General features: G+C 47.3%; 1 protein-coding gene across 1 annotated transcript; it reads left to right on the top strand.

The window, feature by feature from the left end:
* The first annotated feature begins 25,600 nt into the window (after positions 1-25,600).
* Positions 25,601-55,909, top strand: LMNA (lamin A/C). Its single transcript, XM_066608778.1, has 12 exons — positions 25,601-26,032; positions 48,099-48,255; positions 48,361-48,486; positions 48,581-48,751; positions 50,945-51,070; positions 51,150-51,370; positions 51,446-51,659; positions 52,465-52,572; positions 52,705-52,824; positions 52,910-53,011; positions 53,092-53,343; positions 54,323-55,909. The coding sequence occupies exons 1-12, from the start codon at positions 25,686-25,688 to the stop codon at positions 54,350-54,352; spliced, it is 1,974 nt and encodes a 657-aa protein (XP_066464875.1). The 5' UTR covers positions 25,601-25,685; the 3' UTR covers positions 54,353-55,909.
* The last annotated feature ends 16,180 nt before the right edge of the window (positions 55,910-72,089 follow it).

The following is a 72,089-nucleotide window of genomic DNA, read 5'->3' on the forward strand; positions in this document are numbered from 1 at the left end:
GAGAGACACTAACTTCTGCATGGGATACTGCAGAGAACATTGAGAGTGAAGCTACAATAACAACAGATCAGCAGCAGGTGGCATCATCATGCCAGGAAGTGGTGAGCTCCACACTGACAGACAGCAGAGGGCAGCACTGACCCCTGTAATGAGCAATTCTCTCTATGCTGCATGTATACAGTGCGATGTTCAGCACTGGCCCCAGGAGCGCACAATCTAGTTCTTAAAAAATGTTCAGCAAGTGGAAGACTTTGCCAACAAAGGTCATACAGTGTTATTTCTATACAGACGCAAAGAGCTGATCCAAAGAGCTTACACTTCATATCCATGTCACATAAATATTAATAATGGCCATGTGCCTTTTTTATGGGTGCTGGTTCTGAGCCTCTATATGGCTGCACCCAAATGTGTGAGCACACCCCAACATTTTTACCCGCTGCCCCACTCTTCATGAAGGTGCCAACAGCTGAGACCTTACTTGCTTTTCCAGCAGTTATTAGCAGAGGGCAACCACTGCCTGCTTACTATAGAATGATTTCCCCTCTGTGCTGTGGGGATGACTGTGGGAATTTAGACACTAGGCGGGCACCATAATCCACTATTCATCTATGCAATGTGGGTGCAGCATAGCATTGTGAGGACACTGGCACTATGTAGACAATATACAGGACTAGGCGGGCAAGGTATGGCACTCTTTGAGGGGCAACTGTTGCATGTAATGTGTCAATTTTTTTAAATGTTTAGCCATGCCCCTTTTACTTTTTGCCACGCTCATTGTGTCCGCTCACAATAATGGTGCCTTTTTGTGATCCCCTCACAGTAATAGTGCCCCTCAGTGCGCCCTCAGTAATTGTGCCCATCAGTGACCCGCACACAGTAATAATAATAACCCGCAGTCCTAAGCTCACGCTCACTACCTGAAGGTTGCAGGTTCAATCCCCGCTTGGTTGAGGTAGCTGGCTCAAGGTTGATTCAGCCTTCCATCCTTCCCAGGTTGGTAAAATGAGTACCCAGTTTGCTGTGGGGGTAAAAGATGACTGCCGAAGGCAATGGAAACCCCTCCTCCAAAAACAGTCTGCCAAGAAAACATCACAATGTGACATCACCCTAGGAGTCCGTCATGACTCAGTGCTTGCACCAGGGGACTTTACTTTACAAGTAATAGTACCCCTCAGTGACCCCTTCACAGTAATAGTGTCTCTCAATTGCACCCTCACAGTAATAGTATCCCTCAGTGACCCTCTAACAGAAATAGTAACCCTCAGCGACCGCTTCACAGTAATAGTTCCCCTCAATGAGTCCCTCACAGTAATAGTAACCTTCAGTGACGGTCTCACAGTAATAATTCCCCTCAGTATCCCTCTCACGGTAATAGTGTCCCTCAGTAATCACACCAAACACTAATAGTAACCCTCAGTGACTCTCTCACATTGATATTGATTCTCAGTGACCTCACAATATAGTGACCACTTCATGGTAATAGTTTCCCTCAGTATTCCTTTCATTGAGGGGCACAGTAACGGTGTCCCTCAGTGTTTACCCCATAGTAATAGTACCCCTCAGTGCCCCCTAATAGTACCCCTTCTGTGAGTGCCCACTCACAGAAATAGTGTTTCTCAGTGACCACCCACAGTAACAGTTTCCTTTAATGTCACTTTCACAGTAATATTACCCCTAAGGCCGCCTGCAGACGGCCGGGTCGGATCCTGCTGCGAGAATTCTCGCAGTGGGACCTGACCCGAGCGCCTGCAGAGAGCAGCGCGTACTCACCTGCTCCCGCGGCCCTGGCTGTTTGATGTGCCGGCGCATGCGCAGACTGGAGCCGGTGGCCGGGGAGTGAGATTTCTGTGCGGGGCTCTGCGAGAAATAAAGCTTGCCACGATTTGTTTGCCGCGCGAGATTTCGCGCAGACAAATCGCGGCCGTCTGCCTAGGATTGCGTTTGTTAACACAATCCTATGGCAGCTTCCACAGGTGGAAATTCCACGGAATTTCCGCCTGTCTGCAGGTGGCCTAAGTGTCCCCCCACTGTAATAGTGCCCCACAATGAACTCTCACAGTAATTGTAACCCTCAGTGTCCTCCTCACAGTAATATTGTCCTCAGTGTTTCCCTCACAGTAATAGTGCCCCCAAGTATCCTCCTCACTGTAATATCTCCCCTCAGCACTCCCCACACAATAATCGTGCCCCACAGTGAACCCTCCCAATAATAGTAACCCTCAGTGACCCACTCAAAGTAATAGTGCCCCTTAGTGACACCCCAACAGTAGTAGTGCCTGTCAGTGACCCAATGACAGTAATAGTGCTCCTCTTTGACGTCTCACAGTAATAGTGTCCTTCAGTGGTCTTCCTGCAGTAATAATTATCCTGAATGGTCCTCACAGTAATAGTGCCCCTCAATGACCACCTCATAGTAATTGTGTCCCTCCGCGACCCCCTCATAACGTAAGAGTACCCTTTTTTTTACCCCCTTACAGTAATAGTGCCCTTCAGTGTCCCTCCCACAGTTATGGGGCTCTTCAATGATCCTCACATTAATTATACCCCTCAGTGACCCCCTCACAGTAATATTGCCCCTTAATGACCTCCTCACAGTAATCGTGTCCCAAAAAATTTGAATAAAAGTGATCAAAAAGATCAGAAAGCAATTTTTGTTTAAGAAAGAATATATTTACTTTTTAAAAATTGAAAAACATTTTTAAAAACGATACAAATTTGGTATCACAATAATCACACTGACCCACAGAACAAAGTGCATATGGGATTTTTACTGCATTGAATTCTGCAAAAACTACCCCCCCCCCCCAAAAAAAAAATGTTGCAATTGCATTTTTTTCAATTTCTCCCCACTTAAAAATTGTTAAAAGTTTCTCAGTATATTATATAGTACATTAAATGGTACCATTAAAAAACACAATTCGTCCCGCAAAAAACAAGACATCCTACAGCTATGTCAATGGAAAATTTTTAAAGTTATGGCTCTTGGAAGGTGGGGGCGAAAAAAATGAAAAATCTCTGGTCCTGAAGGGGTTAACTGCAAACTCCTGCGCTGTAATGTGTTATATTGTAACTGTAGTAGTTCTTAAAGAGACATGTTAAAAGGTTTTGCCCTGCAGCACATTTGGTCTGGAGCCGTTCTCTTCTCATAGCGCAGAGGAACGCTCGACGCGCACGCTGAAACAGTGACTTCTGAATCTCCGCTCTAGGTGTGTTGGCGGGGCAAGCTGTGGTAGAGGGCAGCTGTTTAGCGGCACGGTAGGACAGGCTACTTTCGCGCAGCCCAATTTCGTGTTACGTCCTGCAGAGGTTGAGATCCCGGACCGCTCTGTTTGGTCGTCCCGTTCCCAAGAAATCAATCTGTTTAAGTGCAGCGTATGTCGCCTCTCTTGCAGGACTATCGGATGATGCTGACTTTACAGTTGGCGCAGTGCGTGCATGCGTCTACGTCTTTTCTCTATGTGATATCCCTAAATTACACATCCGCCCTAAGTTGTATTTCAGGTTATTCTTAGAGAACCTGCCCATGATGGGGTTTATTTTTACTTATAAAGATGGTGGCTGCTGCCAGGGGGCACGGCAGCGGTGCTGTACGGCTGCCTGCGCCATCTGCTGAGTGTGGATGACTCATAGGCACAAACATCCCTATAAATCCCCCTCCGCCGCAGAAGCTGTGCGCTCGCCTTGAGGACAGCCGTGTACAGGGAAAGTCTGACTGTACTTGCCGGCACGCCCCGCCGCGCTCTCTGTTCTCAGGTCTAGCCAGTATTTTGGGTTGCCATGCAACGCTCTATAAAGACAACATACAGCGATGATTCACGGGCAGGATCTGCGCCATCGGATTGCTGCGTCCGGATAAAAAATTTAATGATTAAACCGGGTAGAAGAAGAAGCCTAAATATCACACAGTGCAAACAATGAGGAAATCGCTTGTATAGTAACTCCCTGATGTTACGGTCAGATCACATTGTTTTCTGATCACACAGCGCTGGCGAAAACATAATCCATACGGCTTCTCTGGGCGCTGTTATGGCGGTCTGTCTCTCCTGCCATGTCCTTTAATTACTTTGTATGCAATTCTATATTGGGCTACACCGCCAATCAGAGAAGCGCCAGTTGTCACATGATCCTGGAAACTGCGCAAATTACAATTCCTGCAAGTCAGGTTGGATTCTGTCGGTGGATCTAGACTTTCATGACTGCAATACGCCTTTTTACTGACTTCATTAACAGACTTTAAACCGGAACATCCATCTTTTTAAGGTGGTGGACTGGCAAATACCGACAGCCCGACTCCTGCTCTAACGGCTAGGAATGGAGAAACCTCAGATTTCGGCGGTTTAACCCCTTACATGCCACAGCCACTAGCAACTGCAGCATCTAAGCAAATGACAGGGCGAAGGAGCTACTTCTGTCACCCATTGGCACCCCACAGTGTGATTGCAAGGTACAAATGGATTCCAATGGCAGCCAGAAGCCTGACAAAAGACCTCCATGTCTTCCATGTAACTGAGCCAACTAGACACCGCCTTCAGCAGAGTCTGATAGGCTGCTGTCATAGGCTTAGTAGAATGCACTACGTAAGTATTGCAGTGTACCATCCTAGGGAGCGAACAATCACATCTTTAAGTTTCCTTCAGGGACTAAAATAAAGTGACAAAAAAAGTTCTACAAAGTTTAATTGAAAGAAAAAAAAAATCCAGTTAGAAAAATACAGATTTTCCACAAAATAACCCAATGTAAATCCATAAAATACCAAAATATTAAAAAAGCAGCACATAATAGATATTACCGCGTTCATAACCACCAGACAACGAAAATATTTTGTTAATAATGTCAAATAGTTCATAGACTCATAGACTGGTAGAGTTGGAAGGAACCTCCAGGGTCATCAGGTCCAACCCCCTGCTCAGCGCAGGACTTACTAAATCATCCCAGGCAGATATTTCTCCAGCCTTTGGCTGGACACATGGGCACATGGGCGGAAATTCTGAGGCGGGATTTCCCGCAGAATTTCCGCCCGTGGAAGCTGCCATAGGATTACGATAGAAAACGCAATCCTAGGCAGACGGATGTGATGTGTCCGCGTGAAATCACGCGCGGCAAACAAATCGCGACATGCTCTATTCCTGTGTGGGGCTTGCAGAGCCCTGCACAGAAATGTCACTCCCCGGCCGCTGGCTCCGCTCTGCGCATGTGCCGGCTGGCCGGCACATCAAAGAGCCGGAGCCGCGGGAGAGGTTAGTGCCGCGCTGGTCCATGTAGGGGCTTGGGTCTGGTCCCGCTGTGAGAATTCTCACACTTTATTTCCAATTGGGGCTCAGTCCTCACTCATGCTAGATCAGGCAATCCAGGGAACCTCTCCTCCTCTTCCATTCTTTACTACATGAGGGTTAAAGGTACCCTCATGCAGCCGGCACTCTTTATAAGGAACCTAGAAGACATGGAACTCCTTTCCCGCTCTCAAGCACTCACATTTATAGCCTCACTCATACTACGTGACAGGACATAGATTGATACATTTTCAGATAGTCTCCAGGCTTTGCAAACACTTAAAGGGGTTGTCCCGCGCCGAAACGTTTTTTTTTTTTTTTTCAATAGCCCCCCCGTTCGGCGCGAGACAAACCCGATGCAGGGGTTTAAAAAAAAACAAACGGATAGTACTTACCCGAATCCCCACGCTCCGGTGACTTCTTACTTACCTTGCGAAGATGGCCGCCGGGATCTTCACCCTCGGTGGACCGCAGGTCTTCTGTGCGGTCCATTGCCGATTCCAGCCTCCTGATTGGCTGGAATCGGCACACGTGACGGGGCGGAGCTACGAGGAGCAGCTCTCTGGCATGAGCGGCCCCATTCAGAAGGGAGAAGACCAGACTGCGCAAGCGCGTCTAATCGGGCGATTAGACGCTGAAAATTAGACGGCACCATGGAGACGGGGACGCTAGCAACGGAACAGGTAAGTGAATAACTTCTGTATGGCTCATATTTAATGCACAATGTACATTACAAAGTGCATTAATATGGCCATACAGAAGTGTATACCCCAACTTTGTTTCGCGGGACAACCCCTTTAACCCATCACACACTGCAGCTGTGCAATACACATAACGGAATGACTAGACAGATTTGCACAGCGCACCAACATAAGATATGATGTGTATGACATTATGGAGGGGGGCAGGAAAGCATGTACTGGGCCACTGCAATTAAGTCTCCTCTCAACCTTCTTTTTTGCAAGCTAAACATTCCCAGATCCTTTAACTGTTCCTCATAGGACATGATTTGCAGACCGCTCACTATCTTGGTAACTCTTCTCTGAACTTGCTCCAGTTTGTCTATGTTTTTTTTTTTTTAAACTGGGGTGCCAGAACTGGACACAGTATTCCAGATGAGGTCTGACTAAGGAAGAGTAGAGGGGGATAATTACCTTACGTGATCTTAATACATCCCAGAATTGTGTTTGCCTTTTTGGATGCTGCATCATATTGCTAACTCATGTTCAGTATATGATCTATTAGTATACCCAAGTCTTTTTCACATGTGCTGCTTAGCCCGATTCCTCCCATTCTGTATGTGTTTTAGTCACTGCCCACTGTTCAAGATTTTCTGGATCTTTTTGAATACTCCCTTTCTTCCCTAATGTTTGCTAATAGAGATGAGCGAACGTACTCGGATAAGCACTACTCGTCCGAGTAATGTGCTTTATCCGAGTATCTCTCCGCTCGTCCTGAAAGATTCGGGGCGCTCCGCTGCTGACAGGTGAATCGCAGCGGGGAGCGGGGCAGAGCGGGCGGGAGAGAAGGAGAGAAAGATCTCCCCTCCGTTCCTCCCCGCTTTCCCCTGCAGCTCCCTGCTCCGCAGCACGTCCCGAATCTTTCAGGATGAGCAGAGAGGTACTCGGATAAAGCACATTACTCGGACGAGTAGTGCTTATCCGAGTATGTTCGCTCATCTCTATTTGCTAACCCTCCTAGCTTTGTATCATCAGCAAATTTGATCAGTTTCCCACCAATTCCCTCCTCGAGATCATTTATAAAAATGTTGAACAACGCTGGGCCTAGGACAGAGCCTTGTGGTATCCCACTTGATACATTCTTCCACTTGGATGTGCAGCCATTTATGACCACTCTTTGAGTACGATCACTCAGCCAGTTGTAAATTCACCGTAAGATCAATTGAGTACGATCACTCAAACAGTTGCCTTGTCAATCCCATATTTGGTCATTTTTTCAATAAGTATGGTATAAGATACATTGTCAAATGGTTTACTAAAATCAAGTTATACTATATCCACCGCATTTCCCTGATCAACCCAGTCGGTGATGCTGTCATAGAAGGAAATTAGATTCATCTGGCATGACTTGATTGTTACAAACCCATGCTCGCTCTGGTTAATTACTCCATTTCTATGCAAGTACTTCCATACATGCTGTTTAATAATTTGTTCAAAGATCTTTCCCGGTATAGAAGTCAGGCTCACAGGCCTGTAGTTTCCTGGATCCACCTTTTCCATTTTTTGAAGAAAGGGACAACATTTGCCCTTTTCCAAACTTCTGGGATTTCTCCTGTTCTCCAGGAATTTTCAAAGATTATGGCGAGTGGTTCAGCAATTACCTCTGCTGCTTCATAAAATATTCTAGGATGTAATTCATCTGGACCTTGTTCTAAAAACTCACGTCACAATTACTATTTTTCTTTTGTTTGCCTCACAATAAACTTAATACAAAACAAATCCAAAGGTTATACGTACCTCAGAATGGTACCAGAAAAACTACAAGTCATCCCGTATAATAGAAGCCCCACGGAGCTGTGTCCATGGAAGGATAACAATGTTCTGGCGCTTAGACTGACGATGCCGGCTGTGGTTTCTCTTTGAAAATGTGTTTTTATTGTGCAAAAGTAGTAAAAACATAAAACATCTCCATAAACTTGTCACAGTAATCGAGGCGATCAGATAAGAACGTTATCAGGTTATTATTACCGAATTGGTAACGCCGTGGAAGCAAAACCAAAAAAACTGTGGCGGAATTTCTGGACGTTTTCTCCATCTCCCCCAAAACATGTAATAAGGGTTCTCCAGCACACTATATGTCCCCCAAAGTGCGGCCAGTAAAACATACAACACATTATATGTCCCCCGGAGTGCGGCCAGTAATATATACAACGTCCTCCGACTGCCAGCGAGTGATGGCTCCTGTAATGCCTAAATTAAATTCGCTTGGTCTTTGAGGCACAAAACAGGTTGGCCACTAAGGGGTTAAAAGCCTTAGAAGAAAATGCAGCAGCAATTAAGATGCCACTAACTAATTGCTGGTGAGTATGATATGGGGGTCCTTCTCTCAGCTTTCATACCTCATTATGCAACGGTCACCAGACAGCTGTGCCGTTCAGGACCCCAGGAAAGCATTCTGGGAAAGTACGTGCTGGTGATCATGCGGTCTGAGGCGGGGCGCTCGCTGTGTACTGAGGGAACCCCACTCACGGGGGAAGCCTGACTGCAACCGCAGGCCAAAAATATCCACAAGCTTCTATGCTGCACCGTAACTAAGGAAATGGCAGAAAATAAACACAGCAGCAGACGCCGCGGACAACTCCGTACTATGGGTGGTCTCTAATGCAAATAGTCACTGCTCCCCCAATATGAGCTCCAACTTACACTGAAGAGTAATAGTGGGGGGACAGGATAATGACACGCTGATACTTGGGGGACAGAATAATGACACACTGATACTTGGGGAACAGGATAATAACACGCTGATACTTGGTGGACAGGATAATGACAGGCTGATACTTGGTGGACAGGATAATGACACGCTGATACTTGGGGGACAGAATAATGACATGCTGACACTTGGGGGACAGGATAATGACACGCTGATACTTGGGGGACAAGATAATGACATGCTGATACTTGGGGGACAGGATAATAAGACGCTGATACTTGGGGGACAGGATAATGACGCGCTGATACTTGGGGGACAGGATAATGACAGGCTGATACTTGGGGGACAGGATAATGACACACTGATACTTGGGGGACAGGATAATGACACGCTGATACTTGGAGGGGCAGGATAATAACACGCTGATACTTGGGGGACACGATAATGACACGCTGATACTTGGGGGACAGAATAATGACATGCTGACACTTGGGGGACAGGATAATGACACACTGATACTTGGGGGACAAGATAATGACATGCTGATACTTGGGGGACAGGATAATAAGACGCTGATACTTGGGGGACAGGATAATGACGCGCTGATACTAGACAAGATAATAACACGCTGATACTTGGGAGACAAGATAATGACATGCTGATACTTGGGGGACAGGATAATGACACACTGATACTTGGGGGACAGGATAATGACACGCTGACACTTGGGGGACAGGATAATGACGCGCTGATACTAGACAAGATAATAACACGCTGATACTTGGGAGACAAGATAATGACATGCTGATACTTGGGGGACAGGATAATGACACACTGATACTTGGGGACAGGATAATGACACGCTGATACTTGGGGGACAGGATAATGACACGCTGATACTTGGGGGACGGGATAATGACACACTGATACTTGGGGGACAGGATAATGACACGCTGATACTTGGAGGGGCAGGATAATAACACGCTGATACTTGGGGGACAGGATAATGACACGCTGATACTTGGGAGACAGGATAATGACATGCTGATACTTGGGAGACAGGATAATGACACGCTGATACTTGGGGGACAGGATAATGACATGCTGATACTTGGGAGACAGGATAATGACACGCTGATACTTGGGGGACAGGATAATGACATGCTGATACTTGGGAGACAGGATAATGACACGCTGATACTTGGGGGACAGGATAATGACATGCTGATACTTGGGAGACAGGATAATAACACACTGATACTTGGGGTACAGGATAATGACACTCTGATACTTGGGGGACAGGATAATGACACGCTGATACTTGGGGTACAGGATAATGACACGCTGATACTTGGGGGACAGGATAATGACACTCTAATACTTGGGGGAAAAGGATAATGACACGCTGATACTTGGGGGACAGGATAAGACGCTGATAGTTGGGGGACAGGATAATGCCAGGCTGACACTTGGGGGACAGGATAATAACACGCTGCTACTTGGGGGACAGGATAATGATACACTGATACTTGGGGGACGGGATAATAACACGCTGGTACTTGGGGGACAGGATAATAAGACGCTGACACTTGGGGGACAGGATAATGATACACTGATACTTGGGGGACGGGATAATAACACGCTGGTACTTGGGGGACAGGATAATAAGACGCTGACACTTGGGGGACAGGATAATAACACGCTGGTACTTGGGGGACAGGATAATAAGACGCTGATACTTGGGGGACAGGATAATGACACGCTGATACTTGGGGGACAAGATAGTGACACGCTGATACTCGGGGGACAGGATAATGACACGCTGATACTGGGGGGACAGGATATTGGCACGCTGATACTTGGGGGACAGGATAATGACACGCTGATACTTGGGGGACAGGATAATGACACGCTGATACTTGGGGGACAGGATAATGACATGATGATACTTGGGGGACAGGATAATGGCACGCTGATACTTGGGGGACAGGATAATGACACGCTGATACTTGGGGGGACTGGATAATAACACGCTGATACTTAGGGGACAGGATAATGACACGCTGATACTTGGGGGACAGGATAATGACACACTAACACTTGGGGGACAGGATAATGACACATTGATACTTGGGGGACAGGATAATGACACGCTGATACTTGGGGGACAGGATAATGACACGCTGATACTTGGTGGACGGGATAATGACATGCTGAGACTTAGCGGACAGGATAATGACACGCTGATACTTGGGGGACAGGATAATGACACCCTGACACTTGGGGGACAGGATAATGACACTCTGATACTTGGGGGACAGGATAATGACACGCTGATACTTGGGGTACAGGATAATGACACGCTGATACTTGGGGGACAGGACAATAAGACGCTGATACTTGGGGGACAGGATAATAACACACTGATACTTGGGGGACAGGATAATGACACGCTGACACTTGGCGGACAGGATAATGACAAGCTGATACTTGGGGGACAGGATAATGACACGCTGATACTTGGGGGGACAGGATAATGACACGCTGACACTTGGGGGACAGGATAATGACAAGCTGATACTTGGGGGACAGGATAATGACACGCTGATACTTGGGGGACGGGATAATGACACACTGATACTTGGGGGACAGGATAATGACACGCTGATACTTGGGGGACAGGATAATGACACGCTGATACTTGGGGGACGGGATAATGACACACTGATACTTGGGGGACAGGATAATGACACGCTGATACTTGGGGGACAGGATAATGACACGCTGATACTTGGGGGACGGGATAATGACACGCTGACACTTGGGGGACAGGATAATGACACACTGATACTTGGGGGACGGGATAATGACACGCTGATACTTGGGGGACGGGATAATGACACGCTGATACTTGGGGGGACCGGACGAGAGCACACTTGGGATACAAGGTAGTGAGTGAGCTGTAAGGAGCACATATGGCAGTCCTTGGGGTCTCCTTCCTGGCAGAGGCCGAGGGAGGGTTTACACTTTGGATGCAGTTTGGCGACTTGGCGCTCAGTGTGGAAAATGAGGCGGTTGGAATTGTTTGTAGCGCTGGATATGAATCTCCCCTGTTGTTTGTAGTAATACAATGTGCAGTCCTATGTAAACCCACGGATAGCAGCGAACTCACAATGAGCAGTGCTAAATGACAAACTCAGCACTAAACATGAAAGCGTGCTCCGCTCTGTTACATCTCATTAGTTGTAATGCCAGCACACCAGCTCGGGGTTCGTGCGCTGTGTTCTCCTGCGCTGCGCCCCATCTCGGAGCCAGGGGGAGGGGGGGGGGGGCTGTGGTTCGTGGTTTATATTTGGCCGCCTGCGTGACTCATCTTGTAGTGATCACAACCGGGTACAGTTAACCCTTTCATAGACACAGCTGTAGACATGTGACCGCCAATGATATGTGCGCTAAAGTTATATTACACTGTCTGCACCCAATGGCCCCACAATGCAAATATAGGAAAAGCAGAAGATAAGCAAGAGATGCAAAATTCAAGTTGACAGGAGACAGTGAACAGTGATACTGGCCTGGTGTATCTAAGTCTGTCATGTGTGATACAGTCCTGGTGTATCTAAGCCCGTCATGTGTGATACAGTCCTGGTGTATCTAAGCCCGTCATGTGTGATACTGTCCTGGTGTATTTGAGCCCATCATGTGTGATACTGTCCTGGTGTATCTGAGCCCATCATGTGTGATACAGTCCTGGTGAATCTAAGCCTGTCATGTGTGATACAGTCCTCGTGTATCTAAGCCTGTCATGTGTGATACAGTCCTTGTGTATCTAAGCCCGTCCAGTGTGATACTGTCCTGGTGTATTTGAGCCCATCATGTGTGATACTGTCCTGGTGTATCTGAGCCCATCATGTGTGATACTGTCTTGGTGTATCTAAGCCCCTCATGTGTGATACTGTCCTGGTGTATCTAAGCTCCTTATGTGTGATACAGCCCTGGCGTATCTAATCCCATCATGTTATACTGTCCTGGTGTATGTAAGCTCATCATGTGTGAAACTGTCCTGTTTTATGTGAGCCCATCATGTGTGATACTGTCCTGGTGTATCTAAGCCCATCCTGCGTGTTACTGTCCTGGTGTATCTAAGCCCATCATGTGTGAAACTGTCCTGGTGTACCTAAGGCCATCATGTGGGATACTGTCCTAGTGTATCTAAGCTTGTCATGTGGGATACTGTCCTGGTGTATCTAAGCTTGTCATGTGTGATGCCAGTTCAGTCCCAGTTCCAGCAGCAGTTGTAGACTCCTCTGTAAGACATTCCAGTGGTCTGTCCTCTTCCAGAGGTGTCCCCGGCTCCCGCGGGTGGGGTGCTGGGCAGCGCAGGGTGCGGTCTTGGCACACATATTAGTTTCCAGCAGAAGTCATTGACAAAAAGCTGCCTGTACAAATCCTCCCGTACAAAGGAAAACCATGTGCCAAATACTGAGTGTCTAATCCTATCCTGCGTGGTACTGTCTGCTGTATCTAATCCTATCCTGTTTGAAACGGTCTACTGTATCTAATCCTACCCTGTGTGGTACTGTCTGCTGAGCCATGTATCTAATCCTATCCTGTGTGATACTGTCTGCTGAGCCATATATCTAATCCTATCCTGTGTGATACTGTCTGCTGTATCTAATCCTATCCTGTTTGAAACAGTCTACTGTATCTAATCCTACCCTGTGTGGTACTGTCTGCTGACCCATGTATCTGATCCTATCCTGTGTGATACAGTCTACTGAGCTGTGTATCTAATCCTATCCTGTGTGATACTGTCTGCTGAGCTGTGTATCTAATCCTATCCTGTGTGATACTGTCTGCTGTATCTAATCCTATCCTGTGTAATACTGTCTACTGTATCAAATCCTACCCTGTGTGGTACTGTCTGCTGAGCCGTGTATCTAATCCTATCCTGTGTGATACTGTCTGCTGAGCTGTGTATCTAATCCTCTCCTGTGTGATACCGTCTGCTGAGCCGTGTATCTAATCCTATCCTGTGTGATACTGTCTGCTGAGCTGTGTATCTAATCCTATCCTGTGTGATACTGTCTGCTGAGCCGTGTATCTAATTCTATCCTGTATGATACCGTCTGCTGAGCTGTGTATCTAATCCTATCCTGTGTGATACTGTCTGCTGTATCTAATTCTATCCTGTGTGATACTGTCTGCTGTATCTAATCCTATCCTGTGTGATACTGTCTGCTGAGCCATGTATCTAATCCTATCCTGTGTGATACTGTCTGCTGAGCCATGTATCTAATCCTATCCTGTGTAATACTGTCTACTGTATCAAATCCTATCCTGTGTGATACTGTCTGCTGAGCCGTGTATCTAATCCTATCCTGTGTGATACTGTCTGCTGAGCCGTGTATCTAATCCTATCCTGTGTGATACTGTCTGCTGAGCTGTGTATCTAATCCTATCCTGTGTGATACTGTCTGCTGAGCTGTGTATCTAATCCTATCCTGTGTGATACTGTCTGCTGAGCCGTGTATCTAATTCTATCCTGTATGATACCGTCTGCTGAGCTGTGTATCTAATCCTATCCTGTGTGATACTGTCTGCTGTATCTAATTCTATCCTGTGTGATACTGTCTGCTGTATCTAATCCTATCCTGTGTGATACTGTCTGCTGAGCCATGTATCTAATCCTATCCTGTGTGATACTGTCTGCTGAGCCATGTATCTAATCCTATCCTGTGTAATACTGTCTACTGTATCAAATCCTACCCTGTGTGGTACTGTCTGCTGAGCTGTGTATCTAATCCTATCCTGTGTGATACTGTCTGCTGAGCTGTGTATCTAATCCTATCCTGTGTGATACTGTCTGCTGAGCCGTGTATCTAATTCTATCCTGTATGATACCGTCTGCTGAGCTGTGTATCTAATCCTATCCTGTGTGATACTGTCTGCTGTATCTAATTCTATCCTGTGTGATACTGTCTGCTGTATCTAATCCTATCCTGTGTGATACTGTCTGCTGAGCCATGTATCTAATCCTATCCTGTGTGATACTGTCTGCTGAGCCGTGTATCTAATCCTATCCTGTGTGATACTGTCTGCCACATCTTAATCCTTTCATGTGTAGTGCTGTCTGCAGCTGAGCTGTGTATCTAAGCACATACTGTTAGAACCAGTACTAGTCAGGCACGTATTATCAGACGTGTAGCTAGGTTTTCCTTTCCTTCATCAGTATGCTGCCTCCCAAGCGGTAGCTGGCAAATTTTAGCCTGGGGGGCTGGCCTACAGCTCTGTCCATAGGCAGTGACCTATCCTTAGGCCCCCTGCCCACGGGTGTTGCGGTATCCCGCGGCGGAGGTCCGCTGCCCGGGAGCAGGAGTCGGCACACGGTTCTCCGCAGGTCAGGCTATTTGATAGATAGGCTGACCCCGGAGAATCGGGGCAATTCGCAGCATGCTGCGACTTGCCAGCCGCGAGCGGAGAATCGCAATGATTCTTTGCTCGTGCACAGGGGGCCGGCGCTTTCCATAGTAACGCTATGAAAAGCTACAGCCTGCGTGATTCGCTGGCGATTTACCGCCGGCGAATTCACGGTCATGGACAGGGGGCCTTAATCTGTCTATCTCTGCCTGCGATAACATAAAAACAGCACCAGAACAAAGCTCATAATATAAATAAAACACCAGAACCAAGCTCATAATACAAATACAGAACCAAACTAATAGCATAAATACAACACCAGAGCCGAGCTTAGTATATAAATACAACCCAAGAACAAAACTCTTAACATACATGCAGCACTAGAATAAATACAGAACCAGAACCAAACTCATAACATAAATAGAGACCTAGAACCAAGTTTATAATATAAATACAGCTACAGAACCAAGCTTATAACATAAAGCAAAGCACCAGCAACAAGCTTAGTCCATAAATACAGCTGCAGAGCCAAGCATATAACAAAAAATACATCACCAGAGCCAAGCTTACTACTTAAATACAGCTCTAGAACCGAGCTCATAACATATATACTGCACCAGAAACAACTCATAATATAAATACAGCACCAAAACCAAGCATATAATATAGAAACAACACCAGAACCACACTCATAACATAGATACAGACCTAGAACCAAGCTTATGATATAAATAAAGCACCAGAACCAAACTCATGGCATAAATACAGCACCAGAACAGCTCATAACAAGAATACAACACCAGAACTAAACTCATTATGTAACTTCAGCTGCAGAACTCATAATACAAATACGGCTACAAAACCAAGCTCATAACATAAAGCAAATCACCAGAAGCAAGCTCAGTACATAAATACAGCTGCAGAGCCAAGCATATAACAAACAATACAGCATCAGAGCCAAGCTCAGTACTTAAATACAGCTCTAGAATCAAGCTCATACCATATATACGACACCAGAACCAAATTCATAACAAATACAGCCCCATAGTAAAACTCCTAATATAAATACATCAGAACCAAATTCATAAATTGAGTAGCAGAACCAAGTCCATAGTTTTAACACAGCACCACGGTCAGTGCATAAACACAGCATCATAAACAAGTTCATAACAAATACAGCTCCAGAACCAAGCTCATCTATATATATGTAAATGTGAAAGCCCTCACTGATTCACTCACTCACTGACTGACTCGCCGCTAATTCTCTAACTTTCCGGTGTCGTACAGATGTGAAATTTGGCACGACTATTCTTTAGGTCCTACATAGGAAAAGCAAAGGAGTCGCAACTTGATTATTCAATTCTAAGCGCAAAAAAAACGTGATACATTAGAGTTCTTTTCTCAGAAACCATAAAGCCTAGGGAAATAATTTTTGCACATACACACTACCTTCAGGACAAGGAGGTGTACTAAGCAGGCCTTTTTGAAAAATTCATTGTCCAACCATGATAATTCGTGATCCAAACGCGAATCTTTGAAACTGAGTATATAAATAGAGAAAGTAAAGGGGTCGCAACAATGGGTAAACACTTGTACCAAATTAACTCGGGCAAAGCTGGGTATGTCAGCTGGTATCACACATGCTTCCCAAGATGTTACAACACATCATCACTTTGGCCATACAGGTGACTACTGTATTGATCAGACAGAGTTGGGAAGAATAAAGATTCACATTGAGTGACTCACCGATGACGTCTTCCCAGATTGGACTTGTTCTCTTACGTTTGTTCTCCACCCCTGTAAGATCATTATTATGGGAGAAGTCCCAGCCATGACTCAGCTTGGCACCTAGATGCCCCTTGCTTTGCCTTTGAATAAAAGTATGCTCCACAATTTGCCCCCTGATTAAAAAGTGCCCCATGCTGTGTTGACCCCCCCCCCCCCCCCTTCCTCAGTAAAGGATACTCACCCAGGCAGTCAATCAAAAAAGATTAAAAGTTATGGGGCAGAAGTTTCAAGACATATGCCTCACCTCAAAAAAATCTGAGAGGGCACATCTATAATACAATATTTATACGCCCATATACAGTGGCTCAGCTGATATTTACCCATAATAGTCAGATACCAGTTCTACATAGTGATAGTGATTACAGTGCAGTTACCTCCAGTGATCGTGATTGATGTTTCCTCTGATTATGGTTGCCTGCTTTCCCTTTTCTTCTCTATTTAGGTACAGACTGTCACAAACTTCTATCAGCCATGACTCATCTCTGCAGACTCTAGTCGCTATTCTCAATGGTACCCTACACACTTTAGTGCCTCCTTTGTGCCCCATAGTAATAGTGCCCTCCTTTGTGTCCCAACATAGTAATAATACCCCTTTAGGCCATTACATAGTAATAATTTAACCTCTGTAGTTCCCCAGGAAGTAATAATACACTCTCTGTGGCCCTACTAAGCATTGTGCTCTCTTTGTGACTCACCCATAAAGTAAATGTGCCCCCTCCGTGGCCCATATAAAGCAATTATGCTCCCTCTCTTACAATGCTAAAAAGTAACTGTGCCTTCTCAGTGGCCATCAGGAATTGTCTCCCACCTTTGGTTCCCATAAACTATTTATGTCCCCTCTTTGTCACCCATAAAATATCTATGCCCCCTCTATGGCCCGCAGAATGGAATTCTGCTCCCTCTGTGACCAGGATGACAGGGCCGCATGCAGAGCTCTGCTCCTTTCCCTGTTTCTGGCTGGAGAAGGTGGGTGCCGAGCTCTGCATACGGTGCTGCTATCCTGTGTCAGTACGGGTAACGGCAAGTTCCACACTGAAGGGGAAAAAAACAGAGCGGCCCTAAATATTCATGAGAGATTGTCCTGGGGGGTGGCACATGTCCTTCAGCCCAGTCTGCCCCTGTTTTCCCTCCCTCTGAACCTTAACTCTGTTTGCCACAATACTACCCACCCACTGTGGCACATGTGTAAGGGGTTAACTCTGTTGATTGCTGACTTTGCATTGTTGCCTGCTTGCAGCCAATAGACAACAGGGCTAGGCCCCGCCCACCTTCCAGAATCATCATGGACATTCTCAGGCTCCTCCCATATAAAGTAAGGAGCTGTATCACAACTTCTATGCAATCAGCCAGAGGGAGATCAGAGCCCAAGCAGAGCCCAAGCATCACCAGCATGGAATCTTGAAGTGGCGGGGGTCTACTCCAGACCAATGCAGCAGGCAGTTTCTCCATGCTGAGGAGCTGCCAGGGGAGGGCCTGAGCAACAGGGGCCCCGGACCCAGAGAGACTACCTACGAGCCCTGATGACCCAGGGCCAGAAGATGACTCCACCTGACCAGTGAGTCCTGAGGACCTGGGGGCTGAAGGGGCAGACAACAGCATAAACTCAGAACTCTACGTGAGTGCATTTGTTTCTCAAGACTGCATAAAATCCCTAGCCAGGGTGGGTTCAAGGACCTTATGGGATGTATAAAAAGAAGTATCACTAACGTAATGGTTGTTTGGCACCATAGTTTAATGTGAGGCCTTGTAGGGTAGTCGTTATGCCTTTGTAATGTAATGTGGTTACGTTTAATATGTGTGATGTTACATAGGGTGTATGCTACACCATATAAAGAGAATGGAAGGGGGCAACAAGGCATTTGGTTAGGAGGAGGTAGTTGAGGACTGACCTAATGCAGGGATTGAGACGCCATTATGGTATGACGACCTCTGTATGGACACGTCTACGGTGCATCATGCCGGGTAACGAGAACTCGCAGAACGCATAATGAGTAATCCAGTACTGTCTCTTTAAGAGAGTTTATATTGAGTGTCATGCAAACCGTCCTGTGGAGTGGAACAATGTAAATACCGATCCTATTCAGTAATGTTGCTTTTGATAAAAATGTGCTACCTCTGTCTGTCATCGCCACACCATAACCTGCAACACGGCCACATACCACCCACCCATTACCACACGGAATCCACAAGGGTAAGGACTCTCACCCTCGGCTCTGATGTGGGCTCAGCTAAACTACGCAGCACTTGTGACGGTGGTCAGCACAAATGACAAAGATCAGTCACATCTTCACTCACAACACTTGGTGCTGCTCGTATCTATCCACAACCTCACTGATTGCCCTTGCCAGGCTGCGGAAAAAGCTTACTCACCGCTAATTGGAAATGTCAGAATAGTAAACTACTTCCAATGGTAATTAGGTAAATATTAGGCAATATTCTCACCGCGTGCCGGGTATGCTGCTAGCGACTATGCCGAATGTGTAGCCTGCCATTGACACATTGACAGCGTCCACAGCAAAGAAAATTGCATATTGTGGGATATACATTATTGTTGCCTTACTCTTCACACTTTGCTACAAGTTCAGGCGGTGTCATTGGCCAGCAGCGGCCTGTAATTCACATGTAGCAGCTCTCAATCAGAGCTACTAACCAACCTGGATTCAGTGAGACAGTCCTGGATTGTGTAGTTGTCCCGCTGTCCGGGGAGGAAAGAGGCATGTCCCGATTTCCTCTCACTGCCGCCACCCTGCACCCTCTTCTTCACTTATTCTCAGTAGTACCAGACACTGGGCTTTGTGCCCCCTAACCTAACTCCTACCCCTCTCTGGCTCTTAAAGTGTATAGTAGCCGCAGCGTTGGCTTGAAGAAGGCTTTCACTGCGGGCAATGTACAGAGCTGGGAGAGTGGTGGTTTGGTGGTGGAGGAGCAAGAGGAGTCACAGAAAGGGGACTGTGCAAAAGTGGGACCACAGAGGGAGCACTGAACACAAGAAGGGCCACAGAAGGGAGATGGTTGAAAGCGGGGCCACGGAGGGAACACTCAGTGCAAGTGGGGCTCCAAAGAGGGCACTAGTACTATGGGGGTTACTGAAAGAAGCATTAGGGGTAGTGGCAGGATAGGTAGTGTATACAGAGATGAGTCATGGCTGGAAGAAGTCTTCATGATTATCTGGGCCCAGATAAAGAAGAAAAACTAAAGGGGATAACGCCATCCAGAGAAGACATCACCTGTGATCACTGGAGGTAACTGCACTGTAATCACTATTACTGGAGGCAACTGCGCTGTAATAACTGTGTAGAACTGGTATCTGACTGCATTAAGGCCCATTTAGACCCAACGATTTTAACTCAAAATTCTCTCAAAGCCATCTTTTGAGTGAAAATCATTGGTCTAACTGTGCGAATATCGTGCAGTTTTCGTTAACGATTCGCTCATCGATGTCTTTCAGCAAGCTGAAAGACAACAATGAATCTTGTTAGGACCGCACTCTGAGTTCTCAGCGGGATACTGCTGATACTACTGTTACAGCTGGTATCCCGCTCGGAGAACATGCAGAAGACAGCGCTCCAGCTGTGTTCTGCATACCCCACTCCGAGTGCTCAGCTGTATACCAGCTAAGTGCTCCGAGAAGACAAACACTGTATGCAGAAGATAGCGATCCTGCTTGTCTTCTGCATGCAGCGTGAGCCTTCATTTACACACTTATGCAAAGTGAATGCTCAAACCTGTCACGCTAACTGCCGTTTGAGCGAATTTTGAGCGATCATCTTGCTGTGTAAATGCACACAATGATAATAGCTCAAAAGACATAAATTTTGAGCTATAATCGTTGTGTCTAAATAGGCCTTTACTCTGAGGGTAAATAAAGGTGTGGCTTAATGTAAAAGGGGTGTGGTTTAACATTACAAAGAATTGCCTTGGCATGTATGCATGCCACAGGGCATGTCCCTCTTTACATGGTTCAAAGGTTGGAAGGTACCTCGCAAAGGTGGCAGCAGGGTTCCCCAAATTTCTTCCTACTGTATATCAGCCTACGTAAAATAAGGGGTCTACCGGGGGTCTCTTAGATACACTTCCGGTTCTAAAGAAACTGTAGTGGCCCAGCATATAATCCTGATCCCCTCCATAAATGTCATACATGTACTATGTAGATGCACTGTGCAAGCCTGTCCTGTCATTTTCAGTGTGTGTGTTGCACAGCTACAGCGCTTGAGGGGTTAACTTTAATAAAATCAATGTCTGCATGTAAATGTATCGAGTCTGTCATGTCAGTAGTATGAGAGAAGGTATAAATAGGGGTGATTGAGAGCTGCAAAGGAGTTGAGTGGAGTTCCATCTTCTGGAGTAGCAGGTCTTCCATCCTGACTGCCACCTAACACAGAGCCACATGGAAGCACCCTCAGCTTCCTTGTGGTGAAGAGGAGGAGAGATTTTCTGTGATGTCTGAATTCTGGATGTGAGTGGGGTGAGTCCCCAATAGTGAGAGAGCAATTGTAAGTAATTCTCCAGACAAGGCCAGTGCAGAGGTACTACCTCTCTGTCTAATTTTCCTACGCGGCCATCCAGAGCCAGGATCACCGCGCAGAGGTACACCCTTACTTGTCACATCCACGCATCTGAGATGGGGTGGAGGTACTGCAAGAGAAATAATCTTTACTACATTTGAAATTCATTTGCCTGCACTGTAAAGTCTTAAAGTGAACTGCCTTGTGTACTCTGTTCAAATTTTCAAATAAAAATTTATTCCGGACCCTAACCATTCCTAGGGACCCGTAGTACTCAGAGACTGCCTCTGCCTTTATTTATTCTCCGCTGTAGGTCATTCTGGTGTGTAGGAACGGTGGCGACAACTACAACCCCCATTTTCCTGTGTTTATTGGCATTCCCTATCCTAGGAGTGTCTACGGTGGCCTGCAGTAATACTCTGTCTTGGACTGCATGTATCCCTTATGGAAAGGAGTTTGGTAAGTGTCGTCGTGACAAGCCATCACTTTACCTTCCCAACTCCCCATGTATGTCACGTGTCAGGGGTCTCCCTATCAGACGCTACAGAACAGCTCTGTCAGGAGCCACCAGTAGCAGGACTTCATAGCACACCAAGTGGCAGATGCCACCAAAAGCCCCTCCACTACCCCCTCTTATATGTTCCTTTCTCTCCCTGCTGGTTCCCTTTTAGGTCAGCGCCATTCTGTAAGCATGATTATCCACATCAGACGAGGGATACCTCTATTATTATTGCTTCATTGGTGATGTTCTTGCATATGGAGCTCCTCCGACAACACTAACACTGACTCTCCTTGGCACAGCAAGTTACCACTCCTTCGCCCAAATAGCAAACCAATACCAAGTTCTTTTTAACAGGCGGTGGAATAAGTGAGGATCAGTATCGATCTGCGGTCCCCCTGACACACCAAGCCGTTCATCTCACTGGCTGAAAAGCAATGCTCGACTGATTTGGCGCCCCCTGCTCACTATGCTAACTGCACCCAGGGCACATGCCCCAACCTCCCCCCAGCTATACCCCTGCTTCTTATAGCTGAGTAGTTGGATCCTGTAAGTTTATGATTTTTTTGGTCAGATCTCACCCGTCTTTGGCTGAAGTCTAGTTCATAGCAACAATCAACAGCCAGCTTTTATTTCTCAATGTGCAGTGGAGAGATGAAAGCAGTGTTGTGATTGGCTGCTGTTATTCTGTACTAGTATAATGCTATTGTAGTCTGGGTGTATACTGAGGTTGCTTCCGGGATCAGCGCTTGTCTAGACGCCATCTTCCCATGACATAAATAGCACCTGGAATCATGTTACGAGGAGCTCATGTGCGAGGGCTGTCCGGACATGTCTGCCAAAATAGTGCTACTGTGCAGTGTGTGTGTATGTGTGTATATATATATATCATGGTCACTAACATTTCCCCCCTAGAGGTTGTCGGATGGATGAAACTTTCTCTGTGTGATTGCAACATTTATATAAGTAATTACAATACAGATGGGCTTGGAGGCTCTAGTACCCTGTTGTACCACCTCTAGCACCCTGTTGTACTGCCTCTAGCTTGCATAAAAGATGTCATATGGGGCAGGCATGGAGTCTCTAGTACCACCTCTAGCTTGGATACACAATGTGATATGGGTGGGCATGGAGGCTCTAGTACCCTGTTGTACTGCCTCTAGCTTGGATACAAGATGTGATACGAGCGGGCTTGGAGGCTCTAGTACCCTGTTGTACCACCTCTAGCACCCGGTTGTACCACCTCTAGCTTGGATAAAAGATGTCATATGGGGCAGGCAAGGAGGCTCTAGTACCCTGTTGTACCGCCTCTAGCTTAGGCTGCATTCAGACGACCGTATATCGGCTGGCTTTTCACGCCGGCCAATATACGACGTCTCCCTCTGCAGGGGGAGGAGGCTGGAAGAGCCAGGAGCATTTTCAACAAGGAGAGGGGGGGTGGGGCTAATTCTCGAAATGTAACCCCGCCCCTGTCCCGCCTCTTCTCATTGCAAATAGTGCAGGGGGGTAGAGAGGGGGCGGTAGCTCAGAGCACTGCTCCCGGCTCTTCCAGCCTCCTCCCCCTGCAGAGAGAGACGCCGTATATCGGCGGTGTGAATACCCGGCCGATATACGGTCGTCTGAATGCACCCTTAGATCCAAGATGTGATATGGCAGGCTTGGAGGCTCTAGTACCCTGTTGTACCGCCTCCAGCTTGGATACAAGACGTGATACAGACTGGCATGGAGGCTCTAGTACCCTGTTGTACCGCCTCTAGCTTGGATACAAGATGTGATAAAGACGTAGCGATTGAAATGGCTAATTCATATAATGAGTTCCAGTTCTTTTTGAAGTGGAATTATACAGCGTATCACGCATATTTTTGCACATAAAAAGTAGAGCATGCTGCATCTTTTTTTTTTTGCACAATGGAATTGTGTAAGCAAAATTCGCGCTTGTGAACACACCCACTGAAATCAATGGGCTCTATTCTCTGCGTATTGTGTACATAAATTTTGCGCATGCAAGTACACCCGTGTGACGCTGGCCTAAGGCCAGATTCAGATAATAGTATTTGGTGCATATATGTGTGCAGCACGCAGTGAATAGAGTCCATTGATTTCAATGGGTGTGTTCACAATCGCGTATTTCTCCTTACAGAATTCCGTTGTGCAAAAAAACACACAAAATGTTCTATTTTCCTGTGCATTTGTACAGAGAAATAGAACATATGAAACTAATAAGGCTAATTAGCCATTCCATTGTATGAGACCATGGCTGCGTTTATTTGTGTGAGCAAAAGTATAGTAAAAAAACGCAGTTGTGTGCGCAAATACGCAACCTCCAATGCGTAAAAACGTGACTGAAATGTGTGCGCAAATACACATATGTTTGTGTGAATCTGGTGCCTGTAGGGGGCGCTGTGGTGAGTGGTGTAGATTCAGGAACTTTCCTGCAGTGCTGTGATGTGAGCAGTAGCGGCAGTGCAGAGCACAGTGCATGGCAGGAGTGGTGAGTGCTCAGTGTCAGGTGTGTGTTACGTCAGCCTGTGTTCTCTGGACGTTGGTATATTGCTGCTGATCCACAAGTGCAACTCCTATGAACGTAACTGTTGTGGGAACCTAATGCAGCGGCCATGTTGGTGCCGGATTACTGGATGGTGTATACAGTCCTTGTCTATGGAGTTCCGCTTTAAGTGCCTGATTTTAGGCATGGATGGATCATTGTGGCACCCTCTGTCACCATGGTGATGCTGCCCATGTGATAAGAGCGGGTGTTTCCTCTGGGCGTGGGTGGACGTGTTTAGTATTTGACATTTCTGATAAAGGAGTTCCCCCAGTCCCTGACTCATCCTGGTCCTCGTCCAGCCGGCTGCAGAGCCCTTCATGGCACCGTTGTAGGTCCTGTGCATTTACAAGCATCCGAAAGGTTCCGCTCGGATTTCAATTTTGCGATATGGGTAGAGAAAAAATATCTTCAGATCCGAGATTTATTTAACGCGTGTGATAATCGCGTGTGCGGTGATGTCATGTGATTTTTTTTTTATTTTATTTTTTTAGAAAAGCGCATCCGACTCACTGAAGAATCACAAGTTTGAGAGTGCGATACGGTTCTGCGTTTCTAGAATGGTTATTACGCTTACCCATGTCCTCCCCTTGCAGCGCACAAAACTCACATGAGAAAATCGCCCTGTAAGCACGTCCTTCAGGGAGGAGGTTTGCTGTGGATTTGCTTCATAATGTACAAAAAAAAAAAAAGACTGATTTTGACGCATATTTTGCTGTGGATTTTCCGCTGCGGAAAAACTCCGCCAAACCCATTAGATGCGAGCGCTGCCTTTTTGTTGTAGTTACGCGGCGTATTAATCTGTGCCAATTCTGTATTATATCCGCGTCAAAAAAGTGTTCAATTTACTTAATTAGCAGCTGCACTTTATAGATTTGCAGTCCGTGTTGCGTAACATACAGTGTACTGCGCCACTTCTAGGCTCGCCCGCTACGGCGAGTTTTCCTGCACAGTATTAGCGTGCGGTTACACCATTTAAGCATGCAGATTTTCATTGAATTCCTCCAACACGGATGCCCGCAGCATTCCGTGTGTTTGGTGGGTGGCGAGCCCTGCCAGAGCGGTGGTGAAGGGGTAAAGGACAGGGGAAGCGCTTGGAGCGTGGGACGGAGCTGTCGGCTGGGGGACTGGCTGGGATCTGGGCAGCTTCTCCTCGGCTCCTCCCAGAGAACATTATTACAGTTCCCTCAGAGCGAGACAGTCAGAGAGAGCCGGGAGAGCGCAGCTGACACTTACACTCTGTCCTTCACTCTGCTCCAGACCAAGCCACCATGGAAACGCCAGGGAACCGGAGGTCCAACCGGGGCCACTCGTCCACTCCACTGTCACCGACCCGTATCACCCGCCTGCAGGAGAAGGAAGACCTGCAGGAGCTCAACGACCGGCTGGCCGTCTACATCGACAAGGTGCGCTCCCTGGAGTCGGAGAACGCCGGGCTGCGGCTGAGGATCACCGAGTCTGAGGAGGTGGTGAGCCGCGAGGCGTCCAGCATCAAGTCCGCCTACGAGACTGAGCTGGCTGACGCACGAAAGACCCTGGATTCTGTGGCCAAAGAGAGGGCTCGACTCCAGCTGGAACTGAGCAAGATCCGGGAGGAGCACAATGAGCTGAAGGCAAGGTAAGAAGTGGCGGCATATATCGGGGATATGGACTGGGCACTATATGCAGAGGATATGGAATGGGCACTATATGCAGAGGATATGGACTGGGGCTGGATATTCTTGAAGGTATGGGCTGGAGTATATACGGGGTGATATGGACTGGAGCGGTATATACGGGGTGATATGGGCTGGAGTATATACAGGGTGATATGGACTGGAGCGGTATATACGGGGGGATATGGACTGGAGCGGTATATACGGGGTGATATGGACTGGAGCGGTATATACGGGGTGATATGGATTGGAGCGGTATATACGGGGTGATATGGACTGGAGCGGTATATACGGGGTGATATGGACTGGAGCGGTATATACGGGGTGATATGGACTGGAGCGGTATATACGGGGTGATATGGACTGGAGCGGTATATACGGGGTGATATGGACTGGAGCGGTATATACGGGGGGGGGGGTATAGACTGGAGTGGTATATACGGAGGGATATAGCCAGTATATAAGACCTATATGAAGTAGGGAATACATAGGGCGTTTAAGGAATGTGGTATATACTACGTACATGAACTCGGAGGCTATATGGGGCATGTACACTAGGGACTATATTATCCTGTTAACCCTTTATATGTTGCACACGCTACTTCTATGCGTTTTTCAGACTTTGAGCGCACTTTGTTTGGATTTGAATGAAGCTGCGGCGCCCCCGCACACATGACTTTCACTTTCTCCAGGAGCGGATCTCGAGCCTGGCAGCTTAGGGAACAAATTCCATGCAGTTCCCATCCTCTCTGGATTCCTTCCCCAGCCCTGGCGCTGCCCGTTGTGACGGCGCCCATTAATAGACTTTGCTGCGGACAGAAATAATCTTCTTTTTCTTATTTTGGAAAGACTGACTCATAGGAGCTCATTACCTAATACCTGCTGTGCCCAATAGTGTGCCCCCTCTGTTATACCCCCTACATCGGGTATTTATCATCATACCCATGTACTGTAATAATCCCTCTGCCTGGCATTATAGTATAGTGCCAGGCACAGGGATTAATCCTGTATGTGGGTATAATACCGGGGACACGTGGCATGGTGATAGAGTGGCAGTGCCATGTGCTTCTGTTCTATGTTTGCACGCTCCCCCCCACCCCGTGAGTGTCGTGTTTGGCACAGAGTATTTAAGCATGTATTTGCACATTGTATCAGGCCTGTCGGGACACAAGGAGACTGGCAGCTGCTTCCTTTGCAGCTGTCATCTTCCTCTCCCGTTGAGCCTATTGTGCCCGCCTGCCCTGGCACAGACGTCCTAGAGATTCAGCCAAATGCTTGATGAGGATGAGCCGTGTCGTGTTCTGCTTCTCAGCGATGTGTTGTGTCTGGGCAGCCGCTTGTTTGCTGATATGGGCACACCCTACCCGCTGCCCGCCATCAGCAGAGAACGTCTTTCTAGGTGTTCTCTCTTCTGATAACTCCCATGCTTGACGATTTCGGGGCGGGTGCGCTCCAAGTCCCTATATGGCATCTCAAAGCTGCCTCTCCCCTCCGACGCGGGAAGAGATGGTGTCCTGCCAACATCGGACGGGTTCTGCTTTTCATTTTCCACAACAATCCTCTACATTCCACAGAGAGCCATTTATCCGTAATTATCTCCCTCGCACGCCACCCCCAAACTACATAAATACGTGGGACGGAGTCTGTGGGCGGCGGGACGTTTTTCCACGATAGTCGGAATTTCCACCGACAGTCAGAGTCCGTAGAAATGTAGAAGATGTCTCAGATCCTAAAAGCATGGCCGCCAGCTCCATCCCTGATCCTATGTGATGTATGAAGAATAGTCGCCTGTCCGGATTGGTGGTAAACGGAGAAATGGTTAATTACTATCACATCTACTGGGACAGGTTGTGTAATGGTAGGGAGGGCAGGCAGGACGGGTGACTCAGTGCGGCGGAGCCGAACGGCGCAAGAAACCATGTATAATGCGGCCCTCCTATATCGGGAAGCTCGTGGCAAACCCTCCCACATCATACACAGAAACCACGGAAATACCGCCGCACGTTTACATATTTTAGTAGGAAAAAAAATATGCAAAACTTTTCTTTTTCAATAATTTTGTTTTGGCGTAGATTTAGTTTAACCCCTTAATGACACCCCCTTTTTTTTTTTTTAGCCGTCATACGGGGCTTGAACTTGCAATTGTTTTATCGATGTGTGTTACAGCCATCGCAACAGAACGGCAGCCCACGTATACCGATGAGGGCATTCAAAGGGTTAACAGCCATGATCAGCGTGAGCACTGATCGCTGCTGGCGGGTGTCAGCCTTCAGACAGCTAGTACCCATCTTGTATGGAGTGGGATCAGCTCCCCATCCTACTCCATACAAACCCCGCACGCCCAGGATGTAAATGTATGCCCTGGGATGTTAAGGGGTTAATATCTGGTACGAATACCACCCGCTATATAAAGCGCGAAATAATCATATGCTACGGAGTTAATTATGGGTTTAATATTCCTACATGGAGGCTATAAAATATCTAAAATGGTAAACGTGAAAAGGTAATTAGGCCGGTAGCCTATAAAATAATACGTATATAATAATATGGAGGGTGTGATGGGCCACGTGCGAGGGCGTAACTGTAGTGGGTGCGGTCACATTCGGGCCCTAGAGGACCCAGAAGGCCTTTTCCCTGTGTGAGGAGACCAGTGCTACAGGTGGGGGCCCGGTTCAGATTTTGCAATGGGGCCCCGCACCTGACTCCTCTGCCCGCGTAGATTCTTACGAACATCACGCCGACGGTAAAACACGGGAACAAAATGGCTGCCACATTATGTTCTGAGGTGAACTTGCCAATATAACCCAGCACATAAAATGTTAACTCCGCCACCAGCTCCGTCTATTTACCTCTGAGGGTTCACCACGCGGTTGTCTCATGTAGGAAGCAATATGGCCGCCACACCGTGCTCTGAGGGAAATTTAAAATGAGCTAATTGATACATTTTTCATACGTGGCTGCGATTCCTCATGAGAACCTTCCCCCACGTAATTTGCATGACTGGCATAGTTCGGATACGTACCACGGCAATGTCTGCCGGCAGGGGTACTAATGGCCGTGCTTTACCTCAGGAGAGCGGCCAAACTGTTATCGCTTCAGAGTTTACGTTTTTAGAGGCGTTCGGTTTAATAAACATTCGTGGCGCAGTTCGCCCCACGTGACCGCCTGTTCCTTTAGTGCGATCGCCTTGTTGCCCCCAGGCAGACCCGTCAGGTAGATTCCATTCTGTGTCTGAAGTCACCTTTTTCCGGTGTGATGAATTCTTCGTGCTGTCAGGCCCACGCCCGCCACTGTTATTTTACCTGCTGTTGCCATGACGATCCAAAGGCCGGGACCTGCCAGCTCATAAAATAACTATTTGTAGCTGAGCCCTTGCACAACGCGCTGTGGCCTGCTGGGTAATTTCTCACTGTCCCACACCTTATATATTCTGCCACGCCCATAATGTAATCGCAAATGAATTGTGCATGAAGTGCATCATTAGAGAACTAAACACTGTGTCATGAAACATCTGTCCCAGAAGTAGTCCCGACGCGGCGGCGGCGTCCGTCCCAGAAGTAGTCCCGACGCGGCGGCGTCGTCCGTCCCAGAAGTAGTCCCGACGCGGCGGCGTCGTCCGTCCCAGAAGTAGTCCCGACGCGGCGGCGTCGTCCGTCCCAGAAGTAGTCCCGACGCGGCGGCGTCGTCCGTCCCAGAAGTAGTCCCGACGCGGCGCCGTCGTCCGTCCCAGAAGTAGTCCCGACGCGGCGGCGTCGTCCGTCCCAGAAGTAGTCCCGACGCGGCGCCGTCGTCCGTCCCAGAAGTAGTCCCGACGCGGCGCCGTCGTCCGTCCCAGAAGTAGTCCCGACGCGGCGCCGTCGTCCGTCCCAGAAGTAGTCCCGACGCGGCGCCGTCGTCCGTCCCAGAAGTAGTCCCGACACAATGTCATCTGGCAGGCGGCACAGAGAATTTCCGGAGACTACTGTGTTGATTTTATTGAAGGCCATAGTAGAAGGAAGAGGATGTCCCAGCAGCACAGAGGATTTCAGGGGATGAGTGGAGGAGTACTTTTTATTTTTATAGAAAGTCACAGTAGAAGGAACAGGTTTCCCAGCAGCACAAAGTATTTCAGCTGCTCTTACGGAAGGGCATAGTAGAAGGAACAGTGCGTCCCAGCAGCACAGAGGATCACAGCAGTAGAGTGTAGAAGTTTGTTGATTTTCCTGGAAGATCATAGTAGAAGAAACAGTGTGTCCCAACAGCACAGAGGATTTCAGCTGATCTTATGGAAGGTCATAGTAGAATGAATGGTGCACCACAGCAGCACAGAGGATTTCAGGAGTAGAGTGTAGAAGTTTCTTGATTGTATAGAAGGTCATAGTAAACTGAACAGTGCATCCCTGCTGATCTTATAGTAGAATGAATGGTGCACCACAGCAGCACAGAGGAGTGCAGGAGAAGAGTGTAGAAGTTTGTTGATTGTGTTAAAGGTCATAGTAGAAGGAGCAGGGTGCTCAGCAGCACAGAGGATTTCAGATGACCTTATGGACGGCCATAGTAGAATGAATGGGGCACCAAGGCAGCACAGGGGATTACAGGAGCAGAGTGTAGAAGTTTGTTGATTTTCATGGAAGGTCATAGTAAAAGGAACAGCGCGTCCCAGCAGCACAGAGGATTTCAGGAGGGGATTTTCTGGAAGGCCTTAATAGAAGGAACGGGGCGCCCCGAACCCCACAGAGCATTTCAGGCAAGAAACATGTGGTTGATGCCAGTGAAACCGATGTAGTCAGACGGCCGTGGGACAGACATGTGACTGGCCTGCATCATCCGGCGACCCACGAGCTGCTGGATTCCTCGCCGCTGTCCTACGTCAGCTCCAGGGTCTGAAATTCCACACGTCGTCCATGTTTCTTCTGCTCAGCAGCCGCTCCCATAACCTTGATAAAAGTCTCTTTGTCTGCACAAACGGCGAGACTGGTAGATAATGTGGCGATACGGCCGATGGCGGGCCTCCAATCCTGTGCCCATTAACCACCTCTGTGCCAGTCACACAAAAGAGCCAGTGACTGGCACGGCTGATGTGGGTGTATTCAGATAAAGGTCACGGGCGTGGTGAGGCAGGGAGTAACAGCTGCCACCACTGTAGGTGCCCCTTACCAAACGTCTGCCCCCTGCCATCTGGAATGATCGATTAGGGGTGTCAGCTATATTGAACCCAGAGCCAGGGGGCATCGCTGAGGTTCAAGGTCTGGTGTGACCGCCACCACTACATGCAACATGCGAGGAGGGCGTACTGGTCTAATCATGGAGTCATTGCCCATAGCAACCAGAGTGAAAGTGGAGGTTTCGCTGTCAGTCTGTCGTCCCCCCCCCCCCCCCCCCATAGGCGCAGAAACAAAATCGTATTCACATGTTGGTGCAAGTGTGATGCAATTTTTTTTTTTTGTGCTCCTATAGGGAGGAATGGACGATATTGATTAAAAATAGGACGACTTTGTGAGAAAAATAGCACGCCACCGCACCCGTTAAAAACAATGGTTTCTTTTACCATGCGATTTTTGTGCATCTCGCAATGTATAGAGATCGTGCAGTAAAATCGCCATCTAAATCCACGCTTAATGTGTGTCCCGTAGCAACCAATAAGATTGCAGCTTCCGTTTTTCAAGCTGTTATGAAAAAAGCCAGTCACTAAGGGCTGACGCCCACTGGCGTTTTTTTTCTATCTTGCGCTGCGAGAGCAAATGAAAACACTCGCCTCGCAGCGCAAGAAAAACGCTGGAAAATCGCCAGTGTTTTCAATGGGACCAGCGGCAGCAGCGCTAGCCCCATTAAAAACATAGGGAGAATACCACCGACTTCTGCCACAGCTGTCACAGCTGTGGCAGAAGTGGAGCATGCTATCCCATTGCTTTCAATGGGATCCCATTGAAAGCAGTGCTTTCTGGCAAGCCCCGCAGAATGATTTTCGAGGAAGGGCTTGAAATATAAGCCCTTCCCTGAAAAATCATCATTAAAGGGGTTGTCTCACGCCAAAACGGGGTTTTTTTTTTTATTCAATAGGCCCCCCGTTCGGCGCGAGACAAACCCAAGGGATGGGTTAAAAAAAAAAATATATATATATATATGTTTATTACTTACCCGAATCCCCGCGCTGCGGCAACTTCTTTCTTCCTTTACCAAGATGGCCGCCGGGATCTTCACCCACGATGCACCGCGGGTCTTCTCCCATGGTGCACCGTGGGCTCTGTGCGGTCCATTGCCGATTCCAGACTCCTGATTGGCTGGAATCGGCACACGTGACGGGGCGGAGCTACGAGGACCAGCTCTCCGGCACGAGCGGCCCCATTCACCAGGGAGAAGACCGGACTGCGCAAGCGCGTCTAAAAACGCCAGAAGACAGCAAATTTAGACGGAACCATGGCGACGGGGACGCTAGCAACGGAGCAGGTAAGTGAATAACTTCTGTATGGCTCATAATTAATGCACGATGTACATTACAAAGTGCATTAATATGGCCATACAGAAGTGCTGAACCCCACTTGATTTCACGAGACAACCCCTTTAACTGCTTAAAAAAAAGAAAAAAAATCTTTACTCACCTCTCCGCCGCTCAGACGCGTCTTCCAGCTGGCTCCCCAGCACTGCTGTCCAGCACTTTCAGCAGGCGGGGATTTAAAAATCCCCGCCTCCTGAAAGGACTGTGCTGATTGGCTGAGCGCTCAGCCAATAGCAGCTAGTGCTTAGCATGAATAGCACTATTTTAGCTATCCCCGCGGGCATGAAGGAAACTCCTGCCACAGCTGTGACAGAAGTCCGTGGTATTCTCTCTATGTTTTCAATGGGGCTAGCACTTCTGCCACTGGCCGCATTGAAAACACTGGTGATGTTCCAGCGTTTTTTTTTTGTTTTTTTTTCTCCAGCGTTTTTCTTGCGCTGCGAGGCGAGTGTTTTCACTTGCTCTCGCAGTGCAAGATAGAAAAAAACGCCAGTGGGTGTCCACCCTAAGGGTAACCCTCCACTTCCTCATTGGATGCCATGGTAACCACCAATTATTCCTCATCAGTTGCTCCAGGTGAAGTGAAAGTATTTTGGCCTCTGGTGGCGGCTTTGTGTACAGTAAAATGGCGCAGCAGCAGGTGTAGAGGATACTGTGTAGGTGACCTGTACGCCGGAGGTCCGCTCCAGGTCTCGTCCCGTAACGTTATTTGTGCTACTTGGCAGACTTGTTTGTTTATGATTTGCTGCTCGGTGATTGGACGCCGTTGTGAATCCCTGCCAACCTCGTGTTTGTGGTGCGCTGCCAATGCTAAGATTTAGCATGTGTCTGCCGGGTTCATCGCGTTCGTTGCTCAGCTTATTTCTTCCTTTCATAGTGGACATCGCTATGAAAATGATTTGCGGGATGCGACGCGCTAGAGTTTCTCTAAACATGGGCAGATTCATCAAAAGGCGCAACGTCCACGAGCGGATTTGAATTGCGAAATCCACGCGAAAGATCCACAATTCAAGCCGTCCATAGGGAGGCATGGGCGTCCGCGAATAGATTAAAGCATGCGGATTTGTTTTGCGAACCTTTTGCCGCGGCTCCCGCACGGACAGCTTCCTTTTGGAGTCAATGGAAGCTGTCCGATCTGCGGCCCGGCCACACTGACACTGCAGACAGGCCACGGATCCCATAGGAAAGCGGGAGTTTGGGGGGAAAAAAACTGCACACTTGTGCCGGCGCTTCCGCACACGTCCGTAGTACAGAAGAAAGACCCGGACAGGTACGCAGGGTTGCCAGCTGTAGGGTCCTGCATGTGGAATCCGACCCGCCCGGGGACATGAGGCCTAACAGTGAGACGTCCTTGTTGCCCATAGCGACCAATCACAGCGCAGTGTTCATTTTACCTCAGCTGTTTCAGGAATGCAAGCTATGCTGTGATTGGTTGCTAGGGGCAACAGAGACCATTTTACTGTTAGCGTTGGTAAATGAGGCCCGCAGTTCCTCTATATGTAGCTCTGCCATCTTATCTACTTCTACCATAGGGGCAGCATCATTTTGATCCTTGTGGTAATTTTCCTCAGATGTGACGCTATTTTAAAATGAAATAAGACGTCGTGATGAGCATTAAATTCCTCCTGCTAGTGGCGATCTTATCGCTGAGCTCTCCTCGCTACCACTTCCTTCTCCTCTGCAGCCCCCTCCATATTGTGTGGATAACCCAGAGGATGGTGCAAAAACAGGAACCGGCCCCCGCCACATAAAGCCGCACGATTGCTTCCTGAATTATAGCGGAGCTCTCCTGGACAGCAGAGCCTGAAACTCCTGTCGCTCAGCAGTGAAGAGGTTAATAGTAGCCAATTGGTCGTAAGCGACTGGTCAGACTGCTAACTATGGATGCATTCACACTGACGAAACTCTGCAAAACTTGAATCGATATCACACTTACAAACCTGCGATTTATTTTTTTAATGTTTTTATTTATTTATTTTTAAAATTTTATTTATTTTGATGCATTTTGCAAGAAATATGCATTGCAGCTAGGGTTGCCACCGGCTGGTAAACCACCGGCCTGGCGGGTATTTTTTCTGTCGTGCCAGTATTTTTTTTACCGGCCCTATTACAGGCCGGTATTTTCAGAGCCTGCACTGCCCCCTAGCCCCGGTTAACTCTCCTCCGGCAGGGGAAACACAGACCTGCAGAGCCAACAGCTTCCAGGGCCTCCGATGATGTCAATGTCATGTGATGCCCTGTGTGGGAGGAGTCATGGATCACATGACCACATGGCTAAGTAAATGTAGGACTCTGCAGCGATGGTAGGACTCTGCAGCTGTGTGTGTGTCAGGATGAATGTGTTGGAGCTGTGGGGTTCTGGATGGATTGAGTGAGTAGAGCTGTGTGATGTGTGTGGAGGTCAGAATGAATGTAGTGGAGCTGTGTGTGTGATGTGTGAGGGTCAGGATGGATGGATGTAGTGGAGCGGTGTGTGTGTGAGGGTCAGGATGGATGTAGTGGAGGTGTGTGTGATGTGTGGGGATCAGGATGGATGTAGCGGAGTTGTGTGTGTGATGTCTGGGGATCAGGATGGATGTAGCGGAGCTGTGTGTGTGTGATGTCTGGGGGTCAGGATGGATGTAGCGGAGCTGTGTGTGTGTGTGATGTCTGGGGGTCAGGATGGATGTAGCGGAGCTGTGTGTGTGATGTCCGGGGATCAGGAGGGATGTAGCGGAGCTGTGTGTGTGTGTGTGATGTCTGGGGATCAGGATGGATGAAGTAGAGCTGTGTGTGATAGTGTGTGGAGTCAGGATGGATGTAGCGGAGCTGTGTGTGTGATGTATGGGGCTCAGGATGGATGTAGCGGAGCTGTGTGTGTGATGTGTGGAGATCAGGATAGATGTAGTGGAGCTGTGTGTGTGATGTGTGTGGAGGTCAGGATGGATGTAGTGGAGCTGTGTGTGTGTGTGTGTGTGTGTGTGAGGGTCAGGATGGATGTAGCGGAGCTGTGTGTGTGACGTATGGGGATCAGGATGGATGTAGCGGAGCTGTGTGTGTGATGTGTGGGGATCAGGATGGATGTAGCGGAGGGGTGTGTGTGATGTCCGGGGATCAGGATAGATGTAGCGGAGCGGTGTGTGTGTGATGTCTGGGGATCAGGATGGATATAGCGGAGCTGTGTGTGATAGTGTCTGAAGGTCAGGATGGATGTAGTGGAGTTTGTGTGTAAGGGTAAGGATGGATGTAGCGGAGCTGTGTGTGTGATATCTGGGGATCAGGATGGATGTAGCAGAGCTGTGTGTGTGATGTCTGGGGTTCAGGATGGATGTAGCAGAGCTGTGCGTGTGATGTCTGGGGATCAGGATGGATGTAGCGGAGCTGTGCGTGTGATGTCTGGGGATCAGGATGAATGTAGCGGAGCGGTGCGTGTGATGTCTGGGGATCAGGATGGATGGAGCGGAGCGGTGCGTGTGATGTCTGGGGATCAGGATGGATGGAGCGGAGCGGTGCGTGTGATGTCTGGGGATCAGGATGGATGGAGCGGAGCGGTGCGTGTGATGTCTGGGGATCAGGATGGATGGAGCGGAGCGGTGCGTGTGATGTCTGGGGATCAGGATGGATGGAGCGGAGCGGTGCGTGTGATGTCTGGGGATCAGGATGGATGGAGCGGAGCGGTGCGTGTGATGTCTGGGGATCAGGATGGATGGAGCGGAGCGGTGCGTGTGATGTCTGGGGATCAGGATGGATGGAGCGGAGCGGTGCGTGTGATGTCTGGGGATCAGGATGGATGGATGGAGCGGAGCGGTGCGTGTGATGTCTGGGGATCAGGATGGATGGAGCGGTGCGTGTGATGTCGGGATCAGGATGGATGGAGCGGAGCGGTGCATGTGACGTCTGGGGATCAGGATGGATGGAGCGGAGCGGTGCGTGTGACGTCTGGGGATCAGGATGGATGGAGCGGAGCGGTACGTGTGACGTCTGGGGATCAGGATGGATGGAGCGGAGCGGTGCGTGTGACGTCTGGGGATCAGGATGGATGGATGGAGCGGAGCGGTGCGTGTGACGTCTGGGGACCAGGATGGATGGAGCGGAGCGGTGCGTGTGACGTCTGGGGATCAGGATGGATGGAGCGGTGCGTGTGACGTCTGGGGATCAGGATGGATGGAGCGGAGCGGTGCGTGTGACGTCTGGGGATCAGGATGGATGGAGCGGAGCGGTGCGTGTGACGTCTGGGGATCAGGATGGATGGAGCGGAGCGGTGCGTGTGACGTCTGGGGATCAGGATGGATGGAGCGGAGCGGTGCGTGTGACGTCTGGGGATCAGGATGGATGGAGCGGTGCGTGTGACGTCTGGGGATCAGGATGGATGGAGCGGTGCGTGTGATGTCTGGGGATCAGGATGGATGGATAGAGCGGAGCGGTGCGTGTGACGTCTGGGGATCAGGATGGATGGATAGAGCGGAGCGGTGCGTGTGACGTCTGGGGATCAGGATGGATGGAGCGGAGCGGTGCGTGTGACGTCTGGGGATCAGGATGGATGGAGCGGAGCGGTGCGTGTGACGTCTGGGGATCAGGATGGATGGAGCGGAGCTGTGCGTGTGACGTCTGGGGATCAGGATGGATGGAGCGGAGCTGTGCGTGTGACGTCTGGGGATCAGGATGGATGGAGCGGAGCTGTGCGTGTGACGTCTGGGGATCAGGATGGCTGGAGCGGAGCTGTGCGTGTGACGTCTGGGGATCAGGATGGCTGGAGCGGAGCTGTGCGTGTGACGTCTGGGGATCAGGATGGATGGAGCGGAGCTGTGCGTGTGACGTCTGGGGATCAGGATGGATGGAGCGGAGCTGTGCGTGTGACGTCTGGGGATCAGGATGGATGTAGCGGAGCTGAGCGTGTGATGTCTGGGGATCAGGGTGGATGTAGCGGAGCTGTGCGTGTGATGTCTGGGGATCAGGGTGGATGTAGCGGAGCTGTGCGTGTGATGTCTGGGGATCAGGGTGGATGTAGCGGAGCTGTGCGTGTGATGTCTGGGGATCAGGATGGATGTAGCGGAGCTGTGCGTGTGATGTCTGGGGATCAGGATGGATGTAGCGGAGCGGTGTCTGCGCGATGTATCGGGGTTAGGATGGATGTCCATCCGGCTCTGCAGTGACAGTGTCGGGACCCGAGGAGGAGAGCGGAGGAGCAGTACATGCGGTACGAGGTTTGTACCATGTACTTAATGAAATCTTGTATGTTTACGTGGTATACGTTATACCAGCTATACATATAGTTACATACAGAACATATCTACCTTATATCTCCTGTATATAGTGATATGGACCATGCTGGGGCAACCTGGGTATCATGTATATAATTATATATGTGTAGATTGTATGCAATGAGAGCGTCTGCAGCGTGTACTCGCCAGTAGATGACGCGTGATTCACAAACGTCATCTACTCGCGAGAACACGCTGGCCTTGATCCCGCACATGTGCACAGCCGCTGGAGATAAAGGAGGAAAAAAAATGCTGTGATAAGTCACACCCTGACACGGCCCTTTTACCATGGCCAGTATATTTTCGTGACAAAGGTGGCAACCCTAATTGCTACAATATGCGATTTTCACATACGTTTTTCATAGGAAGAATACATTTGCATGAAATTTGCATATACTTGCTAATGGCTGCGATTTTCACACAGGCATATTAGGTCTGTTTCCCAGAAGTAGTCCCAACGCAGTGTCATTGTCTGTCTTAGAAGTAGTCCCAACGCAATATTGTATGAATTCCCTTCTTATTGTGTTTTTTATTTTTGCGCGTGTATTCTTTGTATTTCCTCATGTAGGCGTCTCGAATCGCCACAGAAGACATTCCATCACTGAACCCTTCTGACAGTTTGTCACACACTCCTCCCCCAGATCTGCATCCTATATATAAACATGTAGCGTATGACTATTTTTTAATTTTTTTTTATCCCTGGGGGAAAATATTTGAAAATGAAATCTGAAAAAAACATGTAATTTAAAAAAATGTGAAAAATATATTTTTTAAATGTGAAAAACAATTTTAAAAAGTAATAGCAAATATTTGAGTTCTAGAGCGTTCCACAACGGAAGACTCCTCCCTTAACGATCTCCCCGTTCTCGTACACCTCGCTAACAAAGAACAGCTTGTGCGCAGGCGGTGTAGCCAGTAATTTTTTTTTTGCCTTTTTATTTTATCCAATAAAATGGTGCAGCCCGGAGCGGTGATGGAGGGGTGGGGGTGGGGGGGGGGATGAATTTTCCACTGTGGTTACAATTATATTATTATCTGGATCGCCGTGCAGCTCATGACTCACCACCAGAGAAAATCTCTTCCCTTCTGTGTTTGCGGTTTGTAAATTCAAGATTTAAAAAAAAAATTTCTAGAACTTCTTTGTTCTTGGAGGCATTTTTTGGATTTTGCTAGTTTTGGGCTTTGCAAAAACTTTGCCCCCTTTTGCAGCTGCTGATGATGCCTCTGATTCAGAGCAGTTGTCTGGGGATATAGAGAAACAAAAAAGGAGCGCTCCATAGTGCAGGGGGAAAAAAGAGGAAAATTTAAAAAAAATATTTGTACCTCCAAAAGTGGTGCATGGCACAATGTGTTTGTATACAGAATACCCCAGCTGCGACCAACATCCATGGCAGGTCAATACCTCCATGAGTGACTTGAAGATGGCAGAGAACAACAGACGCCCTCGACAGGAGGAGCGGGAACATGATTAACAAGCCTTCTTGTAGAAAGGTTACGCGTTTCTGTGAGAGGCGGTCACCTTCATCTGGCCATTTCCACAAGCTTTATTGTAGAGGTGCCGGACCGACATCTTCATCTGGCCATTTCCACTAGTTTTTTTTTTTGTAGAGAGGCTACGCGTTTCTGTGCCGGACACCATCATCTAGCCGTTTACACCTAGCCAGAAACGCGTAGCCTCTCTACCATACAGCTTGGTGATCACGTTCCTGAACCTCCACTCCAGTGCGCTTGTTCTCTCCCGTCTGGGGATATAGACTGTCCATTTCAACAAGGACCAAGGTGGCCAGTGATTGGCTGTCCATGTTAATAGGGACTGGATGTACAGAAACCAGTGGAGGACCCCAGAAAGTGACCCAATAGAAGTGGCCCAGTAAGGTGAGTATTACTTGAAATTTTTTTCTAAATGCTCAGAATGTTTTAAAATAAGTGGCCAACCTGCTCCTTGAACAAAATGTCATATATGTTCAGCATCTTGATGGTGTGGGCCTAAGAGCTGAGGCCACACCATCTGCAGTGAGAGCTGGCTTTAACTGACAGCCAGGGTCCCACTGCAATGGCGAGTTTTGGAGATAACACTGGTCCCTACCATTAACCCCTTATGTGTGAAGTACAGTGGTGATGTTGAATGTTGATCGCAGAGAGCCAATGGGTTGCTATGGCTGTTATGTTGTAAGAAAAGAAATACACTGCACTACAGAAGCACTGCAGTGTATTATCTGATATCTGAGCGCTCACAGCGCTTTCTTTATGGAACATGAGAGAAAGGTCAAAAATAAAACTAGTAAGAAAAAAATGCATAACCTTTTTTTTTTTTGCACATTTTTTCCTTGTTTTCTTTTTTTGCAAAAAAAAAATAAAAATTTTTAAAAACCAGATTTCTTATCGCTGCATCCATAACGACCCATACAATAAATTGAATAGACTTTTTATCCTGCACAGCAAATGTTAAAAAAAGACACAAAAGGGCCAAAATGCTTTTTTTTTTGTTCATTTCTCTTCTCAAAAATGATTTCAAAAAGTCGTATGTACCCCAAAAAGGTACCAATAAACAAAAGAAACTACTACAGCTTGTCACACAAAAAGTAATCCCTCAAATAGCTCCATCCACGGGACCAAAAAGTTCCGGATCTTTGAATCCAGTGATGCCAAAACCAAATTATTTTCCAACAAATATTTTTTTTTATTGTGCAAGGGTGGAAAAACCTAAAAAAACATATTTATAATATGGTGTCCTCATAATCGTACCGACCCGCGGAAAATAGTTGTGACATTTTATGCTGCATAGTGAATGGCGTGAAAAATAGACTAAATTGATGTGTTTGTTTTTTTTTTTGGTTTTTTTTCACCTGCTCCTCCAAAAAAACGATAAATTATACTTTTGTATGAACCCCACAATGGTGCCAATAAACCTGAAACAAACTAGCCTTCATATGGCCATGTCAATGGAAAAGTAGAAAAAAGTTATGGATTTTCAAAAGTGGAGATGAAAACCCCCCAAATCCTTGCATCATTAAGTGGTTAAAAAAAACTGTTGATTATCAGGTTGTTGCTTCCATTTTGGTAAAGCTTCCCACATGGAATCTGGTTGAGTGCTTTCAATAACTTTCCATTTTTCCTGAAAATCATTTTTTATGAAGCTCCAAGATCACGGCACTGCATTGTGACACTGACCTAAAAAAAAAAAATCTTAAAGAAACACTACAGGCAAAACTGATGCAGTGGTATGCCCTTCAGTGGGTGGAGCATGATACAGGGACGGTTTGTGTCATGCCGCGCCCTCTGGGCCCTGCACTAGGCATATTTTACCACCTACATTTTACTTTGAGTTTTCCTGTAAGAAGATCTAATTCCCGCTGTCTTCCCAGTTACAGCAGTTGAGGAAAACAAACTCCTGTTTTGATGAGTGCTGTAAGGATAGATGACATCCGGATCTCACACCCGGTACACAGCAGACTTCCTTCCTTCTGGACTGAGTCACTGAAGCATGGCATCTTACAATGGAGTCTTTTCACATAAGCTAAAACAGTCAGTGTAAACCTGTATATTTTTATTCTGCTTCCTGTAGGGACTGCTGTGGGCACTGGGATAGCTGCGAACCCCATGGCAGTGCCTATAAAATGTGTACTGCATAGTGTAGTTTCATGATCCTGGGAAATTAACATTTCAACCATATTTTCCCAGGAGGCACTCTAATATCGTTAATTTACCTACAAGTGGATACCTAACATCACATGCAACAGTTGATTAGCTTCGCAGGTATGTGATTCTGTGGGTCACACAGCGACGGGAGTGAATACAATGTTTTCGTGATACACTCACAGTTTAGAAAATATACCTACTGTTGGGCTGGGATCTTCAAATGACCCATAATCCCCATTATTTATTTTTTCCTTCTCTCATCTCATTGGTGGGAAATTGCAGTCAGCAAGTCTGGAGGATGCGTATTGGAGGGGCAGGGAGACCACCAGATCTCCTGCAAATGGCTCTTTTTGGTATCCCTACAACAAAGGGCTTGTTTGCTGGTCCCAGAAGGAACAATGGACATCAAAGGCCCCTCTGGTACAGGTGTGACAGGCATTTGAAGGGATGACCACTACTTGGCAAGAAATACAGTTAACCATCAGCGTAGATCAACTCCACTCTTACCCAGACGAGAAGGGTGGCAGGTTGACACGGGGTGATCTACCAGTATCATTACATCACAGGCAAATTTACATATCACAACATATACATGGGAAGCAGGGGGGGGGGTAAGAAAGTAGCTACGGAGGTGCAGAAATAATAGTCCCTAGTGCCTGAGGGTCGCAATGTACCCTCTGCCACAAGATGCCAGTATTATAAATGGCACAAGGGAGCCTGAATAAAGTCACCTGAAAAGTGCCCATATTTATTATCATATGTCAAGTTTTATGCGCGTGGTGGACTGGTCGCTATGTTTAGGTCGGTCGGATGTGTTCTGGATATCATTTTGTTAGTGACGGCTTCTCTTATCAGCCGAGCCATACCACTACGTGGTCAGCTGTACTGGCATGGCTTCCTGTGCTGCCCCAGATAAATATGGGGCGGTCTCTCCGGGGAGGAGTTCCTTACAGATGCTGGATCATGCTCTTGCTCCTCCTGAAATTCTTTTTAATCTGAGGCAGCGGCCATTTTGGGCGACATATAATTAGCGCTTATTGACTGACTAGTGCAACCAATCATTTCTTTGCTTTCATTTTGTATTCATGAACACTGAAAAGTGATTGGTTGTTGTTGACCAAAACCACGTCCATCATAGTAGTGGCCTCGTCTTCCGTTACTTAGGTGGGAGCGATTTTGTGACCCTACCCACAATACAATATTGACCAAAAATCTGGCTTTTTGAACATGGCTAAATCTCCTGATTTACCTGCAGTTGGCTGGCGGCCATATTGTATAATAGTAACCGTGGACTAGTGACCTCATGGAGGCTCCGTGCCTCGACATTTTGTGTGCACTTGTGGCATTCCTTATGTTGGAGGCTCTAGATGCCTCATGCCTCCCCCATCTTTCTAAATCTCATCCGGTCGTGGATCCGTGTCGTGAGCGCGGCGGCCCGGGTCCTGTACAGGTGTTCACATGTTTATCTCTAATCTTGGTCTCCCTTTACATACAGTAGGATCTCACAGGGAAGTATTGAGAAAGAGGGCGCGGCGCCATTGTGTCAACATGTCCGAGACGCCTCCTGCCAAATCTGAGAATAGTTCTGTTTAATATAAGGCAATGACAGATGGCGTCCAGCGCAATTCACAAAATTTCTTTTGGCAGAAATAAGGCGTCTCCTCAACTTCCGACCGGCGTTCTACACCTGCGACTACACGTTATTTTGCCCGTTCATAGAGCTAAATACATGCTAGAAATGTGAGGCTTGGCCATTTGTATCTGCCGCAGTTTATAAAGGCAGAATCTACGCAGAAAAATCTGTGTCAGATTCCGCCATGTGAACACATCTTGTGTGCAGTTACATCACTTAAACAGTAGGTGGCCCAGTCGCTGTAATGTGAAACGCCCATTGAAGTCAGTGGGTGAGTGGAAAGCCAAAAAACTGATGGCATGCGTACCACGTCAGTGAATTCAGTGTTGTTTCTTTTCATGCATCTATTGACTTTTATGTGCTATTTTGGTGCGTGTAAAAGCGCCAAAATAGGACATGGTGCAATTTTTATGTTATCTTTTTAACGCGGACCCATCCGTCGATCCACGAAGAAAATTGCATGAGTAAATGACTGCATTTACTTTAACCCTTTGCAATCCAATTTTGAATTCAGGGTTTCCTAGGGGTTTTTTCTATTTCTTCCATTATACAATGGCGCCATCTGCTGGCTAGAGCCAGTACTGCGGTATTGGACATGCTTGAGAGTCCCCCCAATAACAGAGCGGCCAGTAATATACAGTAAGAATACCCTGCTGGATGTCTTCCGACATCGGAGCTGCACAGGCTTCAATTAGAATGTCTTCAGACGTCAGACAGTGGATTGGAAAGGGTTAATGGGTCTGAATTCTGTCCGTTGCCAACTTGGACGGAACTCGGATGTAAACTCTCCCGTGTGAAGAGACCTTTTAACGTATACGTTTTTTCTTCTCAAATGCAAAAAAAAAAACACTTTACAGTAAAACCTGCATACCTCTTCTTTTGTAAAAACGGACACAACCGTATATGCGAATAAAATACCCTTATGCCAAAAATTCCATAGGTTTGTACTTGTTTCTTTCGTGTAGGTATGGTGTGCGCCATGTCATGTGTCCCGCCCCCGCGTCCGGCGCCGCGTCGTGTATGTAGAGCCCCCGCGTCCGGCGCCGCACCGTGTGTACAACCCCCTCCTGTCCTGCAATACATAATGTGTACAGCCGCCATGTCCGTGACCTGCGGTGTGACTACCGGTGTCCTTAGATTGCCTTTGAGTAAATGTGGATGTTTCCTTGTACGCCCTCTGATGGCGGTGCTCGTATGCAGTAATGGTATCGGATGACATCGGGGGTCTACATCTATTTCTGGGGTTCATACGGATTTGGGGTACGGCGTCCCTTTAAGCCTCTTGTCCAGTCCTAACCGTGTGATGTGACCGCTGGGTGTCCCATAATGCGCCCCCTGATCCCCAAGTCTGACACCCTCTGTTACGCCCGTCGCAGTTCAGTGTCTATTGTTTAGAGGACTGAGCCGGAGCCCCTGCCTGTTACCATAGCGACGACAACACAAACTGCGCCCCCTCCTTCGTGTGTTTCCATATTGGTTCCTGGAGTGATGACTCACGGTGATGTAGCGGCCTGGAAGGACAAGGCAGCGTCTCGAGTGTCTGCGGGAGCATCGCCATTAACCCTGCCACTGCTACAAAGCGGGAACACACTATGTTACAGTGGGGGGGTCACCCAGCTTTTCCAGACCCCTGAATGGTAGCAATAACACAATCTACCTCCATCACTTCCGCATCACTGTGTGACTCGGCTGTGCAGAACCCTAGGAAAGCAGGATGATGATTTCTGCAGTAATGGCGGCCATATTGTTTTTCACCCAGCTTTCCAGTACTGTAAATTTTAGTCCTTGCATAGGTGCTGCTCGTTAATTCAGCTTTTAATTGAGCCCTCGCTTCCGTTCCGGCGCTGTTTTTTTAATTTTTTTATTTTTTTTTTTTAACCTAATTGTATCTGCAATAATTAGATCAGACCTGTGTCTCTGGCCGCGTCCGCGCACGTGACCGCAGGTTATTTAGACGGATGCTCACTTTCAGTTTCCGCCTGTTTGTCCACCCCATAAAAATAGTGCAGACCAGTAAACCGCAACATGGCTTTATTGCGATACAATATGGCGCCCGCATAAAACTGAGTGGAGCGCCCGTCCTTACAAGCACGCTGCGCGTATACTTTGTTGCTGCCCAGTGTTTTCAGGGTTCCCTGGGGGTGCGGGCGGAAATCTGGCGTGTAGGTAAATGAAATGTTGGCAGTAAGAAAGAGCTGCGGCGGACGGCAGCGACGTGGCAGCATGTACTTGACATGTAAGCCCTTCCTGGCCGTAATACCCTTATAATGTGCCAAGTGCATCCTCCCTGCGTCTGCGCAGCACGGCTCCGGTGAGGTAGGAGGCACTCTGAGCCTCACAGAGGTCCTGCATGAGATTGTATACTGTGGGGGTACAAGAACTGCAGACCTCTCTGAGGCACGAGGTTTTGCGCACCTCCATCAGCAAATACCGCAATTCCTGAGGTAGAAGGTGCTCCGTGCCATAATGACGCCATATCTAGTGACGCCTGAGTTGGAAGGTATGCCACTCCTGCTCTATAGTCCGTGGCACGTGGTTACATGAGGTACTGCCCTCGCCAGTCATACCTCTGAGGCGTGAGGTACTCTACGCCTCAGTGACATCATAGATTGTACGCGCAATACCCACCTTCCCTTGTCTGAGAGGTTTCTGAGCCTCTAGGTCTTCATCTCATCTGACAAGTCATGGCTTCGCCCCTTTGTTCCCCAGATCTGCGAGCGCCCTCAGGCAACTTTAACCTGAGCGTTCGCTTCACCTCGTAAAACAAAGAATGGCGACGGATGAGCCCAGGGGGGCTGGTGGGAGGCGCTCTGGTTTACAATTCAGCTCTGCGCAAACTTTGGAAACTGTAAATTTTTTTTTTTTAATTCAGTAAGTTAGCAGAGTTTGGTTCGCGGCGGTTCTGACGTCACCCCCCCTCCCTCCCCCCCCCCCTTCCTCCCTGGGAGCGTCCTGCATAAACACTGTGCTCGGCTCCCACTAAGTAACTGGAAACTTGGAGCGAGCGTCCGTGGAAGCGGCTGCTGCTCCTGGAGCGCGGCCATGAATCGCATTACTGGAACCGTTTTTGTTTTTTTTTCGTTTTAAATTTGTGCTAAAAATACCAGGAATGTTCCGTATAGACGGCGTCCGGCCGCCCAGGTCTATCCAGAGGCCTCTGAAATGCGTGTACTGACAGAGGTTGATGTGCAGCTGCTGTTCTTCCCCAGACACATATGCTCCAAGATGGCTGCCGTGGGAGGGGCGTCACATAGTAACTTGGCACGCTTGCTGTTCAGAAGTTCGGGCAACCAATATGGTGGGCACCATTCATTGCCTGAGGAGCTTGCAGTGTGTATTATTACATGGCTGACCGTGTTTAGTGGTGGGGCGCTGCGCCCCGTATGGTTAAGTGTACCGCCACGTGCTGCACTCCGCTGTGAGCTACAACAGAATCGGCTCTGCCGATGTCTGCAGAATCGCGTTCTGTTAGGCGGCTGCTGCTTTTACAGCACGTTGTATCGTTGCGACATGCTTAGAAACGAGCGGCTTTTGATAAAAGAAGTCCAAAGTTCCTCTCATTGTAGTCTGAAGCCCCGCCCTCAGCGAGCAATGTACTTATGTGAATGGTGTTATGTGGGACCTGCATAGCTAGAACGAGGCGCCATTCAGGTGTCTGGGAAAGCCAGGTGACACTTCTGTGCTAGCTGCAATACTGAGCCTATTGGTTCGTCAGATGAGGGTAGTGGTCGGGGGTTCTGAATTGCGCCAAACGGGCTCCGCTGGCTATAATGGGGTCTGTTGGTTTTTCCGGGCTTTTGGCTTTTTATGGGCCGAGGTGGCGCAGCACGCTGCATTACATAATCCCGCTGTTAAACGGAATTCAGCGACATTCCGAATGGACGCTGATGTGAATTAACCGGAACTCGCAGATGAGGGTTCCATTTATTGACTAGTAGCTGTTCCTTGTTGACTAGTTGCCATGTATTAGAACCGAGAAGCCCTTGTTGCCCACAGTGTCCAAGTGTCCTTCAGGGCAGATAGAAGAGGAAAGCTTAGTTGTGATTGATTGTTAAGGGAAACAGCACTGCTGCTTCCCAGTGACAGCCAGTTGTGTAGGCGGAGCATAAGTCGCCATAAGATGTTGAAAGTGGCCATCTTGAAGTGGTCTTAACCCCATCAGGACCAGAGATTTAATTTTTTTTAATTTTTTTAATTTTGGTTCTTTCATTCCCGCATTCCAAGAGCCATAATTAGGCTGCTTTTTTTTGTCATCCATGTTTTAACACACACAACTTTTTCCGTTGACTGGACAGTATGAAGGCTTATTTTTTTACGGTATGAGCTGTCGTTTTATCATTTTGGGGTACATACATCTTTTTGATAACTTCTTATTCAATTTTTTTAGGAGCCAGGATTTAGGGGGAAAAAAAGCAATTTCGGCACCCCGTCCCATTTTTTTTTTTTTCATGGCCCTCACCGTGTGGGATAAATATTATATTTAATAATTGTGACTTTTGTACACAGCGATACCACATATGTGTTTGTTTTTTAATTGTTTAGTTTTTTTTCTAGGTAAAAATGGGAAAGGGTTTTGCTTTTAACTTTTTAATATATGTATTTTTTTTAATTGTTAAAAAAAACTTCATTAAATCCTCTTTTACACTTTTATTAAATCCCTACAGTGGACTTGAACTTGTGATCATTTGATCGCTTGCACTATATACTGTAATACTTCTGTATTGCAGTATATAGTGATTTTTGATTTTGTCATGGACAGGACTTGAGACTTCAATAAGTTCTTGGCTGCCGTGCTAGCTCATCGGCACCCTCCGATCGTGCTTCGAGGGATGCAGACAGAGGCATCCCCGCTGACTGTTTAGATACACATTCAGCTTTGACAGCAGCACCTAAACAGTTAACTGCTGTGATCCGAGCTAACTCTGATAGCCGCCAGGCATGGAGCAAACTCCAAGCCCACTTCATACACATTTCATGACTGCAGGATATTTGTCATTACTGTGAGCACCCGGAGTGACCAATGTGGTGTTTTTGGTTTCTAGAAACAAGAAGAAGGAGGCCGATCTTCTGGCAGCTCAGGCTCGGCTAAAGGATTTGGAGGCACTCTTGAACTCGAAGGATGCAGCATTGTCCACTGCTCTGGGAGAGAAGAGGAACTTGGAGGGCGAAGTGCGGGATCTCAAAGGCCAACTCGCCAAGGTCAGACATCAGTGTCATCCAGTAGGCGCTGACAGTCCCAATGTTATTACATAGCCCTGTGGTGGTGGATATTGTATATATCACTTATGTCATCGTTCTCTGCAGTTGGAAGGAAGCCTTGCAGATGCCAAGAAGCAGCTTCAGGATGAGATGCTGCGCCGTGTTGACGCCGAAAACCGTAACCAGACCCTGAGAGAAGAGCTGGAGTTTCAGAAGAACATCTACAGTGAGGTTGGTATTTGATCACTGCTGTGCTCTAAGCTATTGTATCCAAGGTGCTGCCATTTTGGAATCAAAGGTTAACTCCCCTATATAATATTTGCAGGAACTGCGAGAAACCAGGAGACGGCACGAAACGCGCCTGGTAGAGATCGACAGTGGCCACCAGCGTGACTTTGAAAGCAAATTGTCTAATGCTCTGCAGGATCTGCGCTCCCAACACGAAGGACAGATCTCCTTGTACAAAGAGGAGCTGGAAAAAACGTACAATGCCAAGGTAACGTAACATAACTGTCCAGGGATAGTTTTTTTTAAATGCTGTATTCATGGTACTTAACTAAGGACAACTTTATTCTGTAAGATCTTAAATCTAATTCATATAGATATTTACTATATCATAATACTGCCCCCCTATATACAAGAATATAACTACTATAATACGTCAACTATTTACAAGTAAATAACTATTATAATACTACCCCCTATGTAGAAGAATATAACTACTGTAATACTACTGCCTCCTATGTACAGAAATAGAACTACTATAATACTGCCTCCTATATACAAGAATATAATTACTATAATACTGCCCCCTATGTACAAGAATATAACTACTATAATACTGCCACCTATGTACAGGAATATAACTACTATAATACTGCTCCTATGTACAAGAATATAACTACTATAATACTGCCTCCTATGTACAAGAATATAACTACTATAATACTGCTCGTATGTACAAGATTATAACTACTATAATACTGCCCCTATGTACAAGAATATAACTACTATAATACTGCCTCCTATGTACAAGAATATTACTACTATAATTCTGCCCTATGTACAAGAATATAACTACTATAATACTGCCCCCTATGTACAAGAATAGAACTACTACAATACTGCCCCTATGTACAAGATTATAACTACTATAATACTGCCCCCTATGTACAAGAATAGAACTACTACAATACTGCCCCTATGTACAAGATTATAACTACTATAATACTGCCCCCTATGTACAATAGAACTACTACAATACTGCCCCTATGTACAAGGATATAACTACTATAATACTGCCTCCTATATACAAGAATAGAACTACTATAATACTACCTCCTATGTACAAGATTATAACTACTATAAAACTGCTCTCAATGTACAAGAATATAACCTCTATAAAACTCCCTCCTATGTACAAGGATATAACTACTATAATACTGCCTCCTATGTACAAGAATATAACTACTATAATACTGCCTCCTATGTACAAGAATATAACTACTATAATACTGCCTCCTATATACAAGAATATAACTACTATAATACTGCCTCCTATGTACAAGAATATAACTAAAATAATACCTATCCCATGTATAAGAATATAACTACTATAATACTGCCCCCTATGTACAAGAATAGAACTACTATAATACTCCCTCCTATGTACAAGGATATAACTACTATAATACTGCCTCCTATATACAAAATATAACTACTATAATACTCCCTCCTATGTACAAGGATATAACTACTATAATAGTGTTCCCTATGTACAATAATATAACTACTATAATACTGCCCTATGTACAAGAATATAACTACTATAATAGTGTTTCCTATGTACAAGAATATAACTACTATAATTCTGCCCCTATGTACAAGAATATAACTACTATAATAGTGTTTCCTATGTACAAGAAAAGAACTACTAATATACTGCCTCCTATGTACAAGAATATAACTACTATAATACTGTCCTCCTATGTACAAGAATATAACTACTATAATACTGCCCCTATGTACAAGAATATAACTACTATAATACTGCCTCCTATGTACAAGAATATAACTACTATAATACTGCCCCCTATGTACAAGAATAGAACTACTATAATACTGCCTCCTATGTACAAGAATATAACTGCTATAATACTGCCTCCTATGTACAAGAATATAACTACTATAATACTGCCCCTATATACAAGAATATAACTACTATAATACTGCCCCCTATGTACAAGAATATAACTACTATAATACTGCCCCCTATGTACAAGAATATAACTACTATAATACTGCCCCCTATGTACAAGAATATAACTACTATAATACTGCCCCTATGTACAAAAATATACCTACTATACTACTGCCCCCTATGTACAGGAATATAACTACTATAATACTGCCTCCTATGTACAAGAATATAACTGCTATAATACTGCCTCCTATGTACAAGAATATAACTACTATAATACTGCCCCCTATGTACAAGAATATAACTACTATAATACTGCTTCCTATGTACAAGAATAGAACTACTATAATACTGCCCCTATGTACAAGAATAGAACTACTATAATACTGCCCCCTATGTACAAGAATAGAACTACTATAATACTGCCCCCTTTGGGTAGTGACATGGAGCTGACCCCTTAGTATAACAAAATCTGTGATCTTCGTACAGCTGGAGAACGCCAAGTTGTCAGCAGAGCGGAACAGTTCGATGGTCGGTGAAGCTCATGAAGAGATCCAGCAGAGTCGGATCCGGATAGACAGTCTGAGCGCCCAACTCAGTCAGCTGCAGAAGCAGGTAAAGTGGTCCTACCGATGAAGCGGGTGGCGGTGGCATCACACAGTGATTTCTAGCTCCAATGTTATGTTTTCTGCAGCTGGCAGCTAAGGAGGCGAAGCTTCGGGATCTGGAGGACTCGCTGAGCCGAGAGAGAGACAGCAATAGGCGGGCAATGACTGAAAAGGACCGGGAGATGGCGGAGATGAGGGCTCGTATGCAGCAGCAGCTGGACGAGTACCAGGAGTTGCTGGACATAAAGCTGGCTCTGGACATGGAGATCCACGCCTACCGCAAACTCCTGGAGGGCGAGGAGGAGAGGTAGGCATTGTGGGTGGCGCAGGTAACGTACCGTTGGGGCTGTAATGGTATGACTGAGATGTCTGGTTCCCACAGGCTTCGGCTGTCGCCCAGCCCTAGTGGGCAAAAGAGGACCTCAAGGACTGCACATTCCGGGGCGCACACCTCCTCGTCATCAAAGAAAAGGAGGATGGAAGGAGAAACAAAGATCAGCAGCTACAACCAGCACGCCAGGACTACCGGCAAAGTCGCCGTAGAGGAGGTCGATCTGGAGGGGAAGTTCGTCCGTCTGAAGAACAAGTCAAATGAGGTGAGAGCAGCTCCTACAGGGGGTCTCAAAAGTGTGGAAACGCCCATATAGAACGATAACGGTTTGGGAGATTGGACTGTAATTTATCATACGAGCTGATTTCATCCACCACCACCCAACCAGCCCTCCCATTACCCACAATGCAAATTCAGAGAAACTGGTTCTGTCACTGGTGCAACAAGATCTGAATGACCAAAAACCATTACCGATGAAACGTCAGCGACCGCTATCCTAGCCTCATTCATCACAAGCAGTTTTTGGACAGAAAGTGATTCCAACAAGTGTGGCAACTGCATTGTGGGTAACGGGAGGTATGGGTGGGTCGTGTTGATTGAAATCTTCTGTGATGACACGTGTGCTTCCTTCACCAGACGGAGGACAAACTCAACATGTTCTGCTGAAGGTGGCGACATCATTTACACTGTCTGCAGTAAAGTAAAATACCTAAACGAATAAAGTTATGTTAAAATGAAGCGCACCATTGTTCTTCTGGTGAAATTCTCTGCCGGTTTGATATATCACACCGACCTTCTTACCGGAAAAATTAGAGTTCAATGCGAGGTGGCGGAATTCAAAATGGCCGTCATATTGGTCACAAGCCCAACGGGTTTCCCTTTTTCTCGCAGCTTGTATGGAAAACCGTTTTCATTCTCTGTGGGTGCTTCCATACTTTACAGACATCTTGTACATTGCAGGAGCTACAAAGGGGAAAGCCAGTAGGTGGCAACGTAGCACATGGAGGCGGGTTTACGTCTTTTCCAGTATCCCGCAGTGAGTTCTTGACGTCACTTTCATCTTGTTACAGGATCAGTCGTTGGGGAACTGGCAGATAAAGCGTCAGATCGGAGAGGAGAAACCTTTAATCTACCGTTTTCCCCCCAGAACCACACTGAAGGCGGGGCAGACAATGACCGTAAGTGTGTAACACGCTTCCCCATAAACTGTAGTGTAATGATGAACCTCTTCTACTTGTCAGTGGAGCATGATCACCTCCTACTGGTAGATGGGAGCACTGATGACTCATTACAGCTTTCTCTCCGCTCAGATCTGGGCTTCCGGCGCCGGTGTCCCGCACAACCCTCCCACTGATTTTGTCTTAAAGTCCCATGCTTCCTGGGGGACGGGGGACAGTATCCGCACCGCGCTGCTGACCTCCAATAATGAGGTGAGTACCCGCAAGGTGAAGGGAGGAGGCATGGAAGGGGGGCACTATCATGGCGCTGTGTTCACCTCATTAACTATCCCTGCAGGAAGTCGCCATGCGTAAGCTTGTCCGGGCAGTCGTGAATGATGAGGATGATGATGAGGGTGACGAGGACGGCGAGCACCATCACCACCACCATCATCATCATGTAAGTAACAACCTGTGCGCAATTTAATATCCATACCCCCATGCTGTGGAGGACTGAACCGCCTAATCTTCTCCCTGCAGGATGGGCAGAACTCCACTGGAGACCCCAGTGAGTATAACCTGCGCTCCCGCAACATCACATGCAGCACCTGCGGACAGCCAGCCGACAAGGGGTTGGGGGGCGCCCAGAGCGCGGGCGCCTCATCTTCCTCTAGCTCTTACACTACCGTCACCCGTACCTTTCGTAGTACAGGAGGAGCCGGTGGAGGCAGCACCCTGGGGGAGAGTCTGACCCCCCGATCCTTCATCGTGGGGAACAACCAACGTGCCAAGGTGAGACGCAACCAGTGTTTAGAAAAATATTTTAATAAAAGTGGCTGCCACTGGCAGGGGGGCCCCGAGCCTCTATCCTGCCTGAGGTGACAGTGTGTGTGGGGGGAGGGGGGGCGGGGCGGCCCCGGGGGGGGGGGGGGGGGCGGCCCCGTAGTGATAGTGACTCCCATAGTGGCTTCAGCAATAATAGTTGCCCCAGTAGTAATAGTGACCCTCCTAGTGGTCCTAGTAGTAATTGTGCCCCCCTCTCCTGATAGTGGCTCCAGTAGTAACAACATTCCCCCCTAGTGGCCCCAGTAGTGATAGCGTCCACTCTTAGTAGCCCCTGTAGTAATAGCGTCACCCCCCCCCTCCACTACCCCTTATGGGCCCCAGTAGTAATAGCATCCCCTTCCTTATGGGCTCTCAGTAGTAATAGCATTTCCCCCCCCCCCCGCCTTATGGGCTCTCAGTAGTAATAGTGCTCCCCCCCACCCTTAAGGGCCCCAGTAGTAATAGCATCCCTTCCCCCCCCCCCTATGGGACCCAGTAGTAATAAGGTACCCACCCTTATGGGCCCCAGTAGTAGTAGTGTTCCCCTCCTTATGGGCTTTTATTAGTAATAGCTTTCCCCCCGTTATGGGGCCCCTGTAGTAACAGCGTCCCCCCTTATGGGCCCCAGTAGTAATAGCGACCTCTAGCTGGCTGGGACAAGCATTAGTTGCCATAGTTCGGCTGTGACCCCTGACACCCTTCCCCTCCTGTGGCGTCTGTGCTGCCTACAATCCGGCATCTGTGTGTAGTGATGTAAACGCCAGGGAAGAAGTCGGGGCTCACAGTCCGAGTACAGCAGTGGCCGCCCCTTTTGAGTTAAACACTTGCCCGATTGCGGCCGACTCACAAGTGGCAATCTTTTTTTTTTTTTTTAATCTGCCATTAATATAAATTAATACGGCTCTCGGCCGCCTTACTGACTCAGTCTCCTCTTCTGTCTCCACAGGTGTCCCCGGAGGGCTGTGGTATTATGTAAGGACGCCTGCCCGGTGTTCACCCGGAGAAGTCAGTGAAAGCTTCGTTTTCCTGTGGGATCTTTTTTGTTAGTTTTTTTTTTTTTTTTCTACGTCGCATATTTTATATTGAAGGATTTTTTTTTTTTCTTTCAAAGGCAGCCATTTTTTTTTTTAACGAAACCAAAGCTAAACCTGCTATCGCTGCCCCATGCACTCACAACACCAGCATCGGGCCCCTGCTGAAGCACCTCCTTCCTGTTGACTTTGCACCGTGACGCTGCCGTCGCAGAACCCGCAATGGTTCTAAAAACTATCCAAGCACTTCAATTGCTAGCACTTGACCACCGTCATATCCGCTCAGTACTCATCGGTCTATGAGTAAGAAAATCGGATGCAAGAAACAGAGTTTACCGGGTGACAAGATGGAGGTTCCATACATCTGCTAACCAAAGAAAGTGGCTCTTTCCATAGAGCTGCATTTACAGGACCGCGCCAATCACTTTAAATAAGGAGGAGAGTCGGTGACGTCTCCTCAAACTGGGAGCCTTAGAAACCACTATGTGCCCGTTTTCATAAGTTCTCACGTCCCTGTTAGTCCATGAATCATGTTGTAGGCAGCTGCCATTTTGTTGTGGTCCTGCCACATTGACCTGAAATAATTGCACTCTTGTCTACCACAGTGTTGGTAGCAATAAAGAAGGGGAGGAGTCTCCTTGTGTTAAATATTAGAGTTGGGGGTGAGTATTAATACAGCCGGGTGCAGAGTAGGGGAAGAGGTGATCCCCACAATGTAACACTAGGTTCTTTTGTTTTTTTTTCCTTTGGGGCCCTCACTCAGGGGTCATCGTCAGGGGCCACAGACGTGGATTCATTGGATAGATAGAGGGTCTGTCCGCTATCTTTGTTTTTTTTATAAAGCTTATACACTATAGTTACCCATGTAGCCGCGTTCATACCAGTGCATGTCGCTGTATCTATATGTATGCTGTACGCTCAGTTTATTTCGGGGGCGGCTCCGTAACTTTTTTTTTTATGTATGTCAAATTATTAACATTATCAGCCTATTTTAAAGGAGAACCGCAAATATATATTAAACTCCGCCTCTTTTGGGTGGAGGTGTTCCTTTAAAACTGGCCTTTCATAATCCGCTTTACCCTTTTGCCTTATCTCCCTGCTGTGTACCCAGAGAGTCCCGCTGTCAGAGAGGTTCTATAAAGCACATATTCCCAAGTGGCTATAAGTGATTATATATGTATAATGGTATTGGAAGAGTTTATCCCAGGGCTGTGGTTTATATCATGGAGTTTTGTATGTATTTCTGTATTAGAGGGGAGTCGGAATTTAAGATTACGTGCCAGTAAAACGCGTTGGGATGGTGATTCAGGGAACGATGGGCTCGTCCAGCATGGTAACACGTGGACCAGATGCTGGACAGAGTCCGTCACGGAGAAGAGTTATGTCGAGGTTGTTGTCAAAGTGCCTTAGAAGAGACCCCCGAAGCGTCAAAGTGCCTTCCCCCCCCCTCCCCCAACCACAAAGTCCTGTGTAATTTTTGAAATAAAAGCCAATGATCCAGATGTTTGAGCGTTCTGTCTTCTTAAAGTCTGTTCTTGCTTTCTGATGTCGGTGTTGACTACTCTGACTCTTCTGTATAAAGCGGTGGTCCGCTAGAGCTGTCAGCAGCCAGGAGGTGGCAGCCTCAGCACAGCTGCTGTGTCTCCCTCCAGTGAGGAAAAGATTGAACTACAACTATATATAGTAATGCAGCTGCACTACTAAGGTGCCTTTTAAGGCTGGGGCTACAGGGCAACATTGACTGACTGCAATGTATGTGGCGCAGTGGGGCCCCAAGCCTTTATACTGCCTGAGGAAGTATGAAATGGCACCCCCAACACAAACAAGACCACTCATTTTACAGGCATTGAGAGTGCCAATTCACAGGATACCCAACACATCCTATTAGAATTAATGACCCCGTTGGTAGCCTCAGTAGTAATAATAACCCCAATAGTAATAGTGGCTCTAGTAGAAATGGGGACCCCGTTAGTAGATCCAGTAGTAATGGTGTCCCCACTAGCTATAGTGGCTCCAGTAGAAATGATGATCCCCGTATTAGCGCTAGTAGTAATAGTCACTCCGAAGGTGGCTCCAGTAGTAATAGTGTCCTCCATAGTGGCTCCCATAATAATGGTGGCCCCAGTAGGAATAGTGTCCTTCATGGTGGTATACTCCATACTGGCCCCAGTAGTAATAGTGGCCCCAATAGTAGTAATGACCCCCAAAGTGGCTCCAGTAATAATAGTGTCTTCCATAGTAACTCCCGTAGTAATACTTGGCCCAGTAATGACAGTGGCCCTAGTAGTGATAGTATTCTCCATACCAGCCCCAGTAGTAATAGTGTCCTCCATAATAGCCCCAGTAGTAATAATGACCACAGTAGTGATAGTGTCCTCCATAGTAGCGCTAGCAGTAATAGTGACCCCAGTAGGGATACTGTTCTCCATAGTGACCCCAGTAGGGATACTGTTCTCCATAGTGACCCCAGTAGGGATACTGTTCTCCATAGTGACCCCAGTAGGGATACTGTTCTCCATAGTGACCCCAGTAGGGATACTGTTCTCCATAGTGACCCCAGTAGGGATACTGTTCTCCATAGTGACCCCAGTAGGGATACTGTTCTCCATAGTGACCCCAGTAGGGATACTGTTCTCCATAGTGACCCCAGTAGGGATACTGTTCTCCATAGTGACCCCAGTAGGGATACTGTTCTCCATACTGGTCCCAGTAGGGATACTGTTCTCCATACTGGTCCCAGTAGGGATAGTTTCCTCCATAGAGTCTCCAGTAGTAATAGTGCAAACAAACATTTTGTTTGCCACAGCCTTTGACAGGAGTTCCTATCCCCTTGATGATGCCAAAGTTCCGGTGAAACATGTTGGTGAAGCTGATCTTTAGAGCCTCATGTAGTCCACCCTATATGCTTATGTCAGACTCTGTCTATCTGGCAGCATTTATCACACATGCTGGCAGTTCATGCAGGGATCTAATCACTTGCTGAATCTCCAGTATATAGCCGTGTACTGCTGCATGGTGGTGTGCACCATTTGCAGCAAGTTTTATAGGCGTTACCCAGGTACTTTTGCATATTTAGCAAAGCAGGATATTGTTCCATTAAGGGCACATGCACACGGGCGAGAGCACGCAGAGGAATCCGACCCTGTGCCCATCCAGCATCTGTGCGTACCTGTATCTTTTTCTTTTCTGTACTGCGGATGGTCTGCATGGCTCGCCATCTGACATGCACGGTACAGATTTTTTTTACACTCCTGCTTATCCTGATGAATCCGCGGCCCGTCCGCAATGTCAATTGTGGACAGGCCGCGGGTCGGACGGCTTTCATTGACTTAAATGGAAGCCGTCCATGTGGGAACCACAGGAAAGTGGAGCATGCTACAATATTTCATTCGCGAGCAGAAATCGCAATTGGTTTCCGCTCGTGTGCAGAAGAATCATTTTTTCCATAGCATGCTAATTCATTGCTACCACAATATATTTTACTACTTATTAATAAAGGTTACTTTGTAAGAGGACCCAGCTTTGGGTTTCAGCTTATGGAAAAGGCTGTGGCTGGATTGGTTTCTAGTAGTAATAGTGACCCTAGTAGTGAGTGTCCTCCATAGTGTCTCTTGGAGTGACAGTGTCCTCCATAGTGACCCCAGCAGTGAGAGTATCCTCCATAGTGTCTCTAGTAGTGATTATCCTCTATAGTGACACCAGTAGTAATAGTGTCTCTAGTAGTAATAGTGACCCCAGAAGTGATACTGCCTGTCAGGGAAAAACTCCCATTAGTATGTCATCCAGTGTCCAAATTGTAATGAGTACTCATGATTGTTTAAGTTATACCGATCGATAGGAAGAAAGACAATATGCACAGCTGCATTGAGTGTACAATTCATCTACTTCCTTTTATTACCGTTACAAGAGGTCTTTTATAGACCTATATAGTCCTCTATAGTGTCTCTAGTAGGGATAGTGTCCTCCATAGTGTCTCTAGTAGTGAGTGTCCTCTATAGTGACACCAGTAGTAATAGTGACCCCAGAAGTGATACTGGCCCCAGTAGTAATAGTGTTCTCCATAGTGACACCAGTAGTGGATATTAGTGTATCTTGGTGCCACCACAAGTACAGGTGGAGCCAAGATATAAGGATATTGCCAAGGGGTTGACTCCCCCTGTTACTTATTGGCTGTCTTGCATTCTCCCCGGCCTCGCCCTCACAGGTCCTGTAGCCAGCATTGGCTGCCGTGGAGGAAGGCTGAGAGGCTGCGCTCGGTACTAATGAGCGATTGTGGTGGTCAGTGGACGAGGTAGTGGAAGAAGGGGAGAACTGTTGCCCTGCACTCTGCAGCGCTGCTGTGTGAGGTAGCGCTGACCGGCGGCCCGTCAAACTTCAGAAAGCTGTTGTGTGGGGCGCATCGGTCACCGCTTCTGACTTCAGATGCATGGAATGGTGAGCTGTGCAGAGCGGCAGCGACAGGGGGGCTATGTATACAGTTTGCAGTTGCTGTCCTCCCGCTGCTCTCCTACACACCCAGCGTGGAAGGGTGGAGGAAGGGTCCACAGGGACAGTCACAGTGGCCCCTTCTAATGCAGCGGAGATGACAGCCGATCTAGCAGGAAATTCTGTAAGGCCAAAATGGGCCAGGAGGGACAGTGAAAGCGTGGCTGCTTCAACGCCTGCTATACTCAGCGCTGGGAAAAACACCAGGACCTGTGAGCCCCAGAAAGGGGACAATGCCCTGCAGCCATTCACGAACAGGGGGCGTCAACCCCCTGTCAAACTCCTTGTATCTTGGCTCCACCAGTACTTCCGGTGGCGTCAAGATGCACTAATACCCCAGTAGTGATAGTGTTCTCCATAGTGACACCGGTAGTGATAGTGCCCTCCATAGTGTCTCCAGTAGTACAGTGACCCCAGAAGTGATACTGGCTCCAGTAGTAATAGTGTCCTCCATAGTGACACCAGTAGTAATAGTGACGCCAGAAGTGATACTAACCCCAGTGGTAATAGTGTCCTCCATAGTGACACCAGTAGTAATAGTGGCCCCAGTAGTGGTAGTGTCCTCCATAGTGGCTCCAGTAGTGGTAGTGTCCTCCATAGTGGCCCCAGTAGTGATAGTGTCCTCCATAGTGGCCCCAGTAGTGATAGTGTCCTCTATAGTGGCCCCAGTAGTAAAAATGACCCCAGACGTAATAGTGTCCTCCATTTGTTGTTTCAGTAGTAATAGTGACCCCAGTAGGGATGGTGTCCTCCAGGCTGGTCCCAGTAGGGATGGTGTCCTCCAGGCTGGTCCCAGTAGGGATGGTGTCCTCCAGGCTGGTCCCAGTGGGGATGGTGTCCTCCAGGCTGGTCCCAGTGGGGATGGTGTCCTCCAGGCTGGTCCCAGTGGGGATGGTGTCCTCCAGGCTGGTCCCAGTGGGGATGGTGTCCTCCAGGCTGGTCCCAGTGGGGATGGTGTCCTCCAGGCTGGTCCCAGTGGGGATGGTGTCCTCCAGGCTGGTCCCAGTGGGGGATGGTGTCCTCCAGGCTGGTCCCAGTGGGGATGGTGTCCTCCAGGGTGGTCCAGTGGTGATGGTGTCCCCAGTGGGGATGGTGTCCTCCGTTGGTCCCAGTGGGGATGGTGTCCTCCAGGGTGTGTCCCAGTGGGAGGTGTCTCCAGGTGTCCAGTGGGGATAGTGACCCCAGGTTCCAGGATAGTGACCCCAGTAGGAATAGTGTCCTCCAGGGTGGTCCCAGTGGGGATGGTGTCCTCCAGGGTGGTCCCAGTGGGGATAGTGTCCTCCATAGTTGTCCCAGTAGGGATAGGGTCCTCCATAGTTGTCCCAGTAGGGATAGGGTCCTCCATAGTTGTCCCAGTAGGGATAGGGTCCTCCATAGTTGTCCCAGTAGGGATAGGGTCCTCCATAGTTGTCCCAGTAAGGATAGGGTCCTCCATAGTGTCTCTAGTAGTGATTGACCGCAGTAGGGATAGCATTCTCCATAGTCATTACAGTAGTAATAGCGACCCCAGTAGGGATAGCGTCCTTCATAGTCGTTAGAATAGTAATAGCGACCCCAGTAGGGATAGTGTCCTCCATAGTTGTCCCAGTAGGGATAGTGTCCTCCATAGTTGCCCCAGTAAGGATAGTGTCCTCCATAGTGATCCCAGTAGTTAGTGTCCTCCCTAGTGTCTCTAGTAGTAATAGTCTCCTCCATAGTGGTTTAAGTAGTAATTGACCCCAGTAGGGATAGCATTCTCCATAGTCGTTACAGTAGTAATAGTGACCCCAGTAGGGATAGTGTCCTCCATAGTTGTCCCAGTAGGGATAGTGTCCTCCATACTGTCTGTAGTAGTAATAGTGTCCTCCCAAGTGGCACCAGTAGTAATTGTGTCATCCATAGTGGCACCAGTAGTAATAGTAACCCCAGAAGTAGTATTGTGGTTTCAGTAGTAATAGTTGCCCTTAGTAAGGGATAGTGCCCTACATAGATGCCCCAGTAAGGATAGTGTCCTCCATAGTGACCCCAGTAGTGAGTGTCCTCCATAGTGTTTCTAGTAGTAATAGTGTCCTCCATAGTGACACCAGTAGTGATGTGTCCTCCATAGTGACCCAAGTAGTAATAGTGATATGGAAACCCACAGCACTCACTATGTGGCATAAAGACTCCACAACAGGGAGGAAACATGTTAAATCAAATGAATGCAATCGCCACGGTCCGGTTGTGAACTGTCAACCTGAGCGTTATCCGATTCATAGAGTCATGGCAGCAGAAAACGGTGCAGAAAACGTTTAAAATAACATACAAATCTTTATTATTCCATAGGGCAAGTTTGCCTGAAACTTGCCCTATGGTATAATAAAGATTTGTATGCTATTTTAAACGTTTTCTGCACCGTTTTATGCTTCCATGACTCTATGAACCAAGTAGTAATAGTGTCCTCCTTAGTGCCACCAGTAGTAATAGTGTCCTCCATAGTGGTTTCAGTAGTGACAGTGTCCCCCACAGTTGTCCTATTAAGGGGTCGTGTCCCCCACAGTGGACCCCAGTAGGGATAGTGTCTTCCATAGTGTCTCCATTAGTAATAGTGACCCCAGTAGTAATAGTGTCCTCCCAAGTGGCACCAGTAGTAATAGTGACCCCAGTAGTAATAGTGTTCTCCCAAGTGGCACCAGTAGTAATAGTGACCCCAGTAGTAATAGTGTCCTCCCAAGTGGCACCAGTAGTAATAGTGACCCCAGTAGTAATAGTGTTCTCCCAAGTGGCACCAGTAGTAATAGTGACCCCAGTAGTAATAGTGTCCTCCCAAGTGGCACCAGTAGTAATAGTGACCCCAGTAGTAATAGTGTCCTCCCAAGTGGCACCAGTAGTAATAGTGACCCCAGTAGTAATAGTGTCCTCACAAGTGGCACCAGAAGTAATAGTGACCCCAGTAGTAATAGTGTCCTCCCAAGTGGCACCAGAAGTAATAGTGACCCCAGTAGTAATAGTGTCCTCCCAAGTGGCACCAGTAGTAATAGTGACCCCAGTAGTAATAGTGTCCTCCCAAGTGGCACCAGTAGTAATAGTGTCCTCCCAAGTGGCACCAGTAGTAATAGTGACCCCAGTAGTAATAGTGTCCTCCCAAGTGGCACCAGAAGTAATAGTGACCCCAGTAGTAATAGTGTCCTCCCAAGTGGCACCAGTAGTAATAGTGACCCCAGTAGTAATAGTGTCCTGCCAAGTGGCACCAGTAGTAATCGTGTCCTCCATAGTGGGTTCAGTAGTAAGTGACCCCAGTAGGGATAGTGTCCTCCATAGTGGCATCAGCAGTAACAGTGACCCCAGAAATAATAGTGTCTTCTATTGTGGTTTCAGTAGTAATAGTTGCCCCAGTAGGGATAGTGTCCTCCATAGTGGACCCCAGTAGTAATATTGATCCCAGTAGGAATATTATGCTCAAAAATGGGTCCATTAGCAATAGTGTCCTCTATAGTGACTCCAGTAAAGATAGCGTCCTCTAAAGTGGCCCCAGTAGTAACAATATCCTCTATAGTGTCTCCAGTAGTAATAGTGACCCCAGAAGTGATAGTGGCCCCAGTACTAATAGTGTCCTCTAAAGTGGCCCCAGTAGTAATAGTGTTTTCCATAGTGTCTCCAGTAGTAATAGTAACCCCAGAAGTGCAACACCCCAGAGGGATGACCCCGGACACTTGACTACTGTGCAGAGCTTGTCACGGCGGCACTTACCAGGCTCTGGTCCCTGAGGGACATCACACAGCCAAGGCTAGAGTAGGATCGCAAGGCAGCTTTGACACCCCTAGGATAGGGAATGCCAATAAAAGGGATGATGGGGGTAGTAGTACTTATCACTGATGCCACTGTTCCCACACACCGGTATGCTACGCGGCAGAGAAAAAAACAGAGAGACTTGTGTATACTACCTTGGGTCCCCAGGAACGGTTAGGGCCTGGTATAATTTTTACTTAATGAATCAACTTTACAAAACTGGTATTCAAGGAAATGCAGGTACAATTCACTTCAAGTAACAGCAGGTTAGAGCTCAGAGGTAGGGAGGATACACAGAATGAAAACCGGTCCTACAGTCTACGTTATCTGTATGGTACTGCTCCTGGACTGGGAGCACTCCAGAGGAGGAAGGGGTCACTCCGCAGACTCTTTGGCAGGCAATTATTCATAGGAAGGCTTAAACAAAGAACACCCCACATGGCAGGTGTGTGGGTGTAACTCAGTAAAGTACCTCTGTACGGTGATCCTAACTGTGGACGGCCGCACAGGAAAAGTCTGTAGTGTGAACTGGTACCTGTACATAATTATTAGAACTTGCTCTCCCTCTCTAAGATCTTGGGACTCATTCCATTAACATCTGCACTTCACATGCTACGGGATATCGCTGCTCTTCCTCCATCTTCACCTACATGGAAGCTGAAGGTGCTTCCATGTGGCTCTGTGATAGCACTAGGTTAGAAGATGAATTTCCTTTCCCGCTTTCAAGCACTCTTATTTATACCTTCACTGATAACACATGACATGACAAACTGATACAGCTACATGCAGGCAGTGACTTTATTACTGTAAACCTCTCAAGCGCCGCAGCTGTGCAACACACACATACTGCATATGACAAAACAAGCTTTGCACAGTGCATTTACATAGGACAAACATGTATGACATTTATGGAGGGGATCAGGATGGTGTTCTGGGCCACTACAATAGTGTCCTCCCTAGTGTCTCCAGTAGTAATAGTGACCCCAGTAATAATAGTTTCCTCTAAAGTGGCCCCAGTAGTGATAGTGACCCCTAGCCGGGCAGGAAATCTACAATCAGGTAGCTCACTTGCTCTGTAGCTTAAGGCCGGGTTCACACGGAGTAGGTTTGCTGCGGTTCTACAATCGGGTAGCTCACTTGCTCTGTAGCTTAAGGCCGGGTTCACACGGAGTGGTTTTCCTGCGGTTTGCCGTTGCATATCCGCAGCTGCGAAAAACCGCAGCATTTACAGTACAAGGCAAAGTCAATGTATTTGACAAAAAGCTCTTCTCACAAGACGGAATTTTTCCGCACTGCCGCAGTTCTTGAAGATGCAGCATTTCAATTCTTTGGACAGCAGCGCTATTTTTGTCCATAGACCTCTATGGTCGCAGCAAAATTCGCACTAAAATCTGCTGCAAAAAATAAAAAGCGCTGTGGAAAAAACTGCTTATGGATTTTCTGAGCTGAAAAAAAGGGCCCAAAAGACGCAAGACAAAAATAAGCTTTAAGCGGTTTTGCTGCAGAAGCGGTTCTTCTGCAACAACACCGCAACGGAAAAACGCGTCAAATCCACCCCGTGTGAATGCAGCCTAAGGCCTCTTTCACACGGGCTACAAAATCATCGTTACAAAATGCATTTTGTAGTGAGGTTTTGTAGCCTATGCGAAACAAACGTGCAATATGATTTTAACATTACAAAGTCCCATGGACTTATGCGATAAAAAAAATCGCTCAAATGTGGCGTGCGATATTATCTCTGGCGGCAGCGATGTAAGATTATTCTCCAAAAAAAGCATCGCTGGCGCTCACAGACGAGATTTTGCCGTGATTTTCTTGTAGCAAAATTGTGATCGTCCGTGTGGAGCCAGCCTAAGTCTGGTGGTGGCCCCTGCATTAATCAGGGTGACTCCTAGCCTCTCCGCCAGGCTTTTGGCAGTGTATAGGCTGGTGGTTGTCTGCGGGAACACAGCGGCCAGGGGAGAGGTCAGGAGTCGCACTCTGATCACAGCAGCGGCCACCAAATTAATTTAATGCTTGTGGGGCTGCTGCCCAGCTGGCTCCATTTATAAAAAATACCACCTGCGGACCGCCCCTCATTCTGCAACCAAAGATCGCTGTGTAGCACTGCCATTGAACTCAACTTCAGGTTGCCGTGACGTTACGGTCACAAAAAATCTAACTCCTTTCGCAGCTACAATCACCATGTAACTCTAGCCTAAGAAAAAAATAATGCTGCAGTATTGACCTCCAGGGGGCGATACTGTACAGCAGTACCTAATGTATGCAGCAGCTGCGCCCTCAAACGCCATCTCACAATTTCCAAACCTTGGTACATGAGCTTAAGGCCTCCTTCGCACGGGTGACACGGCATTGCAGCGAGAAAATCGCAGCGATATCGCATCGCTGCACTGTGCGATATCGCTGCGTCTTCTCGTAGCAATACCACGATTTTGTAGTACTACAAAGTTGCATGTGACGCTACAAAGAAAAAAAAAAAAAGTTTACATCACCTCTCCCACACTGTCTGCGGCGCCGCTGCAGCTTCTCCCCGGGTCCCGGGACTGATCATCTTCTTCATCATCTGGCCAGGGATTTGCTGGCTGTGATTGGCTGATGCTTAGCCAATCACTGCCAGTGCTCGATGAATGGCTGTGATTGGTTCAATCACTGCCATTCTTCTAGCGCTTGCTGTGATTGGCTAAGCGTCAGCCAATCACAGCCAGCACTTCCAGGAGGTGGGGATTTTTCAATCCCCGGCCAGAAGATGAGGAAGAGAAACAGTGGTGGGACCTGGGGAGAAGTAGCGGCGGCGGAGAGTGCTTCTTTTTTCCCCCCCCTGCAGCTAGGGCTTAGATTATAGCTTCGACAGTAGGATTTCTGACTGTCAGGCTGGGTCCACACGGGGCGGATTCCCGACGGAAATCTCGCGGTTTGGCCGCAGCAAAAAAACCCGAGATTTCTGCCGGGAGAACCGCTGCTTCAAAACCCGCGTCGATTTTGAAGCGGCCCGGCAGCTCGCTCTTCCGCTGCAGCCGCCACTCCCATAGAGGAGAGCGCGGCCGCAGCGGAATGAAAAAAAAAACATGCTGCGATCGGCAAATCCGCGCCGCAGTGGCGGTTTCTGCCGGCTTAGCCGCAGCGGATTTGCTGTCCCGTGTGGACGAGATTTCTGAGAAATCTCGTCCACATAGCTGGCTAATCCCGGGATTAGTGGCCGCATGCGGATTTGCCGCGGCAACATTCCGCATGGAATTTCCGCGGCAAATCCGTCCCGTGTGAACTCAGCCTCAAAGTTGCATCAAACCGCACGAAAATCGCGTTTTCATGCGATGCAACTGGGAGGAAGGCTCCATAGGCAAACATGGATTACAAAACCTCGCGTGTCGCCTCGGCATATCACCAGACCCGTGATGTTTTTGTGTCGGGATGCCGCATGCTACAAAACATTACATGTGTGAAGGAACTCATAGGAAAGCAAAAGCTTCACATACATGTGATTTGTAGCATTGCTGCAACACGACAAAATCGCCCATGTGAAGGAGGCCTAATAGTCACATAGATAATTTTACTGCAGTGCACTGCTATGCCACCAGAGGGCAGTATTACACGGGTAATCGCAGATTCTTGTATATGTGTAGGATTAGAGATTAAATTGTGTTCTATCGTTAAGCACAATTTTTGAGATGTTGGGAACTACAAGTCTTAGCCTGCAGGAATAGATTTTCGAAAGTTATAAGGCTCAGGCTGCCCTGCCATTTATTACCAACAACCACATACCAATACCCTCTAAAGACCACCAGAGGGCGATACTGCTCTGTGAACCATAGAAGGTGATACTATTCTGATGATCACTAGAAGCTGCTTTCTTGACTCCTAGAGTATGATAACATTGCACGCTAGTGGTCATCAGCGTACGTAGCTCAGAGTCCCAGAAGGTGATACTATCCTGGTTACAACCAAGAGGCAATGTAGCACGCTTCTGGCTCACAGAAGATATTAGTCTGATGACCTCTAGAGGGCGATGCAGCTCCAGTACGGTGCAGGTGCTCTTTGTGTTTCAGTCTTCTCTCTATTTCTGGTGAAGGAGGCACAGAAGGTGCAGACCATTCTCGCCTCCCTCCTCCCCAGTCACTACTTTATGTCACACATCTCCCGTGTTGAGAAGCTTCTATATGTGACTGATATCAGCTGCTCTTATAATGCTGCAGCACTGATATAGCCCCCAGATACATCATATATCAGACTAATATCAGCTGCTCCTCTTACAAAAGCTCCAGTACTGATATAACCTCCAAACATCATGTATGTGACTGATATCAGCTGCTCCTCTTATAAAGCTCCAGTACTGATATAACCTCAAGAGACCTCATATATGTGACTGATATCAGCCTCTCCTCTTATAACGCTCCAGCACTGGAGGGACACTTGGGAAATAGTGACCACAATATAATTAACTTCCAGCTGTCATTTAACAAGAAGCCTTACCAGGGAGCGACAAAACTAAACTTTAGTAAAGCAAAATTTGATCAGCTCAGAACTACTCTTGGGAACATTAATTGGGACAGCACCCTCATATATAACAGTACGGGCGACAAATGGGAGAAGTTGAAAGACATCCTAAATACCTCATGTGAGCAGTTCATACCCTTAAAAAAAAAGAACTACAAGTAGACAGAAACCAATGTGGCTTGACAAGACTGTAAGGGGGGCGATAAACGAAAAAAAAGGAAGCGTTTAAACTATTAAAACAAAAAGGCGGCGAAGAAGCGCTAAAATCATACAGGGAAAAAAACAAATCATGTAAAGAAATGATCAAAATCGCAAAGGAGGAGGCAGAAAGACTGATTGCCAAAGAAAGCAAAAATAATCCTATTCTTCAATTATATAAACAATAAAAGGAGTTGCACTGAGAGCTCTGACCTGCTAACAAATAATGCAGGAGGAACCATAGAAGACGTTGGGGGGGGGGGGGGGGGAAGGCAAATCTAATAAATATTTTTTTTTCTAGTGTATTCACGAATGAAAATGAAATGCTACAAGAGATGCAGGGGAATAAAATGACCCCCCCACTAAATATTGCATACCTAACACAGGAGGAAGGGCAGAGGTGGTTAAAGAGCATCAAAATCGATAAATTACTGGGCCTGGATGAAATACACCCAAGGGTTCTAAGGGAACTAAGTGACGAGATAGCTAGACTGCGATTTCTTATATTTATGGATACTATTGAGAACAGGGTTGTACTACTGGATTGGTGCATTACCAATGTGGTTCCAATATACAAAAAGGGGTCTAAAAGAGAGCCTGGTAACTACAGGCCGGTAAGTCTCACTTCAATAATTGGGAAAATATTTGAGGGGTTTATGAGAGATGCCATCCTAGAATACCTCAAGGAAAAAAACAACAGCATAACTCCTCCAAGTACAAATAAGGAAGATGGCAGCACATAAGGGTTATAACTAGAGATGAACGAGCCTATTCGGTAAGGCAGTTACTTGAGCGAACATCGCTCTTCTCTTTCAACCTTCCTCCCGCTCCGCTTCCCCCCGCAGCCCACCCGAGCCTGCTCAGATCACTAAGCAGTTAGTCGATAGGAGCAATGCTCGCTCGAGTAACTGCCTTACCGAGTAGGCCCGCTTATCTCTAGTTATAACTCCTCATTAGCATAGGTCCATGAGGGGTCGATCATGTCAGACCAGTTTGATCAGCTTCTACGATGAAGTCAGTTCTAGGCTGGACCTGGGAGAGTCTATTGATCTCCCATACCTGGATTTCTCTAAAGCATTTGACACCGTGCCGCATAACAGGCTGATATATAAAATGAGACAGCTCGGATTGGGTGAAAACGTATGTATCTGGGTAAGGAAAATTATACAAGACAATTAATACAACAGAGGACAATGTGCGGCTACAAAAGGACCTAGATATTCGGGGACTTGGGTAGAAAAATGGCAAATGAAGTTCAATATAGATAAATATTAGGTTATGCCCATGGGCCGGAGAAACGGATATCACCAATATACTAAATGGGGTACTGCTAGGGAAAAGTGATATGGAAAAAGACTTGGGGGTACTAGTGGACTGTAGACTCAACTGGAGCAATCAATGCCAATCAGCTGCTGCAAAAGCAAATAAAGTCTTGGGGTGCATTAAAAGAGGTATAGGGGCGAGGGACGAAAACATTATCCCCCACTATATAAGGCACTTGTCAGGCCCCACATGGAATACTGTGTACAGTTCTGGACACCGGTGCTCAGGAAGGATGTTGCAGTGCTTGAGGGGGTTCAAAGAAAGGCAACTACATTAATAGGGGAGTTCTCTACTGTAAGAGCAGTGAGACTGTGGAACTCTCTGTCTGAGGACGTAGTGATGGCAAAATCCATAGAGGAGTTTAAGAGGGAACTAGATGCTTTTCTAGAGCGGTATGATATTACAGGACATAGACATTAGGTGACCAGCGGGGGTTGTTGATCACAAATGTTGATCCAGGGATTACTGCCATTATGGAGTCAGGAAGGAAATGTTTTCTCCATAGGAGCTAATTGGCTCACTGTTTTTTTTTGCCTTCCTCTGGACCAACAAGGGGAGGTTAAAACAGGCTGAAGTAGATGGACATTGTCTTCATTCAGCCTATCATACTATGTTACTGATATAACCTCCAGAGACCTCATATATGTGACTGATATCAGCATCTCCTCTTATAACACTCCAGTACTGATATAACCTCCAGAGACCTCATATATGTGACTGATATCAGCGGCTCCCCTTATAGCGCTCCAGCACTGTAGTAGTCTCTGCAGGGGTACTGGCACAGTAAGGCCTCCCAGTCTGGGTCGGTCTTTTGGCTGCACCCCTCATCTACAGGTTCTTCCTTTGTGCTTGTTGCTGGTGCTAATGGGGTTACTGGAGAGGGTGGAGGGAGAAGCCGCTACCTAAATCTCCTGTAATCTGCTTTCCTGGAGCTCTCGGTAACCCTGGCACCAGCTGAGCACAGCGGCTGACCATTGACAGAGATGCCAGTTTCTCACGGGGGCAGCCCGGGCACAGTAAGTGACACCCTATGTCTTATTTCTATCTGCTCTGTAATGGGGGACCCAAATCCCAAATGTGTGCTGGGGGTGCAGTCCTGTGTCATTAGGGGGCAGTGACGAGGTGAAATGTCTCCAAGAATATTTGAGTGCAGGGGCGTCCTCGGTTCTATCTGCTCCTGGCAAAGTCGGCTGACAACCAATATGGCCAACACCACCACACTCTCTGCGGAGGAGTAGTCATCCAAGTGTCACAGACTCCTGAAGGAGAAGTCCGTTTCATGTTGCACGGACTTAGAAGTAGGATCTGGACCCTAGAGGTCTGGGACTACTACAGATAAACCAGGGAAACATATTCACACCAAGGTGAACCAAGGCATGCAGAAGAGGAAATGGTTAATGTCAAGTGGTGTGGGTTCTGGTGGATATGATTTGGAGATGGACTGCCCCTTTAAAACTGATGGCTGGACCGTTTCTTTAAAGTGACCCTCTGGTCTTGGATAAACAAAGATGACTACCCAATGCCCCTTGTGCATTAATATGCATGGGTAGTATAAGGCCGGGCTCCCATGGGCGTATTACGTGGGCTCTGTACACCCATGCAATATGCGGTAACTCGCAGGCAATCAATTACATTGCCTTATGCAGTTCTGCATACATTAGTGTGTTGGAATTGCGTAATACGCAAGCGCAAAGAAGAACGCAGCATGTCCTATTTTGTGGCATATATACACTAGATAGAGCCCATTGTACTGTTTGGTCACATATGTACCCACGCCCATACACAATTACTTTGCATGTGTGTGAGTATGCGGTCATGCGCAGTACAATTTCGCCCGCATACGTGGCAGTATGCAGGGTCATGGCCGACGCCACAGCTGTAAGAATGCTGTAAAACGTGCATCAGAAATCCAGAGAAGCAGTGCAGCCATCTTTATTTGTCCAGGATCGGAGGGCTGCATTACGGGTCCTATTACAGGGGAAGACTTGTTGGGCAACGATGCCAACAGCTTGTCCCAGCGATAATCCCTGTGCACATCCTCACTCAGTGAATGGAGGCGGAGTAGACCAGGGATGGTTCCCGCCCACCTCCATTCACAGCAAACTAGCTGTCATTCATAGAATGATAATTCTAATTTGTAATTTAGTCGGAACGGCATTTACACTAAATAATAATTATTCACATTCTCGCTGCATGCAGGAATCTGAACAATTTATCAGCCCATATAAAGGGCCTAAGTCTCATAAGTGGACAGTTCCTTTAAGTCCGATGGGAGGACTGTTGCTTTAAGTCTGATGGGTGGACTGTTGCTTTACGTCTGACAGCTGGACTGTTCCTTTAAGTCTGATAGGTAGACTGTTCCTTTAAGTCTGATGGGTGGACTGTTGCTTTAAGTCTGAAGGGTGGACTGTTGCTTTAAGTCTGAAGGGTGGACTGTTGCTTTAAGTCTGAAGGGTGGACTGTTGCTTTAAGTCTGAAGGGTGGACTGTTGCTTTAAGTCTGATAGTTGGACTGCTGCTTTTAGTCTGATAGGTAGACTGTTGCTTTAAGTCTGATTGGTGGACTGCTGCTTTAAGTCTGATGGGTGGACTGTTGCTTTAAATTTGATATGTGGATTGTTGCTTTAAGTCTGATAGCTGGACTGTTCCTTTAAAACTGATAGGTGGACTGTTCCTTTAAGTCTGATGGGTGGACTTTTGCTTTAAGTCTAATAGGTGGACTGTTCCTTTAAGTCTGATTGGTGGACTGTTGCTTTAAGTCTGATGGGTGGACGTTTGCTTTAAGTCTGATGGGTGGACTGTTGCTTTAAGTCTGATGGGTGGACTGTTGCTTTAAGTCTGATGGGTGGACTGCTGCTTTAAGTCTGATGGGTGGACTGTTGCTTTAAGTCTGATGGGTGGACTGTTGCTTTAAGTCTGATGGGTGGACTGTTGCTTTAAGTCTGATGGGTGGACTGTTGCTTTAAGTCTGATGGGTGGACTATTGCTTTAAGTTTGATATGTGGACTGTTGCTTTAAGTCTGATAGGTAGACTGTTCATTTAAGTCTGATGGGTGGACTGTTGCTTTAAGTCTGATAGGTGGACTGTTGCTTTTAGTCTGATAGGGGGACTGTTGCTTTTAGTCTGATAAGAGGACCGTTGCTTTAAGTCTGACAGCTGGACTGTTCCTTTAAGTCTGATATGTAGACTGTTCCTTTAAGTCTGATGGGTGGACTGTTCATTTAAGTCTGATAGGTGGACTGTTCCTTTAAGTCTAATGGGTGGACTGTTCCTTTAAGTCTTTTGGGTGGACTGTTGCTTTAAGTCTGATGGGTGGACTGTTCCTAAAGTATCCCTCTCATACTGTGTATTAGTATGTAGTGGTAGTCTAAGACACTGTACAATATTTGATTGGCCGGTGCTGCCCATGTGAGCAACATGCAGTGTCTTAGTCTACAA

The sequence above is a fragment of the Eleutherodactylus coqui genome, chromosome 6 (assembly GCF_035609145.1).
Source record: "Eleutherodactylus coqui strain aEleCoq1 chromosome 6, aEleCoq1.hap1, whole genome shotgun sequence".
NCBI lineage: Eukaryota > Metazoa > Chordata > Amphibia > Anura > Eleutherodactylidae > Eleutherodactylus > Eleutherodactylus coqui.

Bases quoted from the DNA above. Each gene is read 5' to 3' on its own strand.
- LMNA (XM_066608778.1), top strand. From the start codon at position 25,686: ATGGAAACGCCAGGGAACCGGAGGTCCAACCGGGGCCACTCGTCCACT. The intron at 48,487-48,580 runs GTTGGTATTTGA...TAATATTTGCAG, and splicing joins AGAAGAACATCTACAGTGAG to GAACTGCGAGAAACCAGGAG. The intron at 51,660-52,464 runs GTGAGAGCAGCT...ATCTTGTTACAG, and splicing joins TGAAGAACAAGTCAAATGAG to GATCAGTCGTTGGGGAACTG.